We start from the raw sequence: 72,089 nt of genomic DNA on the forward strand, positions 1-72,089 counted from the left end.
CTAAATATGCAAGCAGAAAAACTCTTCGTGCCAGTGTAAGCTGTATCTCCACATGGGGGCCGTGCTGCTTTTGCTGGCAAAGCTTTTACAGGGTAAACCAGGGTTGCTGATACTGCCTTGTAAGCACAACTGATAAAAAATAACGTACAATTATCTTTCCTTTCGTCTGTCTGCAGTGGTCGTTTCCACCCCTCAGCGGGATGCTGGCGAGCTGCATGCACACGGGCAGGGATTCTGATCGTAGTGGGATGTGGTGGCTGACAGGAGAGTGTGGTAAAAGAGCAGGAAAATCCCAAACTGAGAATAAAATGATAAACCAGTGGTCATGCTAACCAGTCAGCCAGGTGTTGTTTAACAGGATTTGTGTAGCTGAGCTCATTCATAAAATTGTTGCTGATGTAAATGTACCAGCATAGCTGAAGTAATGCTGTTCCCTGGGTGATATGGTTGCTCCTTCCTGAAAACACTGCAAATGCTGTCATCTGAGGGACAAAATTTCTTTGACTGACCTGGATAAATTGATGTAAAAACTGTTTGATGAACCATAAAGCTGTTACATTCAGTTTACCAAGCTACTGGATTGAGAAGTCTAATACTCCACTGCTTTTCCCTTGTGTTACCATATACCTAGCAACGATGAGTAGCCATATACCTAGCTATACATGGCTAAGGATGCCAAGGGCTATTTTTGTTCCAGCACAACTGTCCTGCAGAGGTGACCACACACATCTAAAACAGTAAAAGCCAGATCTGATTCTGTAAAGTGGAATCCTCACATCTCTGCATAACCTAGACTACCTTAAAAAGCTTTAAAAGGAAAAAAAAATACACTGCTCTTTTGAGAAAACTCCCCTGTTTTCCCTACGCAAGATGGGACCTGTCCTATAGCCCTGATCCTCTAACTTTTGGGGAGAATCTTGCTTCACTGTGCAAAAAGACCCAGCTGAATATAAGAAGGACAGAGGGCAGATCTGAGCCTAGATCTAGACCAACATATACCAGTGATTTCACATGATGACATTGCAAGGAAGTGTTGTGAAAGTTGTGACATTAACAGAGCCTGGATAGCTTAATAATTGAAGAGATGGTTCCTCCAGCCCTGGGCTGGATAGGAGTCAAGACAGCACATTCTGCTTACCAGAGGGATCACCAAATGGCAATGTACGTGAGCAAGTATTTGGAGGCCTGCCTCCCTCTGGGAAAAAAACATCAGTTGAAGCTAAGACAAATACTTTCTCTTGAACATTCAAAAAAAAAAAAAAGAAGAAACAAACTGAAAAGCGTTCCCACTCCCACTGAACTCAGATAGGCTGGGTGGGTGAGTTGAGCCAGGAAAGAATCCAGCCCAGAGTGACACTGAGGAAGAGGAGAACATTATGAGAGCACAGAAACAAAGATGCAGGCTCCTCATATACCAGCTGAGGAAAAAGAGGTGGCGGCATCATGCACGCTTCTTTGTTGGCATAACAAGCAAAGAGAGGTGAGCCGTGCCTGCATCAGGTGATAATATTCAGTTGCAACCAATATATTTACCATATTTCAGTTTCCATGCAGGAAATGATTAATTGTGATGATGCCTAGCAATTATATAGCATGTTGCCTCTTCAGAGCCTTACACATACGATAAGCAGGTGTGAGCAATTTGCCATTGTAGCAGGTGTCTGCAGCTAGAGCCATTCTTCTTTACTGTTAGAGCTGAAATGGGTTGCCTGCATACGTTAAACAGTGCAGTACTAATCACATCTCCCTTTTTAACTCAGGTTTGGTTGATGACCCGTGAGAACCATCTGTACATTTGATATTCAGGGTGTGAAAGCCAGGGATCATGAATGATGGGTTAGTGGTCTCGAATGCCCTCCATATTTTGTGTAGCCAAGGGGCTCCCTGTGGCTGCTCTGTAAATGCCAGCATCGCTGCTCTGCATGTTGTACCCTTGGGCTCTGCCTCATACTACCCCAGCATCCCTGGAAAGCTCCACAGCGCACACATGCCAGGCTGCTTGGACCTCCTCTCTGGAGAAACCAAGGAGAGCGCAACCATCACAACCTAAAATAGTGGGCACCACAGTCTCAGCTTTTGCTCTGCCCCTTCCTCCCCCTCTCCCAGATGCCTGTGTGCCTGTGCAAGGGAGCAGCTTTTCCTGCCACAGCAGCTTGTTAGCAGGAGCATCGTTGTGATGGGGGGTCCCCACAGAACAAAAGCTGCAGAGGGAGCACACCAACAACCTTACGCCACTGCCTTGCCAAAGGAGAGCACTTCTGGAAGCATCGACTCATAGCTGGAAAGAATCTCAAGGGGATAATATTAGACTACTTTTATTTCATAGAACATACAGAACAACAATAAGTTCATGTGAAAGATGGCATTTGGAAAAATGAGTCTCAAATGCAGATGCAACTTTTGCCTCACCTCTGCCTGCCTGTACCTCTACTGACTGGGTTGCAGCATGGGAGAGATAGTTTCTGAGGTACAGCTACAAATTTCATCTTTATAGATGGCAAAATTTGCCCCTGGAGATTGGAAGATCAATCCACAGATGCACAGAAAATACCCAGTCTAAAAATGCTCATGGCACAGAAGAATTAAACCTAGAAGGGAAAGAATGATCCAGCAGACCCCTATTCCTTCTACATTTAAAATATAGGAAATAGAGTTGTGAACACAGGTCACATACGCCAGAGCTAAGGGTAGGTGTTTCACATTTCTCTAGCTTACTGTCCATTAGCTGCAGACTGTGGCCTTGAAGAATTATGAGCAACATAAGCAGAAAATAAATATGAAAGATACTTCAGTCCAATGTAATTAAAAGCCCTATTACCATGTAATCTCCCTTCCAAGGAAATATACAGTATCTCCGGAGGCCACATAAGGGTGTCAAAACAGCCTAATGCAATGAGGCAGCTCAGGGTTTTGAACCACCCCCCGTGTTTCTCCCCTTCATTGAGTGCCATTTCTGCACAGCTTTGTTTGCTTGAATGCATGCTATCAGGAAAAAAAACTCCATGAGAAAACTGCCACTCTCTTATATATGTTGGCGTTTATAACACCACCATGCCTGTGGTATACACCTGCATTTACCATTAGTTGCTCTCTTAATAATAAATTATTGAAGACATATTTCCTTTAATGTTTACCTAAAGAGGGAATAGCTAAAAAAAGCTGCATACACTGAATTCAAGAAGGGGATATTTCTTTCCTACTATAAACAGAACTGATTATAAAACCAGAATGCAAACTGAGCTCCTTGCCCCTCAGTTTTGTATGAGGTTACATTTCTTTGCAAGACTCTAATTTCTTCAGTTTTTACTGCATTCCAACCCAGGGAGATATAAACCAAAGCAAACAAAGTACCCCCCAAAGGAGTCTCTCCCCCTTAAGCGGGACTTCTATTTTTAATTCTCTACAGCTTTTAAAACATTTGAATGGGAAGCCTCCATCCGTCTTTGGTGGAAAAGAATTCCTGCTGGTCTCTCAGGACATCCACTCCAGATAATCTCAACTGGCAGCTCGATATAAGACCGATATCTCTTCTCAGAGGGGTTCCTTGCAGTTGTGTTTCAGCACATTCTGCCTTTGCGAAGAAATTCTTTAGATAGTCATATTTTCCTCCCTCAAAGATGAATTAGGAAAAAATAAAAGAAGAAAAAAAAAAAAAGAAAAAAGTTGACCCTCTTGCTTGTTGGCAGTGAATCTTTCACATTTTGCTGGTGCCTTTCTCCAAAGCTGGCTCTCCACGAATCACTGCACTCAGTTTGCTCTGGCCGACAGCAGGAATGCAAGCAGGCACTGCTGCGAGAAAGTCTGCCGCTGTGTTCCCTAGTCCCATCTCCAGGAACCTTTCCTCACCGCGTCCCCAAAAGCCTGGATCCTTCTCCATGCTGATGGTGATGGCACTGAGCGGGAAGCAGGAGAGCTCTTACACCCATCACAAACATGAGACACAACAAAATTATAAGAAACTGAAAAAAGATTCCATATTTCCAACAGCAGAGGAACAGAGTGGGAAAAATTTTAAAACATATGAGCATTGTGCCTGAAGTATTTACAGGAAGGCTCCTTTAAAAAGTTTAAACTCAGGCAATTTATCTGTCCTTCGAAGAATTTTAAGGCAGGAACTACGTTCCCATGCTCCCCAAGGAAGGAACCAATTGCTTATCAAGAGTGAAAACGTGACTGAAATATGATAGCAAAAACCAAAGAAATGTCTAATAAATCAGAAATTCTTTCTTGAACCCATAGAGTGCAGTCTGCTAGGAGTCTGGTTTAATCTGTTGCCATAAATAAATCTATTGAGGGAATTTTCCGTAAGCTTTATCAGACAGCAAAATTCTGCAAGTCACATCACTGCACGCCGTGTGATGCCTCTGGCAGATGCAACCTGGTTAATATTTATGCTGCAATCACCAGTGACTTCTTGAAACCTTAAAGGCAATATCTCCACAAAAAAAAAAAAAAAAAACCAAAAAACAAAAACCAAGCCCTGAGCTCCTGCAGATGGGCCATCATCATAAATTCACCCAAAAGTGGAAACTCAAATAACAGATGTGTGTTTATAAACACAGAAAATAAAGTAAATTACTAGATACACTTTCCAAATGCTTAGAGCTGCAAGGCACACAAAAGTCCATATTGACACTTGCCCGCACCACAAGAGCTTTCCTGCTTACCTGGGAATTTGAACTGCGGTTGCTGTTGTCAAGGGGCAAATTCTTGACTGGTGAGAATAAATCATTATATGCCTTTGGTCTATGGAATGATCTATGAGTGATTAACACCACCATTCACCTCCCTGTAGCAACAGTTGTTCCCTATTCCCAGACAAAGAGAGCGCAGAGGCATGTGGAAAGTTTGTGTAGGATGTGGCAACTGTTGACAAAAACTTAACTTTTTAGAGGCCACCTCTCTACCTTGAAATATGCTCGGTGCCAAAAGGCAGATGAGGGGTTAAGAGATCTCCCCCACCTTATCTCTTGCACACTCTTATCTGCCCAACAAGCTGTAATAAATCAGAAAAACTCTTCTTCCATCTGGCTCACTCTAAATTCCTTGCTTTCACATGATTTGGGAACATTTTCCTGACCTTTCATGTCTTCTGTGATATTGCACAGAGCAAGAGGTTGGAAGAAGTGCACCAGGGAAATTTGGCAGGTATTAAATATGCCTACAACTGGGTGAAGTCATCAGCGATACATCGCTCTTGGAATTTCTCCCGGGTTTTGCTATCTGCTGCCCTTTCCTCCTTTGGAAGGACATGCCCAAGGTAGCAGTCCTGGAAGGCCCAGCGTGGACCCACTGCAGAAGGGTTGGTATGAGAAAATGTAAGGCTAAACAGGGCCCAGACACTGCTTCATGTGCTCCTCAAGCCCTTCTGACATTTGTATGATTATCAAGAATTGTGGAAGAGCTGTCAAAAAGACAGCTGGCACATTGGTCAGCTTCAGTAGCAAATGTTTCAGATACTTGTCCCTTACATTACAATTGGCCCTTGGTGTTGAGAGGTGAGAGGTTTTACAAAAAAAAAAAAAGCAAAATTACTCCCATTTCCCAGTGTTTTCACTATATTTAAGCATCTTCCATCTTTCTACTCCATTTTTCTCTCCCATTCTCCTCACCAAGTCCATCACTCGAGGCTGAGCCAGTACCCCAGTTCAGGCCACTGCTTAACATCCTAATCTCAGTCCCCTAATCTCTTCTCCTAAGAAGTTTACAAAGGCCATGTGATGTATCTGCCTGCAGTAGCAAGGGATTAGACACCTAACAAACAAAATCCCTCTAGGTCTTTCATTCTTGTAAAAGCTCAGCTTCTCCTCCAGACATCCAGGAAAGTCTAAGAGTTAATCACCTCCTTTTAGGTCCCATTTCCACCCACCATCCTCTCCTGCACCTCTTTGCTCTGCACCTCGATACATCAGATACTGGCTGTTACTGAAAAGGTGTCCATCACGCAGAGTAACGGTTGTTCCCTGAATTGAAATACTGCACAGGATCACTTTGGTTTATCCCGCTGATTGCCAAAATGGCAAGTTAGAGACGGAGAGACACCTGGGCAGGTTCTCAGTGTTGATTATAAGTCTCTCTGCAGAGGTGGGTCTGTGGTATCCAGTAGTGCAAACCCAGTCTAGGAGGTGGGGTTCTCTGATGATGCTTACCTAAACGCAATCCTACTGCTGTTTATTGCTCCCATTGTTGCTTGCACAAGACTTTTTACTTTTAGTATGCATATTGTCAAAAATACAAATTTTTTGTATCTTCTGCCCCAAATATTTGAATACGCAGACACATGTTCTAGTTACGATTTGGCTCACCCAAATGGTGATACAATCCCACGTGTTCAGGTTGGTGGGCTTCCACTGTACACACAACGAATGCGCATGTGTTTGCCCTTGTGGTATAATAATGGCTAAATACAATACAGGCATATGCGTTAATAAAAATAGTGAGGCAAGTTATTTGGTGGTGTAACTGGGTTGGCTTCACTCAAGTTATCCCTGCACTGGATCTACTTCCTTATCTCTGTTTCATATATATTTTTTAAAAAAGACACTTTATGGTTTTCAAGGCAGATGTCTTTCACCTCAATAAATATGACATGGGAGAGTATAGCCTAGAAGGAAGAGACATCTGCCACTAGCTAAATGATTTCTGAAAAAAAAAAAAAAGGCAAAAAGGAAAAGAAAACCAACCCTATACCTGCATGTGGTATTTAATACATACCTCTAACTTAATGAGCTTCATAATTTATTCTGGGGTTTACCTTTTCATGAACTCTGTCTTGTTCCTGCTCATGAAAGATTTTCTGGTGCTTCGGATATATTAAAAGCATATCATCTCTGTCTCCCTCCTCTCATTTCTGTGTATTCACATATTGATATATTTTGCTGGTGCACATGGCACGGTAACAGCAATAATACTCTTTGCTTCTGCTCTGCTTTTTGTCTCAGGATCTCATGCCAAGAGTTATAAAGTGAAGAGCCTAAAGTTAGGTTTTTATATTCACTCTGAGGCCCTTAAATTATGGCCCAAATTTCAGAGGTGCTGACTTCAAACAGAATTGACGGTTTGCAAGACCATTGCTCAGGGCACTTAGGGGCAGGGTAAAGGTCTAGCACATTCGTGTCTAGCCGTGATCTGTGAAGGCCTCGTGGCTGCGGCTGCTTCTGCATCACCACACCAGTTCACCTTTGGATGTACAGGTTTTTTCCAAATCGAAGTGGGTCATGCCACCAGTGCCATGAGGGGCAGCAGTTGCTCCTGGCAGCCACGGCAGGGAACAAGGGGCAAGTGGCAAAGCCACCGTTTGGTTAGACAACCTTCATCAAGCACTTTGGAAACATCACACATCATGGCTGTGATTTTCAGGGGCTTCCAAATACTTATCGCACTTTCAGGTACATTTTTACCAGCCAAACCTCTTGTGCAGAGCACCTTATACCAACAAAAGACCTCTTTTGCTGACCTTCTTGAAATGAAGTCCTGCTATGAAATACAGCCTTTTTGACCACACAAAACCTACAGCTCTCCCTAATATCCCAAGTCAGGGTGAGCAAAGACTTCCCGCAGCAGCAGCGTTGGCTGCCCTGCTGATGCAGCCTGAGCAGGGATGCCCTGCAGAGGGACGGTGGGACCACCACGGGAAGTGGGGGGGCACACTGCTCACCCCAGGAAAGGACGGGTGTCTGCAACCTGCCAGTGTTTATTTTTGTTTTCTTAACTGAAACAGCTCTGTCAGTATAAAATATGTGCTAAACCAGGCCCAAATCTTCTAAGAAAATCCCAGCTCACATAGCCCCTATTTTATTCAGCCATCCATCTCATGTTACAGTTAATGGGAATAACATGTGATTTTCAAAAGACAAACTTTTGCCCAACCTTTCCTGTGTATACATTTCCCTCAAATTTCTAGATTTTTATTACATTCTTTTGCTTTATTATTGTTAAATTATTTCTATAATTTAATGGCTGTGTATGCTGTTTACTCAACGCACTCAGCAGAGGAAAATGGAAAAATGCATACACCGAAAGAAAACCCTGCTTCCTTATCTCATTGCACAAATATTGTTTTTTTAGGAAAGTATGTTTCTGATAGAGTCAATTATTCTGCCAACCTTCTCTCCCAATTTTTCTGTTTCCCTTTTCATCTCAGTTTTTCCCTGCTCTATGCTTTGCATATTTTATTGAGAAAACAAACATACTTTGCAGTCCAAAGACTGGGTAGGATGCCTTCATATGAGAAAACTTCAGAGAGTGTGTAGTTTATTTTTTGTGTAATTGATTTTGTAGTAGATAGAAGTCATGGTATAAACTAACAGGATAAAGTTTTTGATCAGTTTCCAAAGCTTAATTACAAGTCTGCTATAACTAATTTCCTTCGTGTGCTCACAGCTGCTATGCTTTTGTCATTGGCTTATTTTTCTTTGAAAATCTGAAAGGCATCAAATTTTCCTGTGAAAGTCATTCTGCTCTGATTGACTCCTGCAGACATCACATTACAACAGTCATTTTGCAAAGTTGTGTGGCTGTTTAGAACCTTGCATTCAAATATTTTCTTTTTTTTTTCTTTTTAATTAAGAAAAAAAAATGTTGTTTTGAAACACTATGGAGTATCTGGCTCATTAGAGCATCAGACCAGTTAGCTTTGCAATACAAAAAGCCTTGTGGGAAGAAAAGTAGAATTTACTGGAGTGGCTGCACCACTCATTTGCAAAAGCTATGTATTTTGAAAGAAAACACTAGGTAATGTTGGGATATTTGTTTGTTTGGGTTTTTTTTTTCCAAAAGATAAATGAGATGCCACCTTTAACAGTGTATTTTAATAGGGAAATCTACCTAGTAAAATCTCCACATTAAAAATATAGTTATATATTTATCCTTTGGGGGTTTTTGGTGACTTTGTAGCTTATTAGCAGCTATGCTAATATGTTGCAAGGCATAAAAGGCGCTGGCATCACACCAACCTCCAGTTGGATTGGATTGGAAGAAAAAGCTGGTGGTAACTGTGATGATCTTCGCTATCCCCAAACCTGACAGATCTCCAGCCCGCTGTGAGAGAGAAAGAGATGAAACTGAGGTCTAGGAAGCATCTTTGGGCCCCTCTCCGATGGCAGAGCAATGCAAAACTCAACCTGCTTGCACAGTGTGGATTATGGATGAGGGTTCAGACCGGAAAAACTTTGCACCATAGCAGGACTGGACAGAATATGACCCATAGTTGTTTCCCTGAACTTGATCTTAGTATTGTCCTGCTTTGTGTCTTAGCATATGGTCACTCATCCCAAATTTATTCCAATGAAACCTAATTTGGGCTTATTCTCCTCTGGATCTGGATGTTCAGCTCTCATTAATGTCAGCCGCTCCTTAGTAAATCTTCAGGCACTTGAAATAGTACAGTCAAATGAGGAGAATTAAGGCTGCTTGATGGGTTTAAGAGCCACCAGTCCTTATTTCAGAAGAGGCAGCTAAGCCATGGATGGGGGAATATCATATATCTCTAGCTCTTAATGTTAATGAAGACAACATTTTATGTCAATGATTACATGCAAATGCAAATGTATGTAGATTGTTTACTTAGACAAGAGATTTCATACATCCATCTCTGCATTCCTCCTCCTCCCCCTATCTTTTCACCCAGGAAGAGATACTATTGTTATTCTAGTCATCTTTCTCTTGATTTTATTATCTAACAGAGCCATAAAAATGACAAGAAAATGGATTTTTCAGACAACAGTCTCCTGTTCCTGGTGTAATTTCATGTTGAGCTACAGATACTGACAACATCAGAGAGTTTATACGTTTTTCCTTTAATTGTATACCACAGCCTCGTTTTTAGTGAGGTGCTCACCACTACATAATTAAGAAAGTGTTTAAAACGCCTGACTGTTGTTAGATGCTGGATGCAGAAAGGATTGCGAGGCAGCTGCTGCTGGAGATGCCGCGCTGGGGTGAGCCTGGCTCTCCCGTAGAGCCAGGGGTGCAACCTGGGTGCACAGGGCGTGATGGTGCAGCACTCAGAGGGGCATAAGGAGGAACAAAGAGGTGTGAAGGGGTGATGGAGATCAGTCCCAGTACCTGTGTGGGAGGTTCACATACTGGAGAGACCCAGCGTAGGGTCTTTACAGGGGTCTGGCAGATTTGATCTAGGGAGTTTCGACAAGGACCTTGCTCAGATCCTTACACAGCCCCTCACCCAGTCAAAATGTAGGTAAAAGCTGAGCGCCAAGCGGGCTACCTCATGACCACAGACATGGTTGAAGACTGAGAGGGAAACAGATAAATTGCCCTTGTTGTCTCAGTGCTCAAACTATTTTTTTTTTAACAGGATAAAAATGCATCTCATTCTACTAAACAAAAAAAAACCTCTTCATTCTGTAACTCTCTCCCTCCAAAATGAAACAAAGCCAGCACCCAGACATATTGCACATTAATAATTTGGCCTTTTCTGCAGAAGGTTGTGACTAATATTTCTGTGGTACGCAAGGGGATTTGAATACCTCACACCCCGTGGTTTTCTCTCCCTGGGGCAGCTCTGCAAATCCCAGCATAAATCAAAATGGCTGGCGGCAAACATCAGTGAGTGGATTTGCCTGGTGGTCTGCTGACGAGCTGCCACGAAGGGGATGGGAGCTGAGCTGGGGAGGGAGGCACCCGGGGTGACGTGATGTGGCTGGGTGCTGCTGGACGCAGCATTTGCTGGGATGAAGGCACGGCAAAAGGGGGCAAAAGGAGAAGAAGAAAGGTCCAGCTCAAAGAATAACTGAGAAGCACCTTTCCCCTGGGAAAAAAAAAATTGCTTTTTAAGTAATAAATATTTTGGTTGATTGGAGTAACATTTAACAAATGTGGGCAGAATATTCTCCCCTAAAATAAGATACTCTTAACTAGAACAATATTCCTTGCATCACTATCTGCAAATTCAAAGAGGTTATTTTAGCTTAGGGATAAAATAAGCTTAAGTGATAGGAAGGATAGCCATTTTCCCAATTATTGTTTTTTTCAACAGCTACCTCTCATCTCACAGGATTGTTTGTTTTATTAAGAAATCCTGCAGTCTGAAGCCGATTTACAGGAAGCCCAGCGCTGTGGATTGCAGTCACTTTCATAAGGGCTATTTATTTTTTTAGCAGCTGACAATAAAAAAATGGGCCAGTCTGTTCCATATGCATAGCAAAGGATTAACCAGGAGAGGAAGACTAATAAATTTCTTTCCTTCAGGAAAGAGCCAGCAGAGATGTGGCTTCAATTTGATTTAGCTGAGCACCATTGCCCATTGCTTCAAAATACCCTGCACCCCACCAGCTGGTATCAGAAGGAGCATCAGTTGCAGGGAAAAGTCACATGCAGAATCATATCTATAACTGGCATGCATAATTACTCCATGTTTTCTCCAGAAGGGATTATCCTGTGGTAATAATTATGTCAAAAACATGCCCCAAAGAATAATATTTCAGACAACCGCAACCATCAAACAAATACGCTGTATAATTATGTTATTTTCCCCCTCTGAAAGCTCTCACTCATGTTTGTATCTTGCTTGCCTAAGACCTTCTCCAAGGGAAGCACCAGATTGTTTCCGACGCTAGCACATCTATCAAAGCCGGGACGGTGAAGCTGGCCTGGCTGGGCTCTCGCAGCAGCAGCCCCTGGCAGGTCTGGCTCAGATATGGAGCTGTGCTCGGACTTTGCCCCGAGCAAAAGATGCCACCTCTAATATACAGAACTGTCATGAATTTGGTTTTTTGTCATAAATGAAGCATGGGTCTGTGCTTTAATTTTCCTCACTGCCCTCTGTCAGGTAATAACCATAAATATTGTCCTGAATCATTAAGTCACAACCTGAAATGTGATCTTGCCCAGTTCCCAATCAGACAGCCATCTGGAAGATGAAAGAAGTCTATTTTTATTTTAGAATGATCCAGACTCTAATTTGTAGTAACAGTCTTAACAGGCTGTTTCGGAGACATTAACCAGAGACTGGCCACAGTTGCTCAAGGAGGGGGCATTGTATGTGCTGCCTAAAGCGTGTGTCGCAGGCAAAATACCCCATCGCTGCTTTGAGCTTTGCAGCATCTGTGGCTTTTTATTCCAGCGCCATGTTTCTAAATGGGCGCAGGTTATGCAGGCAGGGTGACTGGAAATACACAGTGTCGTAAAAAATGCCAACACATTCATGGGAGACAGAAAAATGGTGTTTCCACAAGGCTAGTAGTGGTACCACAGGTCGTATAAATGCCTCCTATCTTAGGGTTAATTCCATGGTGAAAGCAAATATTTTTTCTATATATAAAAATGTATTTATACATACATATATCTTATGATTTTCTGGCTACTGAAAAAAAAAATGTGTTTCCACCATCAAAGTGCTCTTTTATTGCAGCAGCAAAATACTTTTTATTCTGTCAAAAGAAAAGAAGAAAACCAATCAAGTGATTATGCGGTTGAGCAAGAGCACTGTCAGTCAAGAGCTTCTCATTACATATCTGAAACCGCTGTCCCCTCCTGACCTGTGCTACCTTCAGTTAGCCAAGGACATCAAAGACCAGCTGGCCTGCGGTCGCGCAGAAGGAGCCCAGCAAACGAAATGGGAAGCATGTGCATCGGCTCTCCCTGCCAAGATGCAGGAACACCGCGTTCCTCCGCTCCCCTGATGGCTGCAGTCCTGGATGTCCCTTAGCAAATCCCTCAAGAACTCCCTCTTTCCCACTTGTAGCATTAGGATAAGGCAGTGCTCTTGGGAGCACGGGGGATCTCATAGCATGTGTATACCAGTCTGCGACTGGTGTTGCTAGGCTTAAAATTAAACCCAAATTAGATCATTTCAGTATAAAATATTTAAAAGCTACAGCCTTAATTTTGAAAGACAGATAACTCTGTCATATCTCTCTTTCCATTCACTTCCAAGCAGGAGTTCAGAGATGTCTCCCTTGTTCTTAAATGGTGATGAAAGCACAGTATTTAGTGCGTCCTCATTCTCACTCCCCTGCTCTTGCAAACCTGCCAATTAAAAATGGATGAAGAGGCACAGAAGTGCAAGTGCATCTAACAGCAGACATCCCTCAAGCAGAAGTTCAGAGGGGTGATTGTTTGGCTGAGTGTCCTGTTTTCCTCAGTGTTTCATCATCCTGGGTTATGTTTCCTTTAAAGCTTCCAGAAAGCATTTGCTCTAGCAGATGTGAATGAGCTTAGCCCAGAGATTTGGAAATGATCACACGGGAGTCTCTCACAGGTAGAGATAACTGGATTAGCAATTTTCTGAATAAACCCTTCTATTTTTCTAAAATGCTGTGAGTTAGAAATGGTGCGGAGAGAAGATAAGGAGCAAAATAAATGCTGTTTGCCTGCATCTCTGCACTGCAGATATATGCTAGAGCGGGACTATTTCCTGGCAGGTAGGATTGGAGTGTGTCTTGCACAGAGAGGAGAGAAGGGAAAGGATTTCATCTTCTGAATGTTGTTGCTGAGGAAGAGCTATACCTTGCCGTGTGTCCCACATCCTGAAAACCAGCTTCAGCCCCTGTGAGCATCCCGATCCCTGGCTTGGGTTACTCTTTGAAGGCTTTTTGCTCTCTGGGGCAAGATTTTCCTTGTGCACACCACTGTATGCGTCGGTGTCCTACACATTTCCTATCAGATTGCTGAATTATTGATGTTTTTGCCTAAGCTTCACAATGGGAGGAAGTAAAAGACACCCGGGGTGCATTTGCCCCATGCCTCACCACATGAGGCTTGCCACAGCTATTGTTTGCATCCCTTCAAGGCATTAGCTGGGATCAGTAATCTCTGGTACTCAGAGTTGCCTGCAACAAATGGAAATCTCCGTTCTGGACCTGATACATGAATAGACAAAACGGTTGCATAGCAGGAGAAAGGAAATTCCCTATCAAGTTCCTGCTCTCTGGATCAGAAACTGATGGAAGAGTGAAATCTTGGTTGTCTTGGCACCAGAAGAGTTGTCTGTCCTGACCTCCACAGGGCTCACACTCAATCATGGAGGTGAAGAGATCTGTGGAAAAGCCAGACTTGGACCCCTGTTTCTATGATGAAGAGTCTATTTTTCCTTCCCTATTGCAAAGTAAACATGAGTAGCAGCCACCAAAAAACAGCAGGAGCATGAAGCACTGCAAGTTTTGCCCAGCACTGGCTTTCCAAAAGATATGTAAAGGAAGATTTTTTAAATGTGAAAGCATACATGCTATATTATTACAGTGCAATGAATTGAAAATAAAATCACAAGAATGGTCTGGCGTGTCACACCATGTCTAGTGAAAAATGTCCACCACAGCCCTTTGAAACTGTTTGGTAAGATTTTAATTTGCTTTTTTTAAAAGTAACATAATTTGGACAAAGCACAGTTGTGATAATAGGGAGCGTGCTAGGTCTTTCTACATTCCACGGCTGTAATAATGAAGCCATTAAATTACTAGGTCAGAGGCCCCAATTCGCAAAGAAATAATACCAGTTTATTATTTCTAATCTTATTAAGTTAGAAAATTGTCTCGAGATGTAACGTCAACCTGTAATGGCTGAAGTATTGATTATATTAACCCAATGCTCATGGATAATTCAAAGAGTCTGATTTCATCTAATTTCTGTAATTTTTAAAACAGTCCATCCCAATTTCTTTATGGCAAACTAATCCAGAATTATTTCTATAAATAATGAAAATGTGTTATAGGATTTGCTAGTAGTAAGCCAATAAAACATTTTGTGTGATGGCTAGCAGACTAGGGTTTTAATCCCTTTCTTCTTTATCTTTCTTGAACCATGAATCTTCATTTTTTTCTTTTTTTTTTCTTCTTTTGTAATCTTCCATTCTCTCTTTTGGAAATATATACCCATGTATTTCAGAAATATCCATGGACTTGCTTTGTTCACCTTTTAACTGAAATCAATGGGTCCTTTGGAGATTTTACCTAGATAAATATAACAAACAATATATTTTCAGCTCTGCCAAATCTAGTCTTTTCCAGTTTTGTGCAACAACTACACTAGCAAGGGAGACAGTGTAAAATTCCAGGAACTTCAATGTTGCTTGGTTGCTGGAGCAAATATTTGAATTATTTTAAGTTGCTCTGAAGTTTTTAAGAAATATATAGTAGTGTATGTGTGTGCACAAGTGATGCACATACACTTACACTTGCAAGCACACCTGGATGTGATCCAAGGTCCTTTAAGCTCAATGGGAATCTTTCCATTACTTCATTGAGCTTCGGATCATGCCCTAGGGGGGCTGGTTGATTTTAAATATACATTTTCTAAGGTTGTTTCTGATCTTCCCCACCTGCCTTGCTCTGTACCACTTCCCCAGTTTCCATCCAGAAAACTCAGCTTGAGAAAAGCTGTGTTTGGAGATTTTTCTGCGCCTCCTTTCTCTGCCTCCATCCCTGCGGCTTTCCTATCAAAGCACTACATGCATTAAGAAAATTAATGTGACTTAAGTTACTGAACCAACCTGAAGGCTAGTTCACTCAAAAATATTTCCTATAAGGATATTTATTAGCTCAGAAGACATGTGTGGGCAGAGCCTGTTATTTAGTGACCTGTAATGCCCAAATAATGATCACAATAAATCAGTACTCATTACTATGTAAGGGAGGTCTGGATCGAGTGACTCAATAGGTAATGAGGTCTAATTTAGTGCCACGGTATTATTTTACAGAGTATTTGGGGCAGGGGGTGGGGGAGAGGGAAGCAGAGGCTGAAGGGGGTCTAATTACCTCAGATTTCTCGTGTGATGATGAGCCTCTAACTTTGGTCGGTTGATTTGGCAGGGTGTTAGAGGTCAGGCCTTTAATTGCTATTGGCTGCATTTGACTACATTAAGTGAATAAATATTTAAGGTCTGGACCTCTAACACTGGGTTAAATGGAGCAAGACTGGGGCTAAAATCAATATAATGGGATATAGGGAGGGGAAAAAAAAAGAGCATTGAGGTAGAAGATAAAGAATTGAAGCTCCTCCCTTGAATGGATGAGGAGTGGGTTTAGGGGATGGTGGGGACGGTGCCATGACTTGCAGGCCACAAAACCCAGAACCTCAGAGGGAGCAGCACAGCTCACAGCACCCAGGCTAAAAGGTCACAGTATCTTGGGTTTCAGGCTTTCTTTGTGCTGAGTCCCCAGAGGCATTACTCCTGCTCTCCTGCCTCCCACTGCTGGGGTGGGACTATTCCTGCTGGTCATCCACAGGGTGGAAAAGATGTACTCCAGGAGATACAGAAGAGGGCATGTCTGGAGGTTAGCTGCATGTCAACTACTAAAATTAGTAGTGGGCACAAGGTGGTGAGCTTGCCATTGCCAGGTTCCTTAGGTGAAGTTCTACAGAGCTGAATTCCCTTAAAAGTTACTTACTCCATCTCCTGGAGCAGCCTTGAGTAGTTCCTGCTCTGGGAATTCACAGTCTGGAAGAAAAGCTGAGCTCTCCTACGTTGTGTTTTTGAATTTCAAGGTTACATGGGGCTTCCAGCAGTACATGGGGATCCAGACCCCAGGAGCCAGGCGCTGGGCTCAGCCTATCTCCTTGGGATAACTGTTCAGGAAAAGAATGGTATATTCTTTAGCATGGATGGAGCCAAATTGTCATCCGCAGAAATGCATACTCCTTCTGGTGGAAAAAAAGACTCTGCTAGCTCATCTCCAAGCCTCTGCTTATACCTGTTATGTCTGGATTTACGAAACTGATGAGGCTCACGGGAGACATCAGTACAAACACTGCCTGGAAGATGCAAGTGGAAACTAAAACTTCTTCTACGCTCTAATACCCAAAGGAACAAAGAAAAACTCTCAAAAATGATTCTACATCCCAGCTTTCCCTCCTTTTTCCCCATCTTTCTCTCTCCAGCCAGACAGAGTGAGAAGTGGGGAATCACTCAGTAACTTCAGTCCCACTCTGCTTCAAGACCGACCCTCATTAAATGGTTTTGAACAGATGTAACAGAAAATCTGTATTTCAGAAGTGTAGAAAGGGCTGTGAAAAATAAAACTAAGGGAACAGAAACAAGAGACAAATGTAAGTCCTGAAAGTAACATGATGTGTGAAAAAAGCAGGGAGAGTAAAAAGCAAGAGCTATGTAGCAGCCACCAGACTGTGCAGAAGAATATCATGTTTCCGCACATTTCAGGGTAGGAATGAGCAATTTCTCTGTGATAAGCATCATTTTAGATGGGAAGGAAAGCAGATAGAGTCTAGGATTTCTGTCCGTGAGATCTCCTACCACCTGCTCTGGCTGCTGTGCAGGTTAACACTGTGTGCTGCACAAGGCAGGCTCCAACCAGTGTGCCCTTCAAGCCTTGTCCAAGGAGCATTACTACAGCTATTTTTAAATCTCCAAACAAGAGCTTGCAACTTAGCAACTGTCCTCTGGTTTCCTAAGACAATGAGATCTGTGCAATGATGCACAATACCAAAGCATCTATGTGTCAGTGCCTTCTCTCTCCCCTCTCTCAGTGAACTTAGCAGCTGGTTTTAACTAAATTGGACAGAGCAGTAGGAGTCTCAAAGATGTGAAAATCTGCAAATTTCATTAAATAGTCAGCCATGTAGAGGAGAGAGATCCCAGTGGTTCCCATGCTGGCAGAAAGGCTACCAAGTGAGCTCGAGCACACAAACTCACGGGTACTAGACGTTAGCGAATCCACAAGCAGAGCACTATTATGAGTTCCCCAAGCATAGCTAGAGAAAAGGATCATAGCTTAGACAGCAAAGACTTCAAATACAAACTACAGAGCCACTGAAAACCAGCTTTCATGGGTCTTAGAGCTTTAGTACTTTATTTTTACATGTATAATCCAAAGAGACTCCATAAAGCAAATGAAGAAATCCTGGAGAGACTGAGGCACTGAGCAGACTCCAGGACTGCAGATAATATACAGAGGATTTTTATTCTAGCTCCCTTTCCATTCCGTCCCTTGGCCTTCAAGTCCTCCCTTGGCTCTTTTGCAGGTTATCTGAATACTGATAACTCTCAAAGGTTGCAGGTTATAGGGAGACCACGTGCCTGACAATGCAGTATTCTTTTTGGCTTACTCTCCTTCGTGTTTTGTTTCTCAATAAAAAGGGGCTCCTTTGTTCTAGATGTGGGTACAGGCTGAAGTTAAATACTCAAAGGTCTGGATGTCTCTTTGACATGTCCAGTCAGCACCGATTTCTTACTGTCTGGAGGCCTTTGACACAGCAATCCATTATTTCTTGGTTTAATTCTTTATGCACGGCTTTTCATATTGATTACCTAACATCATTAGTTTTGGTCATTCCATACAAGATACAATGGAAAGATCAATTTTAACCATATGAGCTAAAGGAACTTGCTCTTAAAGCATCCAGGGACTGGAATCATTTATCTTCTGCTCTCTGAATCATAAATCTTTTACAAGTGCAGCATTAGATTCATTGTTTGCTACAGCCACATGTGATGTAGTCGGGGATCATTGTAAAAGTGTCCTACATTGCAGTGTGAGGCTGTACCCACAAAGCATGTTAATGTACAGTATTGTCATGGAAATTGTCATGAGCTGCTGCAGAGGGCATGGTTTTCACAAGAGCTGTGCAAATCATCAATTGTTCCTAATTTGCTTGCTGAACTGGAAAGAGAGAATTTGTTTGTTTTAGACCTAGAATGGAAAATATTTCCTTCCTCAGCTAATCAAAAAATGTTTTGCATCCAAGAAAAAGGTGGGGTTATTGGCTTTTTTTTAGTAAAAGTGAAGGGAATTTGGAAAGGAGGAACTAGCTTCACAAAGGGATTTCAGTGATATTTGCAGAATTGGGCACAAAATGGGAGGTCCATTTAGATGCAATAACTACGCAAATAACTGGATAAGGCTCTCACGCAAAATATAGGAATGTGCTGCTCAGGCCCACATCTGCCTGTTTAGGACCTAGGAAAGAAGGGTAAATGCTGAGCTACAGGGCATCTCTTAATCACATTCATAAAAGCTGCATTGCTTTTCAAGATAATTTATACAAATACAAGAGGAAGGTTTTGAGCCATGGCCTCTTATATCCTAAGTCCCTACCGCTGTGGACAGATGGAGGGAGTGGAAAGACAAGATACATCTGAACTTCTCCTCAGAGCCTGTACTGAAGCTTTCCAAGCAAACTTTTAAACAAACCATTTCTCATTCTTGTGTAACAAACTAGCAGTATCCAAACTCTCACGGATACTGCAGCAAGAGAGAAGTGGGACAAGTCGTCATCAGAAGGTTCAGGCCCCAATGACCTGAGTTAATGGAGCTCTTCCATGGCATCATTACTACCTGTCACTGGGGATGGACACTTTCAAAACCAAATGGATCAACTTAATAAAGGGGTATTTCTGCACCAGCTACTTCTGACTAAGTTCAATAGAGCTACACAAAAATATGAGGAAAGGTATTTTTATTGTTTCTGACCTAAGAAATAGCCATATGAACATCTATGTACACGCATAAGGATTCTGACCTCTCCAAGGCATCTGATACAGTTTTCCAGTCTCAAGAGATCTGAGTTGGGTTGCTTCAGATTAGCACACAAATCTGAACTTTTGGATAGTTTGCCACACAAATGGGTGAGCTAGAACTTTAAGGATATTCCATATTCGTGTTTTGTTAACAACAGAAATGGGAGAGGAATGTAAAAATTACTGATTTTTTTTTTAAAACTCACTGGAAAGTAGCTGTTAGTTTAAAAAAAAAAAAAAAAGAAGTTTTTCGAACAGGAATTTCAGGAATTTGACTCCCCAAGAGTCTTGAACAAGAATTTTTATCCTTTCCCAAATTTTAACTGTTCTACTTGGAGCCTTTGGGGAATTTGCTGTCACAGATCTCTGGAAAGTAAAGTGCTGAGGAATATCACTGAAGAATAACAGTCCCTGTAACCCCCAGCAGGACTGATATCCTTTACAGGCTTCCAAAGTCATAGTGTGTCTCCTTCGTTACAGAGAAGTAATGTCATTTTCATAGTTCCACCACCCTCACAAAAGACCCTGCTAGAAATGTGGAGGTTTTAGATATTCAGACCAACGTTCAGCTGGTGGTATTCAACAGAGCTTCAAATTCTCTTCAGGAGACCTGCACTGAGTCACAAAAATTGAAGACCTAGGAACCAATGAGAACACAGCATGGATAAAGTGGTGATAAAAGTAACAGGAAAGCCTCAAAGCTTTTCCTTTATCTTGGACTATGATACTTAAGAATGTAACTTCAGACTTAGCCCCAGCTGAATATATTTTCATTTCTTTCTTTCAACTCTCCTACGGCAGTGACAGCTAAAATAAATAGATAAGTGGGATGCTGAGAAAAAAGACAACCAAAATTAAGGGCTGAGATCACCCAAGAAAGCCTCCTACTCAAGACAGTGGGCAGTACTGGAAAAGCTGCACATGCAGTAGTTACATGGGTTGAACTAACAGAGGAGCTAGAAGAGGGTGTATAATGTGGCATTAAATGACCAGAGGTATCACCAGTGTGGCTTAAGCAGTCAGAAGGACCCTCTACAGCAATGGCTTGCAGCAAAGGTCTTAGTCTTCTTTGTAGAGCTGATGGCAGTGGTAGACAATACCTTATTCATCCCCAGTAGCAATGTGATTACAAGATGGAGGTTTGATGTAAAGAAGCAAGTGCATGAAGGGCAGACCCTCTGCAACCTACACCTGGAGCAGATAATAAACTAGCCGGCTCTCAGGGAGAATATTTTATTCCAGCTTGGGTCAAGATGATGTATGAAACCACCAAAGATTACAGTCAGTGATGTCTTGGGAGTGATTTGATGTTTATGGTTAACCCTAACATTGCTTTTGTTTATAGACACTATTTCCAGAGTAATCTTGTCTTGTATGGCTTTTATGGAAACAAAAATTATCAGACAGCAGCTTTTATAGTACAGAGGGTGACATGGATTTGATTTACACTTCATTACAAACCAGTCCTACAAACATTGCTCAGGTGCATAGTTCTTAGTTTCCCAGTGAAATTCACAAAGGAAATTACTTTTTTCAGCTTGTGTGTGTGACCTGGTAATCTGTGTCATACTCACCTAGCATCTCTAATGTTTGTGCATCCTTAGGCATCAGAATCTTTTGCTTCGAAAACTCCCTCCAGGAACAGGTTGGTTCCCCTGTGCTAAGTTACCCCTTAACTCTTACACATCAGGGTGTTGACCTTGTAAAATTTACTTAAAAATTGAAATAGTGATACTTTTTTTCACCCTTAAGTACCTCACATACTTTCGCAATGGACCTTGAAAGTACAGTCAGTGAAACAGATTAACCACAGCTGTACCACCGAAGACAAATGACAGAGAACATCAAACGGAATATATTCTGCAAAGTGCCATGGTGTTGGACCTCCTTCAAGTCCCAGGGTGTTTTCCAGGTACAGGCCTACATACCCCCACCCCAGTGAAGTCCTGAGAAGGGCAATACAGCTGCAAGGAGTAATTAGCTTTAGATCCTGCTATGTAGATGGACCTCACAGAGTCCAAAGGATTTCTAGGGAAGACCATTCCCAAATTAGTTCATCTGTCTAACTGTCAACACTTTTGAAGAACCATCCAGAAAACCTGTGTGAAATCATAATACTGAGCTGCAGTCAGGTCTACAGCAACAGAAAAGTCAATAAGGGAAAAAAATAATACTTTCTTCTTTCAAGGAAAATCATTAATTTCCATGCATCTGTTCATAACAAGGTGGGGGGGGGAGAAAATCTGTATTCTACAAAGAGATTTTGCCAACTTCTTGGCAAAAACAGCTTTCCAGAATGAAACAGCAGTTTCTCTGCTGTGAAAAAAAAATCCCTTTGGTTTTCCACAAACATTTTAAAGAGAAAAGTTGAAATTATTGTTTAGATTCTTTTTTAATTAAAAACTGTAAAAATTATATCTTCCATCTGTTTTACCGGAGGTGAAAATTTGTAGCTACAGACATCTCTTCTGTGGCGACTCAAAGAGTCAGATGGAGATCATTTGGCTGCCTTGCTTTACTGTTGATGCTGGCCCCATCTCTGAAGTGATTCTGGCAGCTGCCAGTGCAAGGGCAACAACCATCTGTTTGCTGCTGGGTGGTACCACAGCACCAGCTTTCACCGTGCAGCACCGTCAGCCTTTCACTGTGCTTGAGAGGGGATATTACTGTGTTGCTGCACATCACCTACCAGCCTGGCCAACCAGTGTGCACACATATTGTTTGCTCTGGGCATGCCACCATCAGTTGTTGAGTACCACCTCTGAGGGTTCCATTTGGGAAATCGAGACCTACTGGATCAGAACCAGCCCAACAGCTTATTAATGGTACGTGTTATTTGCATCACAGCAATGTGAGACAATGGTGGAAGAAGTAGATCCAAGCACCAAAGCTGCTCCAGGCACCAGGAGCTCATTCTGCCTGGAGCAGTAGGTGGGATCTTCTACCAGCAACCCTGTCATCATTGCTGGATGCTACTGGCCCTGTGGGGACAACAGCTTTGTGGGGGTGTTGCTGGAAAGCTCTAGTCCTGGCTAGACCTGAACCATCACCGGCAAACAAAAGTGAAGCACCAGATCTGAACTTCATACTGTATCATGTTTCATAGCTGTTAAACCCCTTCACTATGGCCTGGAAGCTCAGAAATTTTTATTAGTTCTCTTTACTGTTTCATGTGTTTAGAAAGCTAGCCTGTCTTCACGGTATATGGCATTGGCTGTGGCTGCTAGGATTTCGTCTCTGGAGTAATCATGGGGCTGGGGAAGTGTAGGGTCTGAATGCTCATGGGACTCCGGACGCACTCCGATAAGCTGGTGGTAAACAACCTGCCCTTGGAGCAGACATGCAGTAAAATGTCAGTACTGCATCTCTGAAAAGCAGGATGTTATCAGAAGGGAACCGCTTGAATTCTTCCAGAGCTAATGCTACCTAGTGTGACATTTCCATCATTGCTGATTTATGGCCCTTGGACTCACCTCCACAAGGTGGACAAGATGGGCGTACATTAAGGCCTAGCTGACCCCCATGTTTCTGTTTGGGTGTTGGTGGATGGTTCAGAGAGAAGAAGATGAGAGAGGTTCACTTTCAGAGTTGCTTGAGTGTTCATAAAGTTAGGATCAAGGAGGAAAATGGTCCTTTAGTAAGGAATCCTGAAATTAACTGAAGAAAATTTCAGGTCTGATTATGAAAAGCACAGGAGGTGACTATTTCTGGTTGCTGTTAGCATGCAGCAAATTGAAGTATTGTAGTTTTATCTGTTACCAGAAAAGCCCTCTACTTAAAAAAAAAAGCACAGGAGCCCCACCGTCTCATTTTTAACAAGGACCAGCTGAAAAATGAAGGCAAGCAGCACACAGACCATCTTATGTCTGCCAATTCATTTCCTGGCCCTGAAAGGAAAAAAAAAAAAAAAGAGAAAAAAATCCCCTTGTTTCCTCTCATGCAGGCCAAACATGGCAAAGCACCAGGGGAATTCTGAATGGAATCAATTGCACTTGTTACTAACTGAGTTTTCTTTTATTCTTATATTACCAAGGCCTGGATATTCAGCTGCAAGCAATTATAATGAAGAGTTACTGAGTAATGGTTTCCAGATTGCTCCATGATGGGGCATTAATTGAAAGGGACAATATAAGAGCTTTGGCCATGTAAATGCATTTCTTATTCTGTCAAATCGAGAAAATTCTTCATATAGGAAGCTGAAATGCTCAGAACTGATAAACACTTAATAGTAGCCACTTAAGTGAACATTTGAAAAAGGGATTTTACATTTAAGGGATCAAGAATAATTAAAATAAAGTAGAGAGTCAAGGTTTTATTAGGAGTCAGAATGTGAATGTTATCAGCAGCCTGGTAATTCTTCTTGGACTTACACCAAGTTTGTGCTGGCGAAGATGACAGGAGAGTTTGGCTCCTTATCTCGCTGTCTGATCTTACTTCAGTTCTTGACTCTCCTGAGTGAAAGGCCCTTTTGAGTCTCAAAGAATCAAAGGCAAAATTCCCTATAAAGTCAGCAGGATGAGTTCAGAAGGATAACATTGCTTTGCTGGATATCTGCCCTTTTCTAAATGCCAGTTAAGAGAAAGTACTTTCATACTGGGGAGTTGATTCCTAATATAACAATCGTCTTCAAGTATAACAGCGGATAAATGACATTTTAAATTCTACTACAGCCAAGCAAACACAAATGAAAAATATCCCTTGGATTACACTAGTGAAAGCTAGGGTTGTTTGTTGCAGTGAAGGAGTGAAGCCCTGGAATTTGCAAGCTATCCAAGCAATACTATTTTCAATATGATATAACCAGTATTTCACAGATTTTATATAATTATGTCTCTGCACTTAACTATGAAGTCATACATTTTTTTTTCTTCAATCAATATTTTATTGCCCTAGTCATTGCTACAGATAAGACAAATGAAAAATACATTTCACACTAGGTTAGTGAGTCTTCCTAGTTTTTTTGTTAATTCATATTAAACCAAAATATGGCTACTAATCAAGAGAAATGTTTGCTTTCCACTCAGACACTTACAGGAATACTTCTGGGAAGAATGAAGGGGAAGGAAGTTTAGGTCTTGGGCTTCTGCCATTATCTAGCTTGAACAGATGGAAGCTCAGCCACATGTGATTAAATCACTGGACTGAAGACGGACATCACAGATATGGTGGTCAGTCATTTGCTCAATTCTACGTGAAGAGCAGCCCCCCTGACGCAAGCCACATCCTGCTGGAGAGCTATTACTGAGATGCCTGGGGTTGAAAATATAAACACCTTCAGAGTGGGTGGTCAACTCAGGTCAGGCTTAGGGTTGATTCACAGGCACTAAATTAATCCACAAAAAGAGATGTTGCTAGACTGCAGTCTGGGGAGGAGGGAAGCATAGTGTGTGCCAGTTATTGGCATTTTATAAACGAGCAGGCCAGGCAAGAGTCTGTGTTTCACCATCTGATGCAAAAGCAAACTGAAAATTAGGGCAGAAATGAAATACTGGTCCTGTTCAACTGCATGGAAAAATTCTCTGGACTTCCCTAGAGCACCTCCTTCCCGAGCCCCCCTTTCCCTCCGCTGCCCCATGCCACTGCTCACCTTCCCCTTCCAGTTCCAGGGGAGAGATGGTTCAGGGTAGGCAGGGAAATCCCACCAACGTGCCAGCCACATGGGAACCTGGGGGTTCAGCACCATCCCTCCTTCCTGCAGTCCTGCGGCCTCAGTCATGCAGCTGGTGGTTGCCAGCTGGTTGCTTTTCTCAGGCTAGCCTCAAGATGTGAGTCAAAATTGGACTGCGATGGGAAGCAATCCACCTTTGGACCTGGCATGGTAAAGAGTTAGGAGGAGAAAAGTCTTGTAAGTGAAGCAAAGTGAGGCATCTACATGCGCTAAATCATGCAGAAGCCTGATAGGAACCAGGTACAGCCAAAACAGGAGATATCCAATCCAATAAAATGGCCTCCGTTTCCCCACGTAAAGAAGAGCAGAGAGGAACTGGGAGAGACGGCTAAGCAGTTACTGCCAGGAGCATGGGAGAAGGGAACCATTTTCTTGAGAGTAATAGAAATTGCCCTGTCACGTCTCTCCTGATCGCTCAGCCTGGCTGTCCCACCTTGGGACCTCCATCTCAGCTTCGCTGCTTCACTGCCTTCTCCCAGCTCCTCATCCTCAGGACAGCAAAACCCACAGTTGCCTGCATTGCTGGGAAGCCGTGAGCGAGTTCTGTGGGAGATCCAGGCAGAAGCCCTGTGACCAGGCAAAGAGGCAGACAAAGAAAACCCCCATGCGTCCTGTTCCCCAGTGCATCCAGGTCTCTGCACCGGGGTGCATCATGTTGGGGAGGCACCCTGGGGACAGGCTGCTGCATGTTCGGCCTTTTTGACTTCCCTGCCTCTCCCCCTGGGACTGGCAGTCCCTGGCATGGCAGAGGTTCAGAGACCCACTCCGAGAAACCACAGAAGCTGTGGGAGAAATGTCTGGGCAACACAGGATGGAGCCAGGGTGGCCTTCCTTGGGGTCAGAAGAAAAAGGCACTGTGATTAATCAAATATATCTTGATTCAGTTAATACCCAGAGAAGAAAAGGTGTGCAGTACTGCTTCACAGAAGCCACAGAAAAGCAGGCTACTGCAGAATAGGAAATTTAGGAAAGGCTCTCCCCATTCCCCTCAAAAAACATGTATTTAAGCTCAGTAGGAGAACTTCTTTTAAAATCAATGCTGTTACCTTCTTCATTGACTAATAAACTTACAACTGGAATTGCTCTGGTCTACGACCAGTCAGAAATTAATTCAGCAATCCCATACATACAGAAAATAAATTAAAATATTTTTCTACATTATTATTAAAAGCAGATAAAAACATTATTTGGGAATAAATAACAGCACCATTAAAAATAGCTTGTGGGAGACTGGAGGTCTGGGCGGGGAGCGGCTGTTATTGTTTATCAGTTTAGGTTTCCCCCCAAGTCCAACTCTGCTTTGAAATGTAACACATCGTTAAGGAATTTGTAGTTACAAAGTACAGACACTTGCTCCTGACAGTAAGCATGGCCACTTCTGTTAACAGAGCAAAACCATAACCACTCCCTCCACCTTGCCCCTACTCCAAAACAGAAAAAAATCCTGATTAACAGCCAGGATAAATATGGCAGCCAACCAAAACACTATCCAACGTGAAGTTTGGTCAAGCTATAAAACTGCCAGCAAAAGACCCAGAAGCAAAGCTTGACGCTGAATTTTAAGTTTAAAATAATAGTCTAATCCAAAGAAATATGAATCTGATAACCACTAAGGAAGGAGTCTGGGATTTTCATTAGTCACTTGTATAGAGGGGGTGGTGTTGCTGGTGGGAGGCGGGATGTGTAAAAGCACAGTAGTGAAATGTAAAAAGGGGCAGAACGGTTCAAATCCTGAGAAGGAAAAGGGAGGGGGGAAGTGTATTTGTTTTTAAAGGCAATTTTACATTAAGTCACACAAGTAGTTGAAAGACTCACTGTTCTTGCAAGTTCTAGGTTGGTCTGCTCTGATACGGCATAAAAGTTCTTCTGTTTGTGTAAGGGGAATGGGTGTGTGCTCAGTGCCCAGAAATTAATGGACTGTACACAAAGTCATTTTTCCCTCAACTCCTCAAATTTTTATTTTTTTTTTTAAGGAAAAGCCTGTGACCCCTTCATATAGTGGAAAGTTAAATGCCTCAAAGTAAATCAAATAATTAGAAGGATATTTCCTTTGCTTTAAAAATTTAACTCAAAAAAAAAAAAAAACCTGAACCCCAAAAATAACAAAAAACCCCTCAAGCCTCCAAAAACTTGAAGGTGCTTTACTTGTTTTTTCTGGCTGAAAGGATTGTTGCGTAGTTGGACCTTATGCGTCTTGACTTTGTGACACCCAAGTTTTAGTCATGCTTAGCCTTTCTGAAAAATAATAGTAGTAATAACAGCAGTGGCAGATTTAACCACAAGCAGACGGGACGTTGCCTCATGGACCCTTCTCTGTAATGAGCGTAGGTTATTTTGGTTGCTATTTTCTGCTCTGCAAAGGGCTTGAAAGCACTTATACATAACTCCTGGCACCAGTCCCACACCGTGAATGGTATTTCCAAAGTAGCCAAATAGGAATTGCTCACCTAGGCAGGATTAAACCATCCATTGTCTACCTGCTGCATGTATGTGTATAGATGTGTAGACAGAAGTGCAGATGTTGATTTTCTGCACGTCTGCAAATCTTTCATACGGCCATAACGCACTAGTGACAGGGAGTATGATTGTTATCTGTGATTTTTGCCGTCAACCAGAAAACTCCTCTCTTCGTGTTACAAAGCATCGTGCCAGACTGTTTATGCACAATTTCCTAAAGCCCTAAAACTCAGCTCTAGTGTTTAAAGGCCAAAGAAAAAGCCGCTTTTAGTGGAAAGAAGCTGACAAAATCTTTTTATTACAGCTCTTTAGCTATATTTTGAGGGTCTACTTAAAAACAAAATCCATTCACACCTAATTAGTGAGATTTTTACTTGAGGACAAAAAGGGGAAAGGAGTAATGCACTGTATAAAGGAAAAAAAAATAAAATCCAGTTCTTTTTGTGTGTGTGATTTGTATTTTATGCAGTTTTCCTTATAAAACTAGACCTCACTGGATGCTCAGGAAGAGGAAACTAGAAACTAACAAGCTACATATGTTAGATAACATGCTGCGTGCAGTTGTGCTGATACACAGTGGGTTTGTGCAGCTGAAAGGAAACGTTAGCTCCCTCTCACCTCAGAGATCCTCAAAAGAAGTTATAAAGAGATCCCCGGATTTCTGAAGATGCCATTATTTGTGTCTGTTCTGTGAGTGCAGGGGTTACTTGCACAAGAGGCAATCGGTTCTGAGCAATCAAAACCATCTAGGCTACTATATTTGGGTTTGTTGGATATAAGCTGGGGCTTCAGAGGTCTTTGTGTAACCTCTCATGGTATTCACTCATGCTAAACAACTCAATTTTTATATGAAATTTATGAAAACGTTTTCCTCAGCATTTTCACAGCCATCCTATAGAGTTTAACAAAGTCTCACTATGGACTATTCCACATTAGTTTACAGATCCTACTCATCCTCTACTCAATGCCAGAGTATTTTTCAGTGAAGCATTAGACAGCGGTTTCTGTGTCAAACCAATCTCCTAAGAGGACATTTCACAGCTTTACAGATGCAACAGGAATTTAAGCTGTAGAAGATGCTACTGCAGTGCTGCTGGCGAAACCCTGACCACAGTAACTGCAGTCACCACATGCAAGCCACCAGGAAACATCAGAAATGGAGGAAAAAGTTGAATATGTCCCAGGAAGATAGCTTGTCTCTAGGGTGTCATCTGGCACTGTACTTCTCCCTAGCTTGACACAGAGAGCAGGAAAGACAAACGAAACCCTGGGAGCTTATACTACCTTGTTTTCCTAACAAATTCTGCTCTCAGGCTCACAGATACTTTGCAGGAATGATGCTTTTCCTAAAACATCTGGATCCCACTGAGGGCTTTCAAAGCAGAGCTGTGACGAATACGCTATTGACACTGTCAGCTACAGAGACCATGAGCATGTTTCTGTCAGAGGGCTGCTGGAGATGATCAGTGTGATGAATCATTCCTCATTAACCCAAAATGAAAGAAAGAAGACAACAGGGGAAAGGCACGAGCATAAAGGACTACCGATATCAAGGACAAATAAAAGTAAAATAACAACTATGGTTAAAATGTGTATATCTATCCATTCATACAACATGTCCATGCAACTTGTGCCTGTGGGCAAGCTACTTGTCCTCCTTAGCAGTTATGGAACATCTTCAAGATGCAGATGTTCATCATTATTCTGCAAGAGTTAGGTGCGAGTAAATCCAAAGATTTTCAAAAATCTTAGGGTCTGTCTCGGACCACATGAGAAGGTTTTCCCATACCATCGTCTATTCAGCTAGGCTGTTTGATCTGGGTGAATTCACCCCTTGTTGTTTCAGGGACAAAAGTAAAGAACAGTATTTTTATTTTTAAAACAATTCAGAAAATATCTTCACTAGTACCTACAACTGCAGGCAGTAGGGGCACTAAGTATATTGACAATGAGTGAACTACTTTCTTGGAAAACATCTGTGGGTGACAGTCATTCCACCTTACTCCCCCCAAAAAACCTGGCACTTGGATGGCTACTAATCAAATACAACCAAAAGCAGCTGCTAACCAGACAGACTAAGCTGAATGTGAGCTTCTGCTGAACCTACTGGAAACGATGTCACTTGACAGTCACCTGACTGAAGGTAATTTTATAGGGGGAGCTGCCAGCCCATGTACTCTCACACACCAACTACTCTGGGGCCAACCCCTCTAAAAGGTGCAGTATCTGAAATTCCCATCAAAACCTCTATGGCACCAGGGCTTACAAAGGTCAGTAGCATCATCTTCCCTTTACCATGATAAGACAGAACTTCATATGCATTCACACCTTCACTCTGTCTAATTCATACACAGGGTACGCAGCCGTGACAAGACCCTGAAGCTGTGAGTAAAGAGGTAGGGCTCTGTCTAGGGGTTCCTGCAAGTAACTTGTCAACTGGGGCTCATTTACCAGCTCCCTACTCACACTAGGGGCTGTGTGTGGAGAAGTGCCACTGGGAGGTGAAGGCAGAAGCTCCCGTTCACCTCCCCATCCCCCATGGGGAATTGAATGTCTTGGGTGCTGGGAATGAACATCTCGGGTGTGGGTCATCCCACAGATCCCTGACTTGCGCTTCTCCTTGGAGCTTTTGTGCTTTATAGAACAGCACAACAGAAGCCTACAATCTCCCACATTCCTGCTTAAATAATGTAATATTCCCCCTTCAACAACATAATCCTCCAAAAGCATTAGTTGGATCATTCAGAGACAGCTAGAAAGGCCAGAATTTGCTATTGAATGCTGGGGTCTGATCCTGGACCTGGGGGACAGTCTCTGCTCTCCTCACAGTGCCCAGAGACCTACTGTGGGCTGTATTAAATAACATAATGACAGCAAGGTCCACTCCCACGTTTCTGCCTGGCTGCAGTAGCAAGGACTCCATCTATCCAGGTGCAATAGTTCTTTTCCATAACACACATCTCTGCTTTTCAGCTGACTCAAGCACAGCACATTCAGAGAGCGAAGAGGTGGGTGCAGAATTTAAACACTCAGCTAGGTATATACAGACTATGTAGAGTTTCCTAGGATTCCTTTATAACAATTATCCGTGGTTCAAGTTTCTTATTCCTTGTTTTGTTTCCTCTCAGAAGCATCCCTGAATCATTGACTGGAAGATGTTCAACTGTCATTGATCCTGACTGTTAGATGCAGGAAAAGACATATAGGCATTTAATCTACATATGTCTTTAAGTCCACTTGCCATTGCCAAGAGTATTGATGTTTCACTCATTGGCCAAAACCAATAGTGCATTGGGTGCTCCCTTTCTCTCTTGCCTCCATTTTCTATTTTCTTTATAAAAAGCACATCTTGTATCTCATATACACACCTGTATATGTTGATGATGCTTCTTTGCAGAAATATCCCTATGCTATGCTATTTCTTGGTAATGGATACTTGCAGTACAGCCCTTACATAGCCTTCTAGACCCCATCAATCTTTCAGCTGAAGCAACTTCATCCTGTAAATTGTGACAGAGTTAGGACAGACCTCCGTGTTACAAGTGCAAGTAGAGTGGTGCATTTAAACTTTTGCCCTGCAAAAATCTCAGCTTTCATGAAGTTTTACGTTGCAAACCTTCCACCAGAAAATCCAAATTCAATCATGTATTTTAGTAGGTGATGACACAACTCGAGTAATATACCTTTCCAATGTGAATATAGTGCAATAAAATAATAATTAAAAAAAGCTTGCTATTGTACTTTATTCCTCCTATGGAGAAAAATGTATGAGAGATTTCCTTGACCTGTTCTGCACCAAGACTGTTAGTTGTTTAAATTTAAAAAAAAAACTTTATTCATCAGCTGAGCTCAAGAAGACCTAGTGAAAGTTTATGAGAGATAAAAAGTGTGTGCAAGGATGTTAACAAAGTAACTCCATACGAAATCTCAGATATCTGCCACTCAGCTTGGATGTTTACTAATGCATAGACATGCATGAGATCCCAATAGAGCACACAGGGGTGCAAAGCACACATAGACCACTATCAACAAGGATACACAGCTCTTAGAGTGCTGTGGATCACCCAGCCACTTTCTGTTAGGGAAAAATAATGATTGTTGTTATAAATAAATAAGAATGACCAGAATGGCTTCTTCTAACTGTATAACATCTCTAACATCCAGTGTGCAATCTGGGCATGCCCATACTTCATCCTTCTTTGGAAGATGCCTGTACAGATAAGCTTTAGAAATATTTTTTGAGAAAAGCATAAACTGCATTGAAATTTCTTCCAAATCCAGGCATTCTTATGCTATGCCTGTCTGTTGAGATCAGTAATGATCCTTCCAAACTGAAATTTCCCTTATGGGAAGTTCATTTAAGGAAAGGTGAAGACCGTACCAAAATTCTCCAGGCTCTTCCCTATCTCTACAGGAAAATTGCAATCCATGAGGTCAGTCTGGCCCTCCAGCTGTTTACAAGAATTATATCATCGAACTAGGGAAGGGAAAAGGTACCACGCAACTAAAATGCACCCATTCTACTGCAAATGGAAATACTCAGACAACTACTCACAGGGATCAGTTTGTGCACAAAGCATAAGCCCTGGTCGCACAACACATTTTCCAAGGACCTGCAAGGAGTGGATCACCAAGAGCAAACTAAAGTTTATTCTGTCAGCATTGGTGAAGCAAGATCTAAATATAGCAGATAAAACATTCTTCATGAAAGAGTCACCATGCTGTGATTACAGATCACCTCACTCCAAGCATTAAACCAAGAGAGCACCAGGGACTGTTTTGCTCATGCTTTATCCAATCTGCTCAACTGACACAGAATTTGCAAAATAGGCTTTGCAGTCTTGACATGCCAACAAAGCACTTTTAATTTTGGCTCCTGTCCAAGCCCAGTGCAAGTCATCTGATACTTTGCATGGAGTCATCATATTTTCTTCCTCACAAACACTTTTCATTCCTGCATAAGCTTTAACTAACCTCTTCATTAAATTAGGAGTTTGGAGAGCTTTCTCGTTTAAACCTTGGAGTCTGCAGATTGTTTGACAAGTGGTCTACACTTGACATCATCTTTTTAAGTTTGAGAGCTTCAGCTTACAAAGACGCAACACTAAACCACTGAATTCACTTGGTTTGTTCCATTTATTTCAAGGTAATTTAATCAAGCTTGGCAAAAGCCTCTGAGAAATAAATTTACCAGGAGACACATACAAGGCAAGCAATTCACATTCTGCAGGTTATTTACTAGTTACCTGTGAACAGTAGCCACCTAACTTCTACTTAATCCCTAATAAGGTTGTTTTTTCTCCCTCCCATCAAAAATCTAGCACTCTGACCTTAATGCAAAGTGATGGATTAATGTTACGAATGCTGTTCTTAAACCTCAGTCACTCTCTGCTATGACAGCAGGATTAGAAGGGAAAGCATGGACTGAAGGCACCCAGCAGATTCAGTGATTTAATTGTCTGAGCTTCTGGTGTGCAGGCTTAACTTTGGCTTAAATAATGTCTTTTTCCAGTCAAAAGAAGTCTGTTTGAAATTAATTCATTTTACTGAAACCTCAAGTAGAACACTTTCAGTTTTTAAGATACTCTGTGTATGACAGAAGTATTTGTTTACCTTAATGCTCCCCAAACATTAATCTGAAGCTGTTTGCTGTGGCCGCTTTCTGCATCTTGTTTTAGAGATGTCTTGATCAATTAGTGCAATGTCACAGTTACACGCAGTTATTGTATCTCCAGCTGCAAGCTGTTAATAATAAACTTACCCACAGGACAAACCTGCCATATGGTTGATGGTCAAGCAAGGCTAAAATATGCATTGGGAAAAAAATCCAACTGTCAACATGAAGCTGGATATGGCTTATTGGATTTGATGCGGGCATCTGACAGCAATGTTTCTTTTAGCAACATTCTGTACTGCAGGTCAGGAATCTGCCTACTGTGGAATATTTGTCATAGGAAGATGAGAAGAGAGAAAAAACAAGGGAACATTTGTGAAATAGATAATACAGAGTAAATTAGTGATGGCTGATTATTTTTTCCAAGGAGGGAGTGTTGATCTGAGGGCTTTTTGTAAGAATGATTTGCTAAAGAAAGCTTTGTTCAAATTTTTTTTCCAATCAAGGGAGGTCAGCTGCATATGACAAGAAAACAAAAGGTAGAGGGTTTTTTTTGCAGATATGAAGAAATTGGGCTGTCACATAAAATATGAGCTATAGAATAAGATATCCAAAGTCTATCTGGTGATAGCTGTATTTCCAGGTTATAGTTTCTTTGTGCTCGGAAAAAAAAGCCCAGCATTTGGATATTTCTTATAACTCTTGATGTCTCTTCTAGCCCCTCAATGAATGGCACTGGCATGATTTCTTGCCTCATTGATAACGCCAGTGTAGCAGATACTTCCTTCAGATTTGTAAAAGCTGAAGGTACCACAGCTGGGTTTACCATTAAATAAGACAAGTCAACAAATGATGTGAAAGTAAAAGCAAGCCGTCCTATTCAGTGGAGGCCTTGAAGTCCTTCCCCCTCACCTCGTCAAAGGTCACCTCCCAGTAACTTTAGTTCATTTGTGAATTGGAGGGTATGCAAACAGTTTCATGCCACACTACTGTCACTTTCATCCATGGGAGCAGAAACCAAAATAATTGCTATTCTAAGAGTAGTCATGCAGTGAAGACCTTATTAAAAGTCCCAGAGTCCTGTTTACATGCAGTAAGGCTTGATTTGATTAGTTGGTAATTAGAAGCACACTGTTAATTTTACAGTTTAAAAGGGATAGCTGGGAGTCAGTTCCTAGGAGAACTCTCCAATATATGGGAAAGCATTATTTCTTATTAGATGTTGCTATAAATGTCTTGTTCTTGCAAACACTTGTGCATATGCTCAACTTTAACACATGGTGAGCGATCTCTCTGACTTTCGTTAATTACTCCCAACATCATGAGCAGAAGCTCTCTCAATACATCTTTGAAAGGACTGGGCCTGAGATAGCAAAAATCTCGTCCCAGTTTCCAATTGTTCTCCATATTTTCCAAATATATTTGTCACAGAGATGATTTCTCCATGTTATGGTAAACATAAAAAATAAGGGCAAGCTTTCCTAGTACGTTGGAGACACTGGGGCTTTACTGAGCATATCACTAGAGAACCGAGAGTGCTTTGATGCACATCTCAGAACATCAGCAGTTAGCATCATAGAATCATAGAATGGTTTGGGTTGGAAAGCACCTTTAAAGGTCATCTAGTCCAACACCCCTGCAAGGAGTAGGGACATATCCAGCCAGACCAGGTTGCTCAGAGCCCCATCCAACCTGGCCTTGAATGTTTCCGGGGATGGGGCATCAACCACCTCTCTGGGCAATCTGTTAAAGTGAGTCTAAAACTAGCAACATCAAAACACATTTCTTCTAGACATGCCATAATTTTGTGTTACAGTGATGTTCTCTCTCCATTCAATGCAGACTGATATTCAAGCCAGGCCAAGTATTCAGCCTACTGTCTTCTAGGGTGGGGGGTGCTATGTGTTCAATAATTGTTCCTTTTTTTTTTTAATCACAAACTTACTGTGAGGAGGTTGGTATTCTCAAAAAATGTAAACTTTTTTTTTCTGGGCTCAAAAATATTTTTGGTGGAAGCAAAGAGTCTGTATTAATACAGGCCCTTCCTTTTCACAGTTTTAAAAATATAGAGGCAAAAGCAAGACTATGGACCTAAACTGATTTCGAGGTCACATGCCACTAGCTATTTTTGTGAGTTATTCCTGAAGGACCTATATGTTAGAATGTTTTTTATTCCAGCTAGTTAAATTTGTACTGTGGCATAAACAGCAAAGAAAGCTCCCAATTAGTAAGACAAGGGAAGCAATCAACAAGAAAGGTCTTAGAGTCAGAGTTCAAAAGGAGAAATGAAATGTTCAGGAGATGGGGAAAGAGAAGTCTTTTTGATGTGGTGCAAGGTACAAAGTGAAGAGGAAAGGAAGGAAAATTAGGGGGACAGTGAGGACTGAGAGGGGAGTAGAATATGGAGAGAGAAAGTATTGTGTGAGTTGAACATACCTGAAGCCAGTGGAGTCTTATTAACAGGGAATTAGCTCTAGTTTATGTTCTACAATTTTTTTTCTTGCTATTTCCAACAGAAGAAACATTCTTACTTTGATCACAGAAAGTTAATTAAATGTACCAATTCTTGGTAGCATATTTATTAACCAGCGCTTACATTAACAACAGCTCCATGTATATACATGGTAATTCACTTGTAAATCAGTGCTTGCTTATTGTTGCTCCATATTTTTTTCATTATTTTATCCTACCTGTGGATGGAGAGTGTGTCTGTAACACATCTGAATCTTCATGATAGCCCTAATTTAGGTGTTATGCATACACATTTTCTGTGGCTTTCTGGGCCACCCATCTATTAAATGTCCTGTCACTTGGCTGTTTTACATGATGTCAGATTGTGATCTGGCTTTTTTTACTCTGTTACTAAATCCTGACTTCTTAAAACATTAAATAAAATGTTTCTTTCAGGGTTAATTATTTTGGAGTGTGACAGAAACCAGCACCCATAAAGTTTGTTGACATAAAAAGAGTAGATGTGAAAATAAAAATGTATGCACGTCTACACTGAGCTCCTGAGCTAATGCATTGAGTTTTAGATCTTGACAGAAACTTGGCCTCCATCAGTCTTGACTCTGTTTAAGTGACAGGATGGCTGGCAGCACTCACCAGTGCTTGCAGGATGTACTAATATTTACAAGCAAAAGAAGGTTTCTGGCTTTGTTGAAATAACACCACTTTCTTAATTTGACTGCTGCTCCATAGCAGACCTTAACAAACAGCTACCAAGGGAGGAGGTAAAGGACTGAGCTTTCATCAAATGCTAATGTTTACCTTAAACCAAAAAGTCACAATTATATTAAACAGATTTCTGAGGGCAAAGTATAAATAATGATATCATTCTTCTGGAATATCATGCTCAGGATGACAATGTAAACACTAAGGAGTTCCAAAAGCAAAATTTAAAAAAAGAAAAAAAAATATTGGACAACATTTCTTCACATAAACAATCAAAAAAATGCTTGCAAGTTGCTTGTCCAGCACTAAGGTGTATAATGCATGTGTTGTATGTGTATGGGGGGGAGAAGTGGAAATGTATCTGGCATTTCCTTTCGACTAGTGGTTAAGCCACGGCAATTGCAAAATTTAAATGGGTTTTCAACTTTGGATTCAAAGCCACTTGAAGTTTCAGAGCAATTTAACCTCACACTTCCCTTTCTGCTTAATCTTTGAAATAAGCAGGTAAAATATACAGCATTAATGTAATTGTTTTACAGTGATAATATTGCGATTCAGCTGAAAGAATGACAGTATTGCTTGGTGGATTGCTGTGGGATTTAGTCTGATACACCATTATCTGTGTTTCTATATACATCTGCACTGAATAGGTTAGTAATATATACAATAAATGTAAATTATATATTGCTGTATATAAAAGTAATTACTTATCTAAAGAATTTGCATGACCTCCATCAATAGAGTGATTCACAATTGGTAAAGCGATTGCTCTCTTCACAGCCCTGTGCAGTAAAGAAATAAAAAGAAGGGAAACAAAGATTGTGGAGAATCTGTGTGGGTTTGCCCAAGATTGTACAGTAAAAGAACAGCAACGTGGGCAGGTACATCTAGACTATAAGCAAATACATACTGTACCCCAAAGAACACCTGGGTGAAAACCAGCTCTGTAGAAATTAAAGTTAAATTGCCTCTGATGTTAATGGGTCAGCTTAATTTTGTACCCACTCAGGCACACATAGGACCATTGAAGTCACTGGAATTCCCTCCACTGAAACCAGCACGAATTGTGCTTTTTGTGTCCAAAAGGCAATTTAACACTGAGAGCATTTGATTTTGATACACATCGAGATGGAAAAAAATCAGTGAAAGGGTACTTTTGCACTGATATATACCAACAGAAAATAAGAGTGGGATAACAAACCAACAAAAACCCTACTCACTGTGTCTGCAAGGGTCCAGCATGCTGTGTATAACTGGAACATGTACTGCTAAATAAAATAATCAAATAAGTCTTCAGCTGCCCTTTATGGCAAAACAGCTGAAAAGACCTTTTGCTTTTCTGTGCAGAGGAATCAGGCAGAGGAAGAGGCACAGCCCAGGCAAGGGAAGCGCATGGTGCTGTACTATAGGGCACTGTACCAAACACCCACGATGAGGATCCCAGGAGCAGCACAACGTCAATGGGAACCTTGTCTTCCACATTTCCACTCCCAGCTAGGCAACTAGGATCTTCTTAGCTACGTGTAGCCAGAAGTTTTCATCTTTTATCCCCGTGTTCAGGTTTCAATGCTTTCTCTGCTGGGAAAAAAAAAGAAAGAGTCTTAAGATGGAAAGGATATGATCTCGAGTGTTCAGGTGTTCAGCCAAACACAGTGAAATACACAGCCTGACGAGTGAGATAATGAAGCTATCTCTGCTACTGGGGGTGAGCTATTCGTCTCACTGGGTGTTGCCAGCTATGAGTTACTGACGTTAGATCCTTCAGGTGGAGGTAATTTTAGAATCCAACTCTTCAATGCCATATAATATGCAACTATAACCTTTGGCATGTATACTTAACGCTAACTATCTGTTTATTTCCTTGTTCACTTTATCAGTTTTCAGACACTGTAAGTCTAATTTTCACCCCAGCTTTTTTTTCTATTTTCCTCTGATAACTGGCAGTAGCTTCAATGCAAAATGCCATGAATTTGTGAAAATTGTTAAACCTTTGCAAAACCAGCCCTGGGGAAGTCTTAGACATTCCATTGTATGAATATTTTAAAAGACTAGTTGTGGGTAGGCAGAGGAGAGAGCGCTAGCACTAGGAACACCTAAACAAGTGAACATGACACAGATGCTGCACACAGCGACAAAGATATGACCATAGTAAAATATCACCTTGTATATTGGCTGTACTGGATCATCAGGACCTCTGTAAAGAAGATCATTTCTAAGCAGGTACACCTGAATTTGGATGTTTTAGTCTCTCAGCTTTTAAGTTATCAATCAGGATGATGAGAGGAGTAGGACCTTCACACAGGTTTGTGGTGCATTCACTTCTAAGACCTTCACCACCACTTTGGATGACCTCTTGAATACAGCATCAGTCACACATCTCCCTAACAGAGAAAAGCATTTTTATTTTTGAAATTGCTCTGATTTCTTCCCTTTCCCCTGAACGGAAATGAAGGTCCTGAGTGGCAGTCAGAGAGAACAACTTCCAATGAATATTAAAGACCTTGTGACACTGACTGCTCTGTAAAAGTAACAACATATTGGAGTTCTCTTTATGTTTTCCTGCTGGTATTTTCAAGCAGGTTTGGGGGGTTTTTTTAAATCTTTTTTTTTTTAATCTTGCATCTTATTTGGGGTCACCATAGTGAACTTCTGCTGTTTTCCAGGAGAGTCTTGGCAGAAGCTATTATGGCATGAATTTAAAAGGGGCTTTAACACCTGGTCTTTCAGCAGTCTTTTCCTCTGTACTTCTAGCTCTTTCCATCATAGGATTACGGCAGCTGTAGCTGTGAAAAAGACTCACTTTTTCCCTTCTGCTTTTTGTAATGTAATTTCAAGACAAATCTTGTGACACTGTGAAGCATCTAGAGTTCCTGGGGGTTTCAATGTAGAAATATATTCCTGGTATTTCTTAATATTTCAGAGTTAATTTTGGCAACTTGGAAGTTTACAGATTGGGAATTAATATTCAGTGTGCTACTACCCTAACCCAGCCTTGGAACTAAAAAGGCTCTTCATGTTTGTATGGCTTTTTTCTAAGTTTTTATTAAGAGAATGATTACGAAACTGAAAACTAATTTGAACGTTCCAACACAGTCCACACTTTTGAAGCTTGGCTGCTTCTGTGAAATAAAGAAGAAGGAACTGTGTGGATATAAACCATAGCCACCAAATTGTGTGACTGGCATCATCACTCTGGCAGCACTGCCTTTCAGATGCAAAACATTCCAGCAAGAGAATAATGCCTCAGTCAAAGTCCAGGACTTTGTATATTGTTGCTCTCTGTAAGATGTGGTTCTTCATTATGAGATGTCTTTTCACTAGCTACAGTTATAAAAATGCAATTTCAGTTAAGCCCCATTGTTATTAATTATTAAAAAGCTGACATGGTTCCTTGAGGGCTAACCTGAGGGCACAGCTGTTTCCATACTCTGCGTTGTTTGGCTGTACGTTAGGGCATAAAGCTCCGGCATCTTTCAGCCCAAGGCACCTCACGCACACCATGAGCACTGTTGTGTCTACAAAAAAAAATGATACTACGGTAACTGCAGGACAGTGCAAGGAAGTGTCAACGTCTGTTCTCAGATCAAGCCATAAAGTCCCCACACACAACTTGGAATTTCTAATAAATATGTGATGGAGAGTGTGACTGTTGGTCTGAAAAAAATCTAAGCCCAATTGGTTTTAAGTAGCCTTTGAAAACTTTCTTAAGTCTATATTGTAACAAAGAGAAGCTGCTACATATACTTCTCCCACACAGACACTTACTTCAAAAGAAAAAAACTAGAACTACTCTCCTGCTTTTTGTCCTCAGCAAGGACCAAATGTTACCTTTTCTTTTCATCCTCAAACATTTGACTGGGATCGGGAAGAAAAAACAATTTAAAAATCCCTTGAGGAAAAAGACAAGGAGCATACATTTCAGGTTTACTGCTGTCACACCTTTTATGCCCAAAACTGAAATATTTGACTGTTGTTAGAGCTCCATGTTTGATGATCTTTATTGGATAGATAGATCTCTGTTTATAGAAACATTGTTTTAATGGTTGAAACATTGAATTGCAAAAATTATTCATTTTTGAATGATCAAAATACATCATTCTGCATTCTAATAAAATGTTGATACTGGCTATAATGTAGATTATAGTAGTAATGCCTCTTACAGGATCTGATGATCCAGACTTGTTTTCGTGAATGTCCTGGAGTTAAGGTTAATGCACCAAAGAGTTGTAACTCACCAGTGTGTAATACCAGATGATACAGCATGATAATCCTGCAGCAGCAGTACAGGGCAGCAGAAGAGAGATTGCTCTTCTAAGCTATGAATACGGGCTGTAGTTCACAGGATGCTTTTCTACATACAAATCTAGCTTACGACCAATGTGTTATTGAAAAGAAAAAAAAAATAGTTAGAATTAAAACAAAAAATACCCCCAACTTTCCCCAAAACAATTGACAGTAAAGCCAAAACTGTAACTCCTCATACTTACCTTCCTAAAGAAATTGAAAATCTTTCACTGGGGACATTTTCTTCCTCATCTGTAATATCCCCCTTCCTGCAACTCCCGTCTCAATCTTGACATTGTATGACTGCTGTATCCTATCTATTCGTTAGTATCAGGGTTGTACTTGCAACAGTTTTGGGAACACACTTCATATTTGACAATAGGGTTTGTCTTACTTTCATTTTACTGGCAAACCTTGACAAAAGTCTTGGATTTTCACCCAATTAAAAAGAGACATTTATCGTTAAGCTTGTGCAGATGTAAAGACAGATTTCTTCCTCCAAAGACATCAGCTACAAAAATAGCAACTCTAATAATATGCTTTGTTAAATTACTCTTCTATTTTCAGCCCTCTGTTGCATCCTTGGTTTTATTTATCTGATGCCTATCTCCATGGTGTCAGAGCTATCCACAGGATGGCACATTCGGCATTCCAGTAAGAAAGAGAAAGTCTTACACTTTCTTGCTGCCCTCACCTGGGACATAAAATAAGTTAGCTGAAAAAGGTTGTACAAAAGAGTGACATTTTGCAAGAAATCTTCCTAAAAGTGGCCAAATTTGTGCTTTCTCATGTTTTGCAGGGAATCAGTTTGGAAAGTGTGGAGCCACCACTGCAAAAATTCTTCCCCAAGCAACCAGACTCTGCAGACCTGGAGATGTCAAATTCAATGTGTACATGTGGCTGAGTGGGTTCTCCTTTGCCTGGTTCTAAGGAGTCCCATCTGCCTTATTTTAAAGCTGACAGGAGGGTTTCTGTGCCTTGTCACATGCAGATCCATCACAGGATTGAGAATTTCAGGAAAAGATAGGCTTCAGCAGAGAGAACATTAATTTCAGTATGACAGGGAAAGTAACAAGACTCCAGAATGAACTCTGTGTTTTTAAGACAAAATAAAAAATATAAAATTTTGTTCAAGTGAGTTCTCTCTTTAAGAAGTAAACACATTACGGAGCATCAACTTTAGCATTGTTAATTCAGGAGGATATCTTCAGTTCCCTTTTAACAGGCGGGATGCATATCCTAAAAGTTCACTGTTTGCTCGAGATGTCCAATGTTGCTTTGAGAAGAGTCAGAGCGATTGAAAGAAGAGACCATTTCTCCAAATCGTAACTCTAACTCTGGTTCTGTTTTAAAGCTGAAAAGAATATTAAAAAAAAAAAAAAAAGAAGAGATAAAGAGATTAGAAATAAATACTTTGGCAAGGCATCTTTGATAATAATAATACCTTCCTCAGAGAGGCATGATAAAGGGAGTTCCTAAATTTCCTTAGTAGAACAGTTCGCTTTTCATCTATCACTAACCACTACAGCTGTCTGAAAAATTGACATTAAAACAAAATTTTGACAAAGGTTTGAGAGGATAGGGTTATTTTTTCTTTATTGCAACTCATTCTTGCAGGCAGAAGAGTTTATTAATAGATAGGTCATTTGCAAGTATAGCTTCTTAGTTCTTTGGAGAAGGAAAACATCAGCGAAAACTTAGGAGCATTTTGCATATAGAATAGGAAGCCAGCTTTTGCCTAGTTTGTTTGCAGATTATCTCCCCAAAAACAGAAGTGAAGGGGATTCCCAGTGGGTTGCTGGGAGGAAGGTTTAGATTAGAAGGAGTCCTGATCTTCCCCTTCTCTCCCTCACTGCAAATCCACCTTTGGGGCACACTGCGCAGGGCAGGGTTTGCTGTCTGCATCAAGTGCCTCTGCAGATTTGCAATTTAGTATGGAAAAAACTACTGTGGAAAAAACTAATGTGGAAAGGTGTCAGCTCTCTTCAAGAAGCTTGCTTACCACAGAGCTCTTTGATCAGCCTTCACAGTCTTTGCCAATTTGCAGGTTAATTACTGCTAACAGATATTCACAAAACAGGAAAAGAAATACTTACTGGCATTTTTGTGTCACTGCCCAGCACTTGATATTACCGTTTTACCAGCAACTCTTTGTTTCTATACAGAAAAGCAAGGAAGGAGAGCTTCCACAGTGTCCTAGCATGAGAGTAAATGGCCACTGCACTGGTTACGATACGGTGTTCCAGATGGGAGAGTGATTAATTTAATAGCAGGCATCTGGAGGAAACCTAAGGAACTAAGATGTTAATTATTGCTAAAATTAATAGCACAAACTGAGGTGAAAACAATTGCAGTGATTCAAATTCAGCAGTAATCGGGTTAGTTCAGGAATAAGATATTATGTGAAAGAGTCTCTTTCAGCGGCATGAAAGTTAGGCCAACAAACATGAAGCTGTGGCCCTAGCAATGAAAGAAAGGCAAAAACACCAGCCAGCAACATTTCCTGTGGATGATTGGCAGAGATCATTGACTGACCAGCACACATCTTGTTCTGGGATTGGAGACTATCCATGCCCCTGCTCATATGTTTCCTAAACCATAACATTCTGTTAATAAATGCAAGGGAAGATGATAACTGGATACAGGGCAAACTGTGCTTGTTAAAAGACTCTTGACTGTGATACTTTCACCTTTGTTCCATGTGCATGACTGTGAGATGCCAGAGAAGTATTTGATATCAAAGGTGAGGCGGACAAGCTTCTCCTGACATCTATAAATGCTTTCTTCATCTCCTCTTGCTTCAATTTATAGTGTCTGAAATGGTTATTTTGCCAGCAGTCAGGTTCAAACAAAGCAAGGATGAATGTGAATGCTGCCTCTTTTTAGCAGCCTATTCAGCACTCTGCTATTTCTCCAGCTTCTATCTTCCGTTTCAGCTTCTCTTCATCTTGCTTTGGATGCATAATGAGAAGACAGTTTGCCTCTTCCGTTGTGAGCATTGAGGGGAGCAGACGAAGGCTTCCTGGGTCTTTGTACAGCCACCAGTGCATCCAACTACCAGAGGAGCCCATGGTGGTTATATGCACTGGATGTTCCACCACTGCAAACAAAAATACAAGAAATACCTTTACAAATGCCCATAAGTAAACATCCTAGAGTACTAACATGGATTGGGACCCTCATCCTCTCTGTCTGTATCTTAGCTATCTCTGTCTGTGCCTTCACTGTAGCTAGTTCAAGACAGAGGAAATCCAAGAGCTTGGACTTCAGGAAACCAAGTCTGTTTGTCCCAGGTCTTCTCGTCAGGCCTTGTGGGAGGCTTGGGTCCCCAACCTTGTGTACTAGCTTTCCCCAGAGGCAGTAAAATGCACTATTCCCTTTGCTTACCAGGGAACATAATGGGCAGGTGGGAATGAAAACTCCAGTGTCAGAAAACCTGCCAAGGCAAAACTTGCCTGTCAGCTGTCAACAGGCAAGTTTGAGAGACTGAGAGTCTCATCAGTTTCTATCTTAGCGCAGCCTCCAAACTGGATTTTGCTTTGCTTTCACAATGAGAATATTTATTTCAGAGAACAGGAAAAGGATTTATGCCATACACTAAAATTTATGGTTTCGCCAAGAAGTAGAAAATTGTTGCTGTCCTTTTAATGATTTAACCTGCCTGGTACATGCCATAACGTCATAGGTGGATGAATCAAAAAGCAACCTCTTCCCTGACATTTTTGGAAAGCTGAAATTCACACTGCCCCACTGCAGGCCCTCTGTTCCCATCATCCACTGACTGAACTGGAGCCAGTTATCTGCACCCCGTGTTTCCACCAAGCCCATCTCTAGAGAGACCCTTTGCAGTATCGGAGCAGCATCTGCTGAGACCGATGTATGCTCAGAGGTTGAAGGGGACCCACAGAAAGAGATGAAAACTTTCTCACAGCATTTTCCTCTCACAAAGGGCAAAAACAGGCCAATCTGAGTTTGGCAAATAATAACTTCTACAGCTAAATAAAACCTACATAACTCCACTGCCTGAAAGCTAAGGGAACTGCAGCACTATGAGCCACTTAGTGAATATACGAGCTGTCAGAGTCAATGAAAGGTAAGATATAAGTGAACTCTGTGCAGGCTGATGAACCAAACTTTTTAATGCATGCCTACTAGGATGTGAAAACTGGTTTATTTCTGGTGCCTGCCCACGCTATTGGCTCTGTCAAAGAAAACACATAAAATGTTGCTGCCATAAATCTTGACAAATCCACAGGATAATCTACTCACACACCTAACCAAATGAAGCTTAGAAAAAATGCTGCTACGAAAGCTCACTCTGGAATGATAGCCTTTGCAGTGTTACAAATGGAAACATCAGGAATGTAGGGCTTGAGACAACTAGAGATGAATAGATATAAAATAACAGGTCATAATCTATCCATACTATACTTAGACTGTTCCTATCAATACAGCATTAACATATTTTCATCCTTTTTGTGACCAGTGAAACATTCTTTGCCCTGTAGCTGGATGTTTTAATATATGGATGATGCATTCTTTTTCAGATTGTTGTTTTAAGTGTTGCCTTCTGATGGTTTATTTTAGCTCCAATACCTTGAAAAGGTTTTACTCCCAGCTCCCAGCTAGGTTTCAAAGTTGGAGTTTTTTGTTACTCATATCCTAAATCTGTATCTAGCATGAGTTTGATTGCAAGTGTTCACTCAAGGAGAATGTTAAATACATTGGACTATTTTTAATTCCAAGGCATTTCTGTTTGTAGTTGACTGTCAGTGATCTTCACAAAATTGAGGGCACATAAATCACTGAAGAATTTCTCAAGATGGAACAAATCTGTTTTAGTATTTGTTACAGGAGAGAAAGTGTATTATTAAGGGCTTCTTCTAATTCCTTCTATAAGATCCCATTTTCAACTGCTTAAATCCCCAATAAACTATAACCAGTTAAGCTGAAATTCTCTGTGCCAGGTTCACATTCAGATTTGTGTTTACACATACGTTTTATCCACAACAATTTGGCCACCCTACAAATAAAGCCATTGAAAAGAGCTTGTACCAGAACATTAAAAACCACCAAAAATCCTTTCTAAGAGGAGCTATTGTCCAGCTAACTTTGGAGTAGGAGACTTAAGCATGTCAGGTCTGCCTTCCATCTCAGGATGTGTCTTCTGAATGTCCTGTGAAAATTTCTGCAAATTTGGTACATTATGAGACTAAATGATTGCCAATCACATCTGCTAAAGAAAGACCTGGTGATCAGTGGCAAAACCTGCAAAAAGTATATTTTCTTGCTAAGCCTGCTGCACCTCTCCAGTTCAGCATCGAGCTGGATGCCTCCTCCAGAGCCAGGCAGAGGTGGACTGGTCCCATCGAGGGTGGTGGGACTGAGCAGTGGCAGTGGCTGGTGGAGAAGGAAGGTCATGGTGGGCACTGAGCCTGGCACGGGCATCTCAAAAGCAAGGAGTAAGGGACCAGGAGAGATTAAAGGAAGCAAGGAGTAGCAGAATAGAGAGATCTGGGGAGGAGCACCTGAGGATCGGGTCAGGAGGGAATGGGTGGATTTGGCCAACTCCCGCCAGAGCTGAAATGGATCCAAGGAGTCCTCCGCCTCTGCATTCCTCTGCTGTCAGCAAATACCTGTGAAAACCATTAGCAAAGTGCACTATTTTTCAGTCATTTCCCAACTTTATAGTGATTGAATTTGTAACTTTAATATTCTTTAAGTATAGCTACGGTGTGTAACACATGCCGACATAGGCCATTGGTACATACACATATGATGTGCAGATGTACATACATAGGGTTTGTTTTTGAAATGCTACAAAAGCAGAAAGAGCAGGCATAGCTACTTACTAAACTATTTACTTATGTCCCTCTGATCACACGGACATTCTGGGAAGATCAGAACGTTAAAAAAAAAAAAGGTAAGGACAAATAGAATGGCATTATTTCTTTTCCATACAAAGATGTAACATTTTTGAACAGCATCATGGCACAATTGTAGAAGTCCTACTCAGACCACAACTTCAATCTCCCAGTAATACAGATCTCAGAAGAGGGCTTTTATAGCCCATTAGTTCCAAGTACTAAACAAAAAATCCCTGGCTCTGCATCCTAGGCTTCTGTATTTCCAAAGCCTGAGGGATGCATGGGATTAATTTTAAAATAAAGGCAATGGATCAGTAAGTCCTGTCATTCACAGAATGACAAGTAATGCAATACCTCTAAAAATCAAACATATGGCTGGACCCAACAAGCCCCAGAAAAAAAAAAAACAAGTTATTTTCCTAACTTAAAAGATATGCTCTTACCTGCTAGCTTGCGAAGGACAATTTTAAAAGACCCAGATTAGATTTTGTTCAAAAATAGATTTACAGAAAACAAAGATCAACAGAAGAGCTTCAGAAGTTCATTTTTAAACTTAAATTGAAAACCATATTTAGTCTGAATTTAAAAGATTTCATTACCATTTTTTGAACCCCAACAACAGAGCACACAATGAATAGGAAGTGAAACGACCTGTCAAAGCTAACAATACAGAAAAACAACAATGTGCTTGGGATTAAGGTGCAGATAAAGATACTTCTGAAAGAAATGTTGATGTGTAAATCTTAATGGCATCAGACCCTTTTAAGAACTAGAGAGCTGAAAAAAATAACAATGTGCAACTCTTAATATTTGCCAGGTGAGTCTTGATCCAGAGACATTTTCTAACCCGGGTTAGAAACCCAAGGACACTTTCTTCCAGGCCAAAGAGGAATAATTTGGGTGCATGTGGATGGCCAGAGTCGCTGGAAGAATCTGGCTGCCCATTCAAACCAGGAGAAACATTGAAGAGATGAGAACCAGGACCAAGTAACCAAGCTTCCCCGGTGGCCGCTGTAACAATGGAGCAATGGAGTGTCCTGGTGTTGGGCAGGGGCTCGGGCGCCACTCCCTGGGACACCGCATCCCCACTTCATGGGAATCCCAGCCAGTTCGTGGAGCCGGGTAAGCAGTGGTGCCTAAGGATGAATAATGCCTCCAATGAATTTAACCTGTATTTCTGATGGAGGCTTCTCAGGTTTTTAATTCAACACCAGAGCTAACAGAATTTGCTTGATTTTTTGTCTTTGGTTCAAGTACAGTTTGTGACAAATAGAGAAATAGTTTGCTAAATGACTTCTGGAATGTGAGCTGCATTGATTAATCATTCCTAGTCCTAACTTAACACTTCTTTCCCCTGACCAGATAAAGGAGTTTAATTCATATTACAGGAGGCATAATTGTGAGCCTGACTATTTCAGAGAAGGCAACCCACTAAACCAAAGTTCCAATAAACAGGATTATAGCATTTTAGAGCATTTTAAATCTTTCTTTTTGTGTCTCATAACTCTTCCCTTCAGCAACATACCTAAAAATATTAAAGCTACTATAAAATTTATTAGCTGGGAACAGAGTAGAAATGTATTCCTTCTCTTACTGTGTATGACCCCACTACTCCAGTGCTTGTTAATAAACAGCACCCGATCCCATATAAAATGCACTTGATACATTATTGCACTGTTGATTGTCATTTTTGTCAGCACCTTTGTGACTGCCATTGCATAATCACTTGCGTGTCTGGCTCCTAGCTGAGAAGAATGTAGTCAGATCTGTATATGTTTTATTTAATTGCCTTTGTGCCTGGGCCCTGTTAAACAGCTTGAGGAAACCTGATCTATTGATGTCTTGTCCTCTATAAAATCTATCACTTCCGATGCAAATTGCTGAGCATGTGAACTTAATTCACTTGCCATCAGTTATGCTGGGAGTAAAATGTGCTTGCAAAAGAATATAAATTCAACTGGAGCAAATTCTGTTCAAAGTTTGAGTGCATCTTCATGAGAAACTTTTATGTTGTTCACACAGGGGCAGTTAATAATTCCAACAGAAAAACTTATTTTTAGAAATATCAAAACAAGTAACCCTTGGTTTAAAGATGAAAATAAATGGCAGTTCTTCTATACATTTTATTTGACTAAATCAGTTGCTGAATCTTCTTTTAAAAATGCCTGTGACAGGAAATAGCGATCCAATCACACCTCATTACTGTCTCACAGGGGTCACAGTCCACCACTGATCTAGAAGTAGGTGTAGAGGGACTACTTCAAGAGCTCAAGAGGATCTTGCAGAAAATAGTTTAAGTCACACAGAACAGTCTAAAACAATACTAAATAATTTCTGTCAGACTTGAAAAACAGTTCTGAGTAAAAATAGAATGTTCTGCAAAATTGCAAGAATGTGTTTAGCAATGACCTATAACTTTGTAAGTGCTATATTATTTTAGATCTATAGAAAAATAAGTGTCTGAGGTTTATTTAGAGATTCTTACAGAAAGTGAAGGAAGAGAGCAATTGCCTAAGATTCTGGAAAGAAAAGTATAACATTCTGGTTATTGTCTACTAAACTATTGTAATGAGGTAAGACCGGGAGAGATTTGTTGATCTACCCATAAATATTTTTGTTGCTAAACTTGCACACCACTGGTTTCTTCACCACTATAGAAGATCACAATTTGAATTAGCCCCTTAGAAATATCTATCCACCATTCTGAATCTACCTGGATTTCATAAAAAAACCTTGCACACTCTTGTTGGTCATGGTAGCAGCTCTGAAAATAGAGACAAAGATTTTTACCAAGCATATAACAACAAAAATAACTCCACTTTCATCAGTATGTAATGGCAAGGCTCTCATAACCTTTCAGGACCAACTGATTTCATACAGGCTAGCAATACTAGCCATCAAAAGCTTCTGTTCCAAATTCTGTTTCCTTCTCCAGCAGTGAACCTTGGTCCTTTTTCAACTACTTCTAAAGAAAAAATAGCATCTACTTTTTAAAGATAAAGATGGCCCCTGCTAGGCATTTTCAAAATGAATAGTCAGTCATGTCTCTACCATCAGGTAATGCAGACAGTCTCTTGAAATAGAGGCAGCCAAGCTTTCTATGAAAAGACACACATTCTGTTTTCCACCATCGGGTCACAGGTTCGCAGAAGATGCTCCCCAGTAAAGCTTGAAAAGCAGCCACAAATTCTCTAGGAAGAAATCTGTCATTGAATTCTGGCAGACTCACTTGTAACCAGGTTGAAGATAAATATTTTTAACATCTGGAATATTAGAAATGATTTATATAAAAATGTTTCAGTTCACTAGAATTACACAACAAGAAATCAAGTGCTTTTTGGTGGTCGGAAAAATTGTAGGATTCCTTCCCACGATTCAGCTCAAGTTGCAGATTCCTTTTAAGAAAAGAAAGTTAATTTGGGTCCAGCTGTGGTATATCTGTATGAAGGGTTTATTGTGTACAATAATCTATGCCATCTGCTTTGGCTCTTGGACAATTTGTTAGCAATTGTGAAGCTGGTCTTCTTGTGAAACGCCTCAGCTTCTCCAGTGTAAAACCATAGAATTTGCCTTTTTGTTGTTCTACTTCAGATGAAAACATCAAGATATTTGGCAATGGCATTTCCAGAATCACAAAATTGTCTTATAAAAGATTAATTTTAAAAATCCATGAAAAGCCTTATGTCTGCTGGCCTATATATCAGCTTCTAGATTAAAAGTGACTTTGCATATTCCTCAGAGTGAAGAATTTTTGCCAGAAATTTAGCATTATGAATGAGTTTGCCATGAAACTTTAACTAAGTATTGCTAATGATCATCTTGAGTATATAAACAGCTTTACTGTTTTTTACAATTCTGCATTCTTTTTTTCCTTCTTTCCATTGTGTTTATCACAGTTATTTCTCACTTCACTGGTCTGCTTGTTCCTGGTAGCCACAGGACAGCAGTCTGCTTTGTAGAACTATGTGTCTTGAACAAATATTGAAAGCTAATGTTTGATGACTGAAATTAAAAACAGGAATGTATCATCCTAAAAGAAATTCCTGGGTCATTCCTGGGACAGTCTATGAAAAGAAAAAGAAAAAAAAAAAAGCATCATAATCTTGGAAATTATGTACCACAGCTTAAACACGTATCTACTGGAACCAGAGGAATGGAACATGATAACTTCCAGAAAGAATAATTACACAAAGACATGTCACAGTTCTTGGCCGAGAGTTAACACAAGGAACAGCCACTTCCATGGTATCCATCAGTGAAAGGTAAGAAAAAACCTATGCTCATATTGAATTAAAAGGCAGCTAGCAGATCCAGCTTTGGCAAACCATTTTCTCACCCTATATCAATCAATCCCTTCTCTATTGTCTGCTCTGTCGTCCTAACGCACCCAATGAAAAGCCCAGCTTTCCATATCAAGTCTCAGCTCCTTATTACTTCCCAATGTTTCCCAGTGGTGTTGCCTTCTCCGTCACGTGAGTACACCTGATGCTTTTATCAACGTGAAGAACAATATCCCTCCAAGATTTCTTAATAAGACTTCTTGTAGGAGCCTGCAGGAACAGCAATAGGTGTTTATACCCAGGCTGCCCCTAGCCTCTTGTGTATGAGTAGCAGACTCAATTGCCTGCATGCAGTTACTCTATGAAGAGCAAAAGGCTCTTTCATCAACTTCTTCATCTTGCAGATAGGTCAAAGAATGATTCTCTCCAGTCTGCTGCACATATTGCTGTGTTTTCGTAAGAGATGCTCCATTTATCTTAGATAAAGCAGCGAAAGGAAGTGCTGCTACGTCTTGATATTTTTTTCAGCTATTTCACAATATTTCAGGTTGGTCTAAGATCCTCAGCTGCTGGAGACCATCGATAAGGACAGAAGGGGCCTGTCATAGGGCAGCACTTGCTGGAAGACGAGTGAGCGCACCCTGACAGGGCCTACAAAAACAAAGCAAGCAGGACAGAACTCCTTGTCTCCTGTGGGAGGTACAGTTAACAGACAGAAGAACAAGCCCTCAGAAATCAGCCTACTGACCCAGAACGATCATAATAATTCACAGTTTGAATGCCCACATCCCTTAACTAACAGCTTCGTTTTTGTCTTCTTTATACCCTCCCCTCAGGTATTTATAGACATTGATAAGATTTTGAGTCAGCAGGGCTACTCACTCTAGTACATGCTAGACTCGATAGAAAATAAAAGCAGAGCTGGGCCCTAAGTGTGCGACACCGGCTGTGATTAGCAATGCGCAGTTAGCCTCTGCACCACCATCTGCCCAGATGGGTTCTTCCAAGAGGAAGCAGCAGCAGTGGTTTTAGGCTCCAGAAAGACCACTTGTATTTGTTGAGCCCTTGATGTGGAAGTGAGTGGGGATATCTTAATTGTGTGCTTATCGGAAAGCTTCAGAGCTAGAGACTCTGTAACTCCTTCATTACCATCAGGGCTATTGCAGATTTTCTGTTGACCCCTTGCCCTTGTGTTATTGGATTGTTCCTTCAGGTAGTTAATTAAGACCTGCATTTCCCTGCATGATACATGATCTCTGTAACACCTTTTTGCCTGTTCAGAAGCTGTGTTTGTGATGGTCATAGCCTTACTGTGATCTCTCAGGACATTGCACCCTATTACCTGCTCTCTCACATGTGCTATTTCCATTGTATGATGGTGGTGTTTGTTTAGCTTTCGTCTAGCAGATATGGCTCAGTCCAGAGTTGTTAAGAGCCTCTGATCATGTTTTTCTCCCAAAAGCAAAGTGTCACCTAGGCAGCCTCTAGTAACCCCTAGACCATCACAAATCTGTTGCATTTCCCAGAGAGCTGCCCTAGGTGCCAAGCACAACCCAACCAGTAGGCAGGGAAAATAGTTTATTTTGCAGATATAAGGTGTTAAGTCCAAACAAACGTGTTCTGTGTTTCTCCTAAGGAGAGTGCCAGAACCCTACTGATGTATCGCACATAAAATAATATTTGGTTTCAGTAAGGTCTCCACTCAGAAATAATGGAATATTCTCCTTTACACACTGAATTTCTTCCATTGAGCTTGTACTTAAGCAAGGGAATGTGTCCTTTTTGTACCTTGACCCGTGTCCGGGGGTTTTGCTTATGGCTCTGAGATCAAAAGCCAACCCACCTCTTTTGCAGTGCAAAAGGAACTTGTCTTCAAACTTGAGTTATGGAAAGCTTGTGGTCTTCCAGCTCCTCTTTATGAGTTTCTGTAACCTTTAAAACGCAGGCTTCACCTTTCCTCAGAAAATGTGGTTTCTGCCTTTCTAGGGGACTGGGCTTGTTTTCCTGAGATCAAAAACTAGATATGCTTTCACAGGATGGATGCATCTTATCTTGCTATAAAAATGTTGCAGGTGTCTTTTCTTCCTATTTATGGCATATCAATACATTCAGCCAAGACACTGCCTCTCCACATAGGAAAGATGACTGCCTTAAGTCCTATATTCTTCTTTCTCTTTCTGTTGTCTTGACTGCCAAAGGAGCACCAAAGGAACAATTGTATGACGCTTCCTAGGACCAAGCGACATCATGTTCCTGTGTCCAGCTCCAGCTAAACAAGAGGACCTTTTGTTTGCACTTGATAGTCCATTCATTTTCTGTTGCAATACTGTACTCAAGGCTGTACTTGTTTTCACATGCACACTCCTTACAACCCATTGCAAAATGAGGTGATCTTCCCCTGTGCTTTGCCCTGCACTTTTTGCTACAGCTCATGCAGACGAACGTGCACTCTGTGTGACTCTGCTTGATTTACTGATGCTTTTCTACTTCAAATCTTCCATCTGTATTCTTTATCATCTTCAGAGCGCACACACTGTCTGCTCCTCATAAGCCTCATTTTAGACCCAGGAGAGGTTTTTGTCTGTTGTACACATAACCTACCTCAGAAGCTCGCAGGGAAGGTTGCATGGAGAGAACACTGCAGGTACTCAGAGCTCTTCACTGCTGATGAGAACCAGCTCTGCTGACAGATGCCTCTCCACTGTGATTCACTGATCCTTCAGCTTTTCCCCTTTGCTGCCCTGACCTGAGGGAAGTGCACAATGGGGATAAAGCCCATGGGGGGATTTGACCAGTGGGGCGGGGACAAAGTGAAAATCCCTCCTGGCTCTATCATGTGCATGAGCAGAGACGGGAGGGGAGAGATGAGCAAGGCAGCACAGACGGCGGATGTCACTGTCAGCAAAACTCCCCAAAGCCTCCTCTGACGTTTACTTTCCAAAGGGTGAGCTGCAGTTCTACCCTGAAGCTGAAGATCTCATTAGTGTTTGTTATTTAGGCAGTGGTGAGTGGGTCTGACTGCACTCTTAAGTTTAATATAGTCTTGCATTTGTTTAACTGCCTACTGCTACTGACCCAAATGAAAGGACACAGGAATTTGCAATCATGCCAAAAATGTATTGAAATATAGATCTAAAAAGACATAACAAGTCAGCTTCTGAAAGGTAAACCCAAGACTTAAAATCAGTAAGAAAAATTGTACAAAACCTGATATTTAACTCAGTAAAAAGAGATCAGTGACTACCAGCCCTTTGTGCAGGACCATCATCCCACATAGGTCAGTAAGCCTTTCATCCTGAGAGCTTCAAATACAGCAGGTGACTTTAATCCCTGTAACATGGCAGAACAATATGTACCAAGGAATTTGGCCCCTGGCAAAGAGCCTTTCTGTTAGCAGGAGACTAGTCATCAAAGCAGCATGTGTGGTCTGCAACTGGGTCTATTCATTATCCCCCTAATTCCTACCGGGTATCCTTGAGCAGGAGGCTGTGTTTGCTGGGCTCACTACCAGCTGCGAATTGGTGAGTGTTATACCACGTTATACCATGCTGTGCAAAACCCTTGCCTTGCAGACCGTGCAAGGACAGGAGGGAACCCAGTGAGGCGGTATTTCTAATATAGCACCCAGAGATTTTGGAGGCAATATCATTTGGCCTTCATCATTCCAAGAGCGCACTCCATCTCTGCCTCACAGTAGCCAACGCAGCATGGAGAGGTTCCTTCTCTAGACTCACAAATCCTTCACACCCCTGCAAAAGCATAGAAACAAGCATTGTCTGGGGCAGCATAAAGCTTGCAACTGGGGAAGAGTTGAAGGAGAGACAAAGAAATTAAATAAAAATCTGTAATCAGGAAACAAATCAAAACGTCAGACAAAGGTGACATATTTTGCTACTGCTCTACCACTGTGTCTTGAGGCACCTCTCCAGGATCTGTATTCCCTTTCAGTAGTAGATGGTAGCTAGAGTAAAGGCTTGTACCTAAGGAGAGTCCCGTCCATTGCAGCTCTGCTCTGGGAAGCTGCTGCATCTTTATTTCCCTGCCTCTTAAACAAGGTACCTGGTATCTTCTCCATAGAGCACTCTGAGCTTTGCCAATGAAAAGTACGTTATCAGGCATTGTTCCTATGAAATGCTTTCTGTCTGTCATGACACGAAACAAGATGTTCATGCAGAATTTTTTTTTTGCTGAATTAATTTACCAGCATTCCAACCTTTATAATACAAGATGTAGGAAATGTACTACCATCACTCTGAGTTTTGGTCATCTGGGATTCGTGCTCACTGCTTCAGTAAAGGAAGCCTGGTTCATCCATTCTCTGTAAAGACCCATTCAGTGTAAGTTTTAAACTGAGTTTTCTCTCTAAAGTAAAAAAAAAAAAAGGTAAGGAAAAATTTGTGTCAATATGTTTTATACTACATTGAGAATTCTATTTTGCCTTTATCTTTTCTTAACACATTTTGTTTTAATTTTCGTCTTAGATATTGCATTTTTTAAGACAGAATTAGAAAGCGTGTAGTGACTCTTTGAGACTTTTTTTCTCTGCTGAACAGGCATACGGTTCTTTTCTGTTAAGGTTTCACACCTCTGGCTGACATAGAATCTGTTTGCTGAGAAAATAGGCTTTTATCAGGTTGTGAACAGTTTCTTACAAAAAGAAAAGCCAGTATATTTTGACAGTTTGCTAAACATCGGGAACTTTTTCTTTTCTAAGTTCATGAAGACTTTGCTCTCCAAATGGACCTAAGAGTTTAGGAATCACAGTGGCATTACTGAAATAATAGAGATAAAAGGGACAGTAGGGCTAAACCCCTAACACATCCAAAACCAGCTGGTTCCCAACAGCAATTTCCATTTCAGTTTTGAAGGCACGTGGTTAGGTCACACAGGCTATTGCCGATCCCCACTGCTCTCTGTGCCCAGTGACAGCAACAGGAATGCGGTTGGGCTGGGGGCACAAAGCAGAGAACGGAGGTCAGGAGCCTGGTGAAAGGCTCAGGTGTGCTGTGGGAACTCTGTAACGAGGGGAAAAAAAACAGCGGAATTTCAAAGGCAATGGTTTTTGGATCCAAACCAGTCATGCTTCATCATTCTTGGTAAAAGAAAAACAAATTCACTCTGATTTGGACTAAAAAAAAAGACTGTCTCCAAGCTTTTTCAATTCAATTTTTTCTTGGTGAAACAGTTACTGTGAAATTATACACTCGATAAGTTACATTTTGAAAATGTCAAAGTAAAATATTTCTATTTTTAAAAGCTTAGCAGCAATTTGTTATTCTGACAAGAAATAGTTATTGAGATGAGTAGGCATTGGGATATGCATTGTTATTTCACTTTTCTACTGGCTAAGATTTTTCTCCTTTTTCCATCTTTGGGGGGTACTTACTGCTTCATAAGGCCATTTAGTTCTCCATAAACTTTTCTCAAAACCAGACACAGATTTCTCAAAAGAGGAAGGATCTTCTTTTCACAACTCCCTCACAATTTTTTAATCCCTAGTACAAGGTACTGGTGACAAGTTTTATTTCTGCTCACACAGGGCATTGGCTAATGAGTAAATATTGCAACTTTAGGATTCATTTTAGTGATTCATTCAATGTTTATGGCTCAAAATGAAATATCAGTAGCTAAATTTTATATGACAACATTGATCATACTGCAGAAGTTTAGGTAAACATGCTATGTATTTACAAAAGCTTGCTATTTCTTAAAAATCAGACACACAATTGAGTTGCGTAAGTTTAATGAGCTCCTTATCGACTGAGAGGAGGTTTAAATGAACTCCAGTTTAGATAAATGTATCTGACTGCATTTGCCACAGGCTGAGAGGGCTCACGAAGAGAAGTACGACAGGTCATGACTCACCATGCTCACTGCATGCCTCAGCTCCCACGGCAGCCCACCAGGCTCTTCAAGGACCAATTAACTTTTCTTACCTGATCAGTCACTGGGCTGAACATGACCTAGATCAGTACAACCACATGATGTTGCCGTCAGAGAGCTGCGCATGCACTGCGACACACACACTGAAGAGATTTGTGGGAAGTTTTTGTGGAACTGCTGTGCAGCAGCTCTGGCATTGGGTACCAAAATAACCTACATTGTTTCGTGACCCTCTCCGGTTGCATCGTTTCACAAACACAAGTCATCAGGCATACTAATACCATGAAGGCCCATCGAGTGGGGTTTTTTGCAAAGCCAGTTTCTGCCCAAAGCAGTTCTGCTTCTCTTGTAGAATTCATGCATATCAGCAAACATTGGCCACTGAAACCAGACTGTCCCACCTAGAGGGACCACAGCTTGGAGTAACATTTATTTCTCTAACGGCAATGCTGCACTCATCAACTAGAGCTCCAGGGTAGCTTACAGCACATTTTCATATTGGACTGGTGAGCAAATGTTACACAAGCCATGCTCACGGGTAAGATGAGCTGCACGCTCCTGTCAGGCACAGCAGACACTCTGGGACATTCGGTGGACTACAACAGCCCTAAATCGGAGCGGAAACACTTTTTTGCAATGGTACCAAGGTCCTTGTGCTGTCTGCACTGCCTGATCCACTGGGATCATGGCAAACTTTAAATTCTCAGTTACCACTTCAGCGGCTTTTGGGAGCTGAACATCTGCTTTCAAAGAGGAGGAACAGGAGACCTCAGTAGCTAATGCAGTTGGCAAACAATAAGGTAGTAAATTCTGTTTTGTTACTACCACAGATAACTGAAATATATATTTACATATTGTTCCTGGTGGATAAAGATCTAATCACTTCAGAGGAAGATAGGATGCGTAATTATTACCAAAAATAACTGAAGTCCTTCTCTGTTCTTGTTTCTTAGGGTTCAGCTTCTGTATAGCACTGCCCAAATACAGGTGACCTTACATTGCAGTACAAATTTATAGTTATTAATTTCTTATCTGCTCTTAATTTGAATCAGAAAACTGGGTTTTCAGTAAAAAAATATGAAAAAAAAATTGCTGCAAGTAAGTAAAAATGGTTCCAAATCCCAAAGAGCAGGTGTACGTTTCCATAATGGCTACAAGATTCCGAAAGCTGTGGCACTTTGTTGCATGTATCTTGGAAGGGAATTATTGATCTTCATGTGCTTTGTCCTAGTGATTGAAACAAATTACTTGTTTAAATTGCGAAGCAGGACAACCCATCTGTTAGCCTATGCACGTTCAGATTCTCAGTGGATTTATTATTCCAAATAATGACTGCCATATGCAACAGTAAACAGTTCTTTTAAAATTGACTGAAAGATCTTGTGCTACTTTTGAAGGCAATTTACAAAAGTTATTCATATTCCCCTCAAGAACCTGCCATTCAACTCAACTTTCAGAAAGTGATCCTGACTGGTTTACCACGACAGAGCTATTGCATCGCTTTTCTGTGAAGGCAGAGACAAAACTGTAGCAGGAGTCTGGATTGGATCAGACTTATTCTTCATGAATGGAGAAGACTGAAAATTATTTATTATACGGCTCTGCAGCCCCAAAAAGCACTAGGCATGTCCCAATTTAGCTGTTTATTTTCATTGCCAAAGCAACTATCTTGCAATCAAGCTTCAGGAGCAATCAGTATCTTTAAGCATGTGTTACTGAATTTATTTAAGCCAAGAACAGCGACAAGAACACTCCTCAGGCCACCAAAGAAAGAAAAAACTCTCCCAATCCAAATTCACCTTCCTCTTCAGGAAATACCTGAATGACTAGCCGAACTCTATAATGTTGCTTGATGGCCAAGATATTCTGCCCCTGTCACACCCAGGAAGGCAAAGTATCCTGGGGTGAGGGCTTTCCCAGAGCACATTGTACCAGGGGTCCCCAGAGGCACAAACCAGGAGACCACCAGAGTGAGCATCTCTGTGGGTGTCCAGGGCCGGGACAGAAGGCAAAGGTAAGGGCAGGATCTCTGTCAAGCCAACACCCTGCCCACCATACTGGTTTGCAGGTACCTGCAGCTCACAGTACTGGGTGGGACTAAGCAAAACCAGACTTACCGTCAAACACTGGGCCTGACTTTACATGTTAAAGCACATGCCTGTGTGTTGGATTTGATCACCTCCCTTCGGCTTATTATTCTTTATTGCTGATTTTCTGTTAAATCCCACGGGTTCCCATCCTCTAACCTCTCCCTGTTAGGGAAGGGCTGAAAGCCAGACTTTCAAAAACAGTCCTCAGATATGTCTACTTAATAAATAAATAAATGGCAAGGCTCCTTTTCATAACTTCCTTTGCCTCTAATTTAGACCATTCTCATTTCATCCCCAGGCTGAACACACATTCAATTCATAGAAGGCCCATAAACCATGTTAAGACCACAGAGCACCCATGATTTGTTCATGATGTTAACAGTGACTCACCACGGCCAGATTACAGATGTTAAATTGCTGATGGATGGCCCGCATCCAGCACGTGGTATTCAGCTGAGGTATTAATCATGTGTGGAAAGATCTTTCTTTTTCCTTTTGGTCTCTGAATAATGAAACATCTAATACAGTATACTGTACTTTACAAGCTCACTGAAATGAACTCCTTTCTAAAAAGGGAAAATGATAACACTATTAAAACAACCGAATGCTGTACATGACATGATGACATATTAGGACTTTCTGGGTAGCTAAATGAACACACTTGCTTTTTGTTGATTTATGCCAGCAGGACAGGCCTTTATTTTAAAAGCTCTTTCCCATGAAGGGAAGTTTTCTTGTTTCCCTCTTTCTTTGTTGGAAACTGCAACTTCTTGAGTGCAATACTGGCTTGATGGACAGTTGTTCATGAAAAACACAAAAGAAAAGCATGTCAAGGAGCAGGAAAGGAAGACTAAGTGCAGATTTGGGTAAGAAATAACTCACATGGAGTTGGAAATGTTTTCCCTAGACATGCTAGCAGAGGTCTATCTGCTTCTGAGGTACTGAATGAGAATCAAGTGTGGGAATCTTCCACACCATTTCTTGGGTTTCTTTTTCCTTTTCCTTTTCTTCTGACACAAGTATTTTCATTAGTAAAAGGATAGCAACTTGTACAGGGCAGTATACATTAACTGTCTGTGATAAGAACATTTATTATCATTGTCCTTTTTCCTTTTCTTCTGTTTTAATGCCCAAATGACCCAATGACCACTCCCACATGGCTTCAAGAAGAGTCTTTCCATACACTTCTGTGCACTGAACAGCTGTTTTCTTTAGTAACACATTCTGGACTGTTGTTTTGGTTTGTTTGGTTTTTTTTTTGCCAAGTCACACTGGCAAAAAATAAGGACAAACATTGAAAATATGAAATAAAAAAAAATTTAAAAACACAAAAAATCACCATGAAGCACACTGAATAGAAAAATCAGGTATAGTGCTCTGTGTAAATGGAGACACTACACACCAGAACCAGTAACTCCCTCCTCCACCCCAGACACCAAACTCTTTCTTTTAAAAAGACAAGACAACAAATGTTCAGGTGAATACCTTCACTCTGTGGAAGAAAGACAGATGATAGCCTGACTAATTTGTCTGACTTCTTAGATTATGTTAATCTAACTTCACTGGTGTACCACATTACCTCTGTGACAACTTTCTTAGAGAGCTCTAACATGCACACTTAGTGAGCTTGACCCCTCCAAGATCACACAGGGACACACCAAACCAGGAAGTTGAGCTTAGGTCTCCTAAGTTTACTACAACCCTAAAACCTATTTCACCTTTCCTCACTGAGGGAGGTAACTAAGTTAAATTGCAGTGGAAAAAATCATACCCCTTTTCTGCTTAAATTTTTCCAAAATGGCAAATTATGAGAATTTTAACCTGCTCTGTTCAACCTGGCATTTCTGGTCCAAGATGGGACTTATGTGCTCCCTGATCTTGTTTCAGGAAAGCGTTCATAATTCAGAAAGCATATCACCACATGTTTAAGTGAATATGATGTGAGTACCCAATTAAAGTAGCACATTTTGTGAAGTGCTTTCCTGAAGCGAGGTGTTGAAGAAAGGCGTGTAATGGATTTAGCCTCCTCCACACAAGCAGCAGTGGTCAACACCTTTGCCAACAAAGTGGAGAGGGATCCAGAGTCCACCTGGTTCCATGAAACTGGCAAGGCTTTGAGTAAGCTAACATTTTCTGATGCTCTGCTCCGCAATAAAAGAAAAGCAAAGGATTTTGATATGGTCATGACTGTCCCTTCAGAAGGCAAGTTCAGAAGTGAAGCAACAGGTTGCCAGATCGCTGAGTGTCCAGGATAATGGAGATTTCTGGAAATGGTATTATGGATAAGTAGAGACAGTCCCTGGGCTGTCAGAGGCAGCAGAGATGACATCCTGCTGGCTGTAGATGCTAAGGGAAGAAAACACCTGGGAGAATATTTGACCTCAAGACTGCTGCTCTTTTGGAAGATGTGGACTTACTTTTGCAGGGAAAGGAAGTAATTAATAGAGGCATATGTGGAACAACTGAAGACAGCACTGCAAATCTCTCCTGATAGCCACGGCTAGCCATAAATTCATCTCCTATGTTCTGTATGCCATAGTATGAGATAATAACTGATACGGTCAGACAGGGATGTCAAGAGGGGATGGGGGCTGGAAACTCCATTTCTAGCGCCAACACAATTTTCTTGGGAAAGGAAATCTGAAACCAGTGGCAGGCGGAATGCACCTCATGCAGAGGGACTGCTGTAGGTTTTGACCTGCACACCTCTCACACCCACTTCAGTCCTCGAGACACCAGTTAGAAAGGGTTTGAACAGAGCGCAAACCAGCATGGGGTCAGTATCACCCTAGTTTAATTAATCACTACTGCATTAGAAGCAATAACTAGGGAAATATAATGATAGTTGGGCTATATGAAGCAGCTGCAAAGTTTCCTAGCAACTTTAAGAATGACCCTTCAACCCTTTTTCGTTACTCATATGATTAATGCTTATCCATGTGAGTAGTCTCATTGATTTAACTCACACTACTTCCACAAGTAAGGACTTCAGAATCAGACATAGATATAGAGAATTATACTCTTCCTCAGTTATTTCAAAACCAGATTTAGTTAAGTGCAGCAATTAACTCGATGGACCTCGCCCTGTAGAGCCTTTCCAGAAACTACTCTGTGACTAGGGGATCCACTTTAACTAAAAGAACAATGTCAACAACCATAGTGTAATCTGTCTTTCTGGTCCCATCTGTATCTATGACGTTGTCTGAACTTATTTTAAAGTTAGATGTTCATAAGCACTGTTTAAAAGCGGTCCCTGCTTTAATTCAACACACGAAAAGTCAAGAAGAAATAAAAATGGGCAAAATAGGAAAAACACTAAAAACATATGAGAATATCTTATTAAAGTTTCAATTAAAAAGTAATTTTGCCCAAATACATTCAGTTTTGCAAAACTGCCTTTATTTTATTACTTTTTCAAACAATTTTCACAAGTCCAGTAAGTAGCCATGGATAACAAAGTGCTTATTTTTCCCTGGAACATCAATATAATACTATTCCATTCAGTGTGGTCTGTATTTTTGACATATGCAACAAGCCTTGACAACTTTCTCAGTATCATTATTCACTGGGAATCTCTAGCCAGTCTCTTGTTCCATCCCTAAGTAACCTTCATCTATCTTTTTCAACAATTTTTCTTCAGCTCCTTATGAATCACTTTGCTGCTGTCTTAGAGAAAATCCCCTGTATTATGAGGAGCTGCTTCTCTGAATGGGTGAGGGAAGCGAGGAGAATACTGTTCTTGTGGTAATGACTTCATGGAGGTTTTCATCATGGAATCACCACAGGTATTATAATCCATATTTCAATTAAAACTGTAGGGTATTTTTTAAGTGGCATATACTGAGGTCTTCTCTCAGCTTTCATCAAATGCTCCATTATGTGCCTGCTATTAACACCTCTCCATCAGGTTTGCGTTAGATATACAAATCACATCTCCGTAGTTAAAAATCATCTCTGTTCTAGGCAGAGTGCTGGACAGACCTAATTTGGCAATGGTAACAAGTGATTTACGGTCCATTTCTGATAACATTTCAGCTTCCATAAATAAGGACGTGAACTTTACACCACCAAGCTAAGCCCACTGTCTTATTCTCTATCTGTATATTAACACTCAATTTTAGGTGGCAGGTGGCATTTTTTTCTTTACAACTGTGTCAGAAAAGTTGCTCATTTCCAGGTTTACAACACTTCCAGAAGGCAACCAAACAAATATATACAGTGGCATCAGCTATAAATAAATTAGCTTTGTATTTGCCAGTACTGTACCTCAACTCTGGATATTTTCATTGCTTCCTCCATTTCTCAAATTCAGCTAGGTCTGTCTCCCATGTTCTTTGGACATATTTGCACACCAGTGCTCACACTTGAACAACTTTCCCATTGCTAGGAACCTTCCTATCAATCCCTTTCTGCACCAATGGAGCACCAATACTGGTGACAGCACTGGTCCTACCCTTCTTGGGTTAGTTTCTCTTCCTGGTACATTATTCTTTGATATAGAATTACTAATATTTATTACTTAACTTTATCCAAGCATTTCTGGTCATCTTCTGGTTTGTCCGAGATCAAAACATCACCTATATAAAATACTCTTGCTCCCTGTCATTAAAATGTGTTGCATTCTCAGCAGAGCACCTCAGGCACCCCAAAAGCCCTTCATGGAAATTGTATTTCCTAAAGGACGCGTTAAATTTGCATAAACAAATGTTCTCAGTTTTAATGGAATATGTGATCACTGAATTGTGTCTTTCAAGTAGAAACGATGCAATTAAAGAGTGAAACATTGGGGCAGTGCAGCACATAGCACCCACATGGAAAGGTCTCAGCACTGAGCTCAGAAGTCTTACCACGCCTGCCTCAGTGTAATAACACACCCATTCTGCAAGTGTCTCTTCTCCATTGGTTTCCAGTGTCCAAAAAGTTCAACTGTTTAAAGATGCATTCCCAATCCCACACCCTTCCCAGCGTCACACTCTTCCAGCACTCTCAGTCTTTCTTAGCCTCCCAGACACTCCCTTTACTGCAATTCAGAGGTTAATTTTCTGAGAGTGAAACAATAACAGTGAACTGTTCTGACAGAAACTCTTTCTACTTCCTCCTTTCTACAAAACTACCAATAAATAAAGCCAAAATTTGACATTTTCAATTTGCATGTTAAACTTTTCTCCCAGCTCCTACTGACTTGGAGCAGCTTGGAGCAGAGCCAGACAGATGTGAGGATGTAGTTCATCTGGGAAGGGAAACTAGAGTGTAATTTGGCAATTCTTCTGGGAGGAAAAGGCACACCAAAGGGAGCCAAGCCTCTGAAGAAGTAAAATATACGTCACTCACCTCTTCTCCCACTATTCCAGCAGTAAAGTGATATACCTTTTTTAATATTTATTGCCACTGAGTAGTATACAATAGTTTATAGAAATTGCTGGCACCAGAAGAAAGGAGGTGAGCAAAGAGAAGAGGATGGGCAAGAGGGACGGGTGAAGTTGAATAAGCTGTCCCAGCCAGCAATGGCAGTGGGTTTGGCTAACCACTCTGAAAAGCTGCTATGACCAAAGAAGCAGACCGTGCCCTGAGAATAGGCTCTCAACTGGAATTTTCCAGTGCAAGAAAGTCCTAATTACAACTTAACCAAGCTAACTCACTATGGGGTGGACGCTACCAAGTTTGCTTTCCACCAGATGGACAAAGCAACTTCCAGAAAGAACAGGAAAATCATGTGCCCAGCAGCTGACGCTGCTTCTCATCTGTTGGGGTGAAGGGATCTCAGAGGTGTTCGCACACAGCCCAGCTGAGTACCCAGCACAGGAACAGAACAGCTGTGGAAGGACTTAAGGGAGGCACTGAAACCTATCCCAAAGCGGTGCAAAGCACTGTCAAGGGTTTTCAGTCTTCACAGCTAGCGACGGAGCCAAAAAGCCAGCAGAAACACTTGCGTGTAACTTACATATTTCACTCTCCAGTGAAACCTGTGGCAGGTCCCTTCCCATTAGCCAAACTCTGGATTTATCAGGAGCAGACATCTGCAGCCACTGTCTACTGGGACCACCCATCAACAGCAGAAAATACCTCCATGCACTCAGTGGATATCAGGAGGTCGGAGGTCGCTTGCTCCTACCGGTTGACTAAAAGTACCTCCACACAGCCTGAACGAAAGGTCATTTTAAGAAACTGTGCAATTCACTGCAGGGCACAGCTCGGGACAGGACAAAAGCAGCAGAAGGAGCCAGCCTCATTCCAGCCCTGCTCCGACTTCAACAATCATTGCTTTCCCCACAATAACACTTTAAAACATAAGCCTCTTATCAGCCATGCATTGTGTTACAGACAGAAATGCAAACACAGATATTTTTCCCCTTCCAAAAATAGCTGCTTTTTTTTTTTTTTTTTTTAGGAAATGACAATATGAGGAAAAAAGAACCATTTTGGTTTTCTGCAAGCTTTATATCTTTCTGGCTCCAGAGAAAATGGTAGCAGCTGGTTTAATTTCCTCAGTTTCCCATGTCAAAGGTTCAAACACAGTTGTAGATACTCTTTATGAGTGAAATGTTCTGCTCTTTGGATCAAAAAACTTTAAACAAAGTCAGATGACTCTGTTTCAGTGTACTGGGAAAGCCTGGGCAAACTCTTTATAGATACATTTCTCCTCATATTTACAAGCACTGCTCTGCAATGAGATCTCCACAGTGAAATATCTGCCCTTTCAGTAGCCACCCAGTTTTCCTCCTTTAGTTAACTCTTTCTACTTAGTCCAAAGAAAACTCATCCTTTGCCAAAAGTCCAGGAAAGCCCAATAAAAAATCTAGATTGGATTTACATTTCATTTGCCCAAAAATCTTTTTCTTCATCAAATAAAGACCAGGTAGAAGTAGAAAAAAAAAGAATGACCAGAAGAGAGAGGCAGTAGAGAGTAGATAGGGGAAACATTGAGAAAGGTGAAAAAAATCATCCCAGGGAAAACCAGATGCCAAAGTGTAGACCTGTTGATCTGGGCAATGAAGACTTACAAAGTAATCTGCTCATAAAGAGGCTCTGACAGCCCAGAAATGTCTCCCAGCAGCAGCTGTCAGGAGTGGGACGACAAGCTCCATTCCTCTCCTCCAGAAGAGACAGAAGATCCCTATTGTGAGGGTAGGTGCTAATTATTATTTCCTTTCTAGGACCGAGGGAGGCTTTTAAATCCATCCAATGCATCAGTAAAATAAGCTGTGACAAAACATATATATTTTGAAAGATGGAACGGTATAGAGCTCTCCCCATTGTGGCTGAGAGGCAAAATAATAACCAAAAAAAACCCTGTTAGTGGGGAAGTTTAGTGCTTGTAGTATGGGGGTGCACCTGGTTATCCATGGTGGGAGTTTCAGGCAGTGGGATCACAGGACCTATGACCACAAGATATATGATAAACTGCATTTCTAGCAGCTTGCAGATAATGAATGGGAAGGCTCTTGGGTTTTCCCTGTGTGCATCAAGTGCAAGTCTTTTCACTTCAGCAGGTGAAGGTGCTGACTCCATTTCCCACAGGCAAGCCAGATCTCATTTTGCTGACTAAAGAAGATGCCACTTAAATTAAAACTTATGTTACCGTATGTTTCAAAACTGTAGGTTATATTTTATACAAGAATGACTGTGACAGACCATGTATTTGTGCTTATTTGCTGTATTTCCACAGTGCCTTGCTGAATAAAGCTATCAAAATTTATCCAGTTTTTAAGTTAAAAAATAACTAACAATCTTATGTGTTAGAAAGATTCCATATGTGAACTAGATATTAAGGTATAAAAAGACACAATTTCATATTAATGATATTTTTCCATAATGGTGAAGGATTGTTTTATAATGTTTGATTGCATGCACTTAAACCTTTCCATTTAACCTCACAGTGTATTGTTTGAACACTGCATTTCACTTATGCTGGAAATGTTGGGCTTTGAACGACGTGTAACACACCACAGCAGAACAAATCAAGCAACAGAGTGGCCCAAATCACAGTCCATCACATACAGTAAGGGGTCCTCCAGCATAGCAGATGGGGTTCAACAGATAGATATGTATAAATGAAACAAAGAGAAAAGCAAAATTTTGTCCATTTTGACAGTCAATACCAGTAAATGTGGAGCTGAGACTTGTTGCTATGAAAGCAACTGCCACCAGGACCCACATCTTCAGACCAGCACATGCAGACAACTGGTAAATCTCAGTGAAAAATGCTGAAGTGGATGCTGCTTGGGTTAATGGGCTACCTGAAATCCGGGAGAACCACTTCATTTGCAAGGAGGTGTAAGGAGCGTGTGGAGCAGGAGAAGAGTAAGGAATGCTGAACAAAGAAGCCAGCAGGAATCAGCCTGGACATGTCAAACGGTTGATGCAAAACAAAGTCTTCAGTCATTTTCAGTTTATCTGGAAGAGAGTTACCTGTCAGTAACTGGAAAATGAAGGGAAATGCAGCACAAGGAGATCTGACGATTCCCCAGAGGAAGAATGAGACTGGGCACCACCTTCAGGAAGTTTTCTGTTCTATTTCTCTCAAATACCTTGAGAAAGATCCGTTACATACTTGAGCAGTGAACAAAATCTGCATGTATTTTTCCCTATCTGCTGTTGCCTGTTCCCCAAGGGAGCTAACTGTAGGCAGGATGACCACGTGGGCTGGGAATGATTATATTTAAGATTTAGTGTAAACCTGAGGGACCTGCTTATAGCTGCTTCATGTACTTGGGTGGGAATAAATGCCACAATGCCAGTGTCCCAGCAATGCAGGCAGAGGGACTAAAATGGGGCAGGTATGGCCTTGGGGTCAGGTTTAAAGGGGAGCTTGGGGATTCACCGGACAGGCAGTGTCACAACTTGGCCATAAGCCATCAGCAGGAGGCAGAGAAGGACATCCTTAACCACATGACAAGAGTCAAGTCCAGGTCTCCATCCCCTGGCTGTCCCAGAGATGGTGTAGGCAGGAATGACTCCACTGGTAATGCAGCTGGGACGTTCACAGCTCTCCACGGTCACGTGAATGTTCAAGACACAGGTCCCAGCTAAACTGTGAGATGAAATAATGTTTTAATCACACTGGAGAGCGGAGGCAAAACCATGTTGTTAACACGATTCTCAGATTACTGACACCTCACTTTAGGTATAGCCTAAATGGAAGTTACTGAAGTATTTACCAAACTACTGAGTTTTAGCAGACTTCTGGGGATCTGCAGCCCACAGCTAAGGCATCCACAAAGGTACCTAAAAAACAAGCCCTACTCTCTTTGGGAATAAACTGGCTGAATAAGGATCCATACCTCCTTGTGCAGTTCTTCTCCGCCAGCCTTCCATCAATATCTTTGGGTTTGGAGGCTGTTCTCATTACTCTGCACTTTTTGATGAAGGGAAGAAAGAGTTCAACCCCTGCCCTCACACCCAGAGCACCTAAACCCTCTGATTTGCTGCCACACAGAAAAGCAGCCTTGGAGACACGCACAAGAATGAGGGAATTTTTAGAATTAAAATATCATCTGATGTTTTATCACCTGTTACAGACACGTTTTTAGGGAGAACGTAAAGCCTTTTAGTTCAAGTTGTACACTAACTGCCAAACAGCAGAAGGAAGCTTAGACAAAATAACTCTTGGTTTATCCGTTCAATTGTGAGATTTCTTCCACCCTTCTCTGCAGCACCTGGTCACACATGAGTGTGTGGCCATGGTCACACACACTCTGAACTAGACTGGTTTTATCCAACATGGTAAGTCATATATTCCTTAGGGACAAAGTAGAGTCAATGACAAAAGCAGGATCCACATTTTAAGAGCTACCTATCTTCTTGAGAGGTGGCTCACTAAAGCTTCCAGCTCCTGCCTCACCAGAAACAGAGCACAGACCTTCAGAGCTTGCTGTGAGACTGCACCTACACCAGTTGGCTGTGATTTGTTATCCTCTCACCCACTACCAAATAACAGGAAAAAATGTCCCCTTAGAAAGACAATTTTGACTGAAGAAGTTTCTGTAATTCTATGTCAGGTGAAGTTTCTTTGGCAACATCTGGCGATGTTGCAGAATTTCTGCACTCCACTGAGATTTAAAAGAGCATATGGTTTCCACTACAGCAAAACAAATCACTCCGTGAACAAAAAGCTCTGAAAAAGGAGTGGGAAAAGGAAGATGAAAGTTTCAAGTCTGTTTGTAAATTATGCATTATCCGTGCCTGTAATGCCCAGAGGAGCCATAAATTTAGAGGTTTCAACAGAAAAGCCTATAGCTGACACCTTACATTCGTAAAACTCATTACTATCCCTGGAGTGAAAATGAAGGGGAAAAACAGTGAATAAATAATTGAGAAGATAAGAATGTTTCATCGTTTCCTTTTGCTGTTTTTCAGCTTTTCACTACAGTTTCAAGACCAATACAGGACTCTCATCAGCTGTAGTCCTAAACATGAAAAGTGACCGGTATTTTTCTAGTGTATTTGATTCCAAAATCAAAACAGTTCAGTTAATCTTGCAAGTACAGATGGTGAAAATGGGAAATTCAAATCTCAGATGTTTTCACTTTCAACATTCAGTTCTGCATCTGCCACAGATATCAATTCTGTAAACCAGATTCAAAATCAACCTGGGCTGTCATTTTGTTTTTGGTGCAGCTGAAAGCTCACAAGAAAGAGTGGCTGAGAAAGCAGACATTGGCCTTTAGGAAATTTTTAGAATATTTTTGATGATCTAGAGTTTCTGCAGTATTTTTAAACATTTTCTGTAGTCTGTGCCTTTTCATAAATTTCTTTTACTCTTTTTCACCTCTTTGACCTTTTTATATATTGCCCAAAATCTATAGAAGGGTTATTTTCAGAAGTCTATGACAAGGAAAACAGAGGAATGAATGAGTCATGTAGAGCAATTTTGTCCAAGGATTAGGTGCAAATAACTCTGGAAAAAACGTGCTTTTTGTCACCCTTCCTACATGAACGCTGATGCCAGGCATTGCACAGTGTTGCACTGTTCAGCTTTTTGCTCATTTCACTTCAAATCACACATGAAATATCAAGAAGTGGATGCACTGTCTCCTTCACGACTAGATGCAAATAGGCCCTTTCCTTTGCTTTTCCCTCCAGCATAAAAAAACATGGAGGGTCTCAGAATGGAAAGGAAATAAAAAGGTTGTCGTCTCTTTCTTCACTATTAAAAGCCATTGATTTTAAATTAGTTTTGCCATTAAAGGGCAATCAGCCCAGGGGGTCTCTTGCTGCCAGCTCTGGGCAGGAGCATCCCCTGTTCAGGTCTGGGGGGACCCAAGGCGGGGGGGCCTTGGTTCACCCCTGCTGCACTCCACCCCAAAGCTTGCAAGGGGTTTCTGCCCCACAGGCAGGCTGCACGCTCACACTTCAATCAGCTCTGCTTTTAACTACTAAACCCAGGTTTGCCCCTTCCCCTCTCCCTTCCTCTGCAGCACCTCACTGCCGGGAAACACAGGCTGGATCTCACCAAGGGCAGCTTTTTCCTCAGAAGTACAGCTAGGACCTTTATTTGTGACACGTGTTTTGGGAATATTTGAGCTGGGGCACAGAAATGCATGGGGTGGCTTTGGAAAGCACTGCCTTCCTAGCAGATCCTCCTGTGTGGAAGTCAATACACAAGCCTTAGGGATCAGTCTGTGCAAAGTAATGTGCAGGTCTGCAGATGCAGGCAAGGCTCACCTCCCAGCTGGCCCCAGTAAAGGGCAGAAGTAGACTAGATATTCACATGCAACTGACAGCATCAGTCTTTGCTCCACTTTGCTCTGGGAGAGAAGTCACTTATAGTCACCTACCCTCTCCTCAGGAAGCAAGTCACTTATAGAATCATAGAATGGTTTGGGTTGGAAGGGACCTTCAAAGATCATCTAGTCCAACCCCCCTGCAAGGAGCAGGGACATCTCCAACCAGATCAGGTTGCTCAGAGCCCCATCCAACCTGGCCTTGAATGTTTCCAGGGACAGGGCATCAACCACCTCTCTGGGCAACCTGTTCCTGTGTTCCACCACCCTCATTATAAACATTTTTTTCCTAATGTCTACCTCCTGCTATTTGAAAACCATTACTTCTCTAAACAAGTCCTGACAAGGCAGAATTAGAGATCCTATGGTCCACTGTTCCTTTCCACTTTATTTGCCAAGGGTGGGGAACTTACAGGCCAAACCCTTTGACATCTTCCCTGGGGTCAAAATCCCCATGCAGATGGGACAGTGTGAGGCAGCTGACCATAGCACCCATTCTCCCCTTGGACCACAGCTGCTAGCCGGCATCTCTTCCCATGCACCCCAGCCCCAGTCCCGAAGCCCTCCTTCCTTCTCCCTGCTTGCTCGAGACCTTTACCTGACACATGCCGACGAGCCAAGGCTCAGCCAGCAAATGACTCACAGATGCTATTGAATAGCTGTAAAAACACTGTGCGCAAATGAACAACATGACACTTAGGGCTGCTAGTGTTCCTGCCAGTCAAAAGGAGTCCACAGGAAAGTGCTCTGAGTAGTTTTACAGACAGGAATGCCCCATGGAAAATTATACATAAACACAAGAGATTGGCAATACAGTGCAGAGCAGTGTTCCCACATAACTTCGTTTAGATTGCACTGAGCTGGTATATTTTTGTATGTCTTGAAGAAAAACATCTTTCTCATTTGCAGAAGACAAATTTAAAACATCAGTGGTATGCCAGTGCCCAGGGCCCTTTATGCATCAGCTTTTACTATTCCAGTCCATGAGTCATAAGTTAGAGCATTTATCCCATAGGAACTTGTATTCCCTGGGCTACTCATTCAGATTGGCAGGTTTTGCAAACCAGCATGTAGTCCATAAGAGGCTGAAATTAAAAAAGGGAAAGGTGACACGAAGAGACTCCCCACTAGTAAAATAAACAATGGCAGTGGAAAGCTCTATTTATTGAGGCAAGAATGGGTCTTTGCAAAGGAAGAGTGACTGACTTCATGGACTGAGCAGCAAGGAGTAGAGGAGGCCACGAAACCTGCCCCTGTGTGTTGGGAGCCAAATTAAAATCATGCTGATGGTTGCAGGCTGCCCCACCGTGCCGCCCAGCCCACAGTCACTCACAAGCTGTCCTTCTTCTGAAAAGCCAAGACACTGACCAAGGCTTGGCAGATGTCAAGATGTGCCTGGGCATTGGATCTTGTCAACCAGTCACCCACGTGCTCAAGTCAAGGGCCCACGCGCCTCAAATATTTTGTGTGTACAGCAACAAAAGCAATCACTTATGGTAGGCGTAAGCCCACCGATGGAGGTATTTCCCAGCTGACATTTAGGCACTCCAGGGCTGATGGAAATAACAGGAAGCATAATCCGTGTCACTACTGGTTGCAAAACGGTTGCTGAACCTTTAC

The sequence above is a fragment of the Chlamydotis macqueenii genome, chromosome 2 (genome assembly GCF_036417535.1).
Source record: "Chlamydotis macqueenii isolate bChlMac1 chromosome 2, bChlMac1.mat, whole genome shotgun sequence".
Classification (NCBI taxonomy): Eukaryota; Metazoa; Chordata; class Aves; order Otidiformes; family Otididae; genus Chlamydotis; species Chlamydotis macqueenii.